Source organism: Bubalus bubalis, chromosome 20 (assembly GCF_019923935.1).
Source record: "Bubalus bubalis isolate 160015118507 breed Murrah chromosome 20, NDDB_SH_1, whole genome shotgun sequence".
NCBI lineage: Eukaryota > Metazoa > Chordata > Mammalia > Artiodactyla > Bovidae > Bubalus > Bubalus bubalis.
Genome location: NC_059176.1, coordinates 5,365,481 through 5,426,428, shown reverse-complemented (window position 1 = coordinate 5,426,428; position 60,948 = coordinate 5,365,481). Strand labels below are relative to the sequence as shown.

Genomic DNA, 60,948 nt, shown 5'->3' with positions numbered 1-60,948 from the left:
CTGGCTGCTTGGCCCTCTCGGCCTCCTCTCCCCCGGCCCTCCCAGCCTCTGTCCCAGTTAACTCCTGTGCCTGGATCACAGGCTTTAAGGTGGTTTCAAAGCTCAAAACTGCAGGTTCCCAATGGAAGGGCTGCCTGGTGAAGTAGCTCCAGGAAGTTGCCTCCCTCCCCGTTGGCCCCACTTGGCTCTCCTGCAAATCCGGGAGAGCATCCCTCACCTGCATCTCAAGGCTGTTGTTCCGTTCCAGAAATAGCTCCTGTTTGTTTTACAACTTTGGGGTTGATACAGATTCCAGCCTCATTTAAGGCGAAGGAGGAGTTTGTCCCTGAGGTCGACCTAAAACCTGCCCTGAGGACAGAGCCACACCCCTGACTCAGGTCCTGCTAGAATTCCTCCAAGGGCTTGGGTGGCACGTGGGATCAGAGCCTCATAAAACCAACCAGCAACTAGGCTCAAGGGAGGGGCCCGGCCAGCTTCAACCACCCACCCAGTCATGTGCAGCATGTAACTGATCAGCTGAGTTTAAAGCAGTGAGTGACAAGCTGGTTAGTTAGTTCTACCCCCTTCCCAATGCTGAGGGCCGTGGGGAATCAGGAAGATGTCCAGTTCCCATATTCAACACCTCTCCGTGCAATGCCTGGGAAACTCGCCGTCTGCTAACAATGCAAGGAGGAGAGAGAAACAGCAGGCACCCAAGGCGGCACAGAACTGTGACCCTGGGGGAGGGGAGAGGAGTACTGGGGAGGCGAGGGCTGCCCCACGTGGACAGTTAGTGTCCCGGCCGCTTTGACAGTCCCGGCTTGTAAACAACAGATACTCGTTTCCCACAGTTCTGGAAGCCGGAAGTCTGAGATCAGGGTGCTGGCATGGTCGGGTTCTGAGAGCTGTCCTCCAAGCTGCAGATAGATGCCTGTTTCCTCTTGGTCCTCACAGGGCAGAAGGTGAAGAAGGGGCAGAGGGGCTCCCTGGGGTCCATTAGGACACTAATCCCATTTGGGAGGGCTCCACCCTCCTCACCTAATCACCGCCCCGAAGTCTTAACACCGGCATGTTGTTGCTCAGTCCCTCAGTCACGTCTGAGTCTTTGCAACCCCGTGGACTGCAGCACGCCAGGCTTCCCTGTCCTTCACCATCTCTTAGAGCTTGCTCAAACTCGATGATGCCATGCAGCCAGCTTGTCCTTCCTCGTCCCCTTCTCCTCCTGCCCTCAGTCTTTCCCAGCACATTGGAGACTGGATTTCAGCACATGGGTTTTGGTCAGGGAAATAGTTATTCCTTAGCAGGTTCTCTGCAGTGGTTAGTTTACAAAATCACTTGATGGACTGAAAGCAATGGACCAGAAATCCACGACTGGGGGACCCACCAACAAGGGCCCAGACCAGGAAGGTGGGGAATTGGGAGGCCACCACCAGCACTGTTCAAGGGTGTGCATCGGGGAGGTGACCAGCAGGGAGGTGACTCAGCAGGGAGGTGACCCAGGGATCAGGAAGCAGGGTGACTGCTGCCTCCAGCACCCAGGAAACAGAGGCAAGGACATAGACTCGCTGGTGTCTCTGTGATCTTGGTGCCAGAAAACCAAGTCCTGGAAGCCTTCCACGGAGTGGGGAGGGGTGGGAGGGTGGTGCTGGAGGGACACAGGGGAAGGAGTGCTTAATATGGGAAGCAGACTGGACATGGTCTCCGTCCGGAACCCGTCTTTCCAACTCCCAAAGCAAAACGGCCCTCAGCGTCATGGAGGGGGTAGAACGAACGAATGAATGAACAAGCCAGCTAACCACCTGACTGCACTGCCACCCCCTACTTTAAATTCAGCCTGTCGTTCACACACTGCATATGCCTGCACACACCAAAGTTGACACTTTCGCCTTCCAAACTTGAGCATCAGTTATCACTCAGAAGCCCAGCTCCCAGGGAGTCTGGGAAGCAAGAAAGGAGGCTCCCAGTCCATCCTCCCTTCTAGCACCGAGGCTGGAGGGAGAAGGAGAAAAGCTCCCCAAAGACCCACCGCTGCTGGTCTAGGGGCTGGGTGGGGAGGGAGAAGACCCGTTGATGCCATGGGTGGGCAGTGGGGGCAGCAGGAGGTAGGGGCGAGGGGGCCAGAGTTCAGCTCCGGCAGAGCTCAGACCTTCTGGGTCCCCTTCCCAGGCCTGTATCTCCCGGGGCGGTGGGGAGCTTTCCTGTAGACCATTGATCCAGGGGAGAAAAATCAATTAAAGCCCATTGACTGAAGAAATAACTTGGGCTGGAATTTTTCTAGCAGGAAGAAAAGCTCCAAGCCATAACTCATCTACTGCTCTATTAATAACACACAAAGCCACAGCCGATAAATAGAACAAGTGTGAAGTGTATACATTATGCTGAGAAGTGGGGAAAGGAGTGAAGCAGGGAAGGGTGGGGGGACAACATATGGGGACAGGAAAAGGGAAGCCGGCAAACGAGGAGAGGAAAGCAGGGGAAGAAGCCAGGGAGACAGAGGCAGAGAGGAAGGGACCGAGGATGGAGAGCTGGTACGGAGAGCGGCGGGCGATGGGGCCATAGCCCCATCGGGCAGCGAGCAGCTGGAGTGGGGAAGGGAGGGCTGGGTTTGTTCTTCCATAAGAACTCTATTTCCTTTGCAGTGAATATAAGAGATACGCCAAGCTTCTGGAAGCAGGCTCCCACTCTGCCCGGAGTGGCTGATGTAACCCATATCCGGCGGGAAGAGCCTCGAAGCACTGGCTTCTCACCCCGCTTCCTGGTGCCCCAGCTGTGTGCTGCCTCTTATCTTCCCACTTGCTCAGAGTTCAGTAGATAAGTTTGTTTCCAATTCTTTAGGCTCTCCCTTGCCTCGCCTAAGGTAACCATCACTAATGTGTACTCCCTGTTCCTGTCTTCACGCTCACATAAGACAGATTGTCTCTGTTGATGTGGTGGGGGGGATGGGACGGAGAGCAGGAGGGAGGGAGGAAGGGGAGCATTCCACAAATACAGCACAACCCCAAGCCTGCGGCTCCACTTAACGTAAACAGATCAGAATGGAGGGGTTCCCTCCTGCTGGAATGCTGGCGCTGGCCTTTGAGGGGAGGTTGAAGGGTCCAGGGTGCAGAGATGGAGCTTGGGGAGGGGTGGGGCACCTCTGACATGACTGCAGAGCTTCTTGGAGTGGAGGCGTGGGGCTGAGGGGAGGCTTGTGTGTAGAGGAGGTCAGGGCCAGGGCTGACTTGGGTTGGCCTGATGATCAGAGCTCACGGAGGATGGCCATTAACCAGGACGAGCGCGGAAAAAGCCCTTTCTACTGCCTGAACGCCTCAAGTGGCTGGATGAAATCAGTTCTAGGGTCTCTGGACTCAAATTCTTTTTTTTTTATTTGTTTTGGTTGCTCCACAAAGCTTGCAGGATCTTAGATGCCTGAGGACCAGGGACTGAAGCCTGGAAGTCTAATCAATAGCCACCAGGGAAGTCCTCTCTGGACTCAAATTCTGCAACTCCCACCAAGTGAGTGAATTCTAACGCCGCCTGAAATGAGAGGGTCCCTGGACAGCGTCTGGTACTCGCTGGGCCTGTCCTCCCCTGACCCCCTGGTGCTTAACAGGGTGGGTGACTGCTATGTGGGAGCATTTGATCTAGTGACCTCAAACTGAAGGTGAAAGTCGCTCAGTTGCGTCCGACTCTTTGGGACTCCCTGCTGGACTACGCAGTCCATGAAGTTCTCCAGGCCAGAATAGTGGACTGGGTAGCCATTCCCTTCTCCAGGGGATCTTCCCAACCCAGGGATAGAACCCAGGTCTCTCGCATTGCGGGCAGATTCTTTACCAGCTGAGCCACCAGGGAAGCCCAAGAATGTGAAATGGGTGGCCTATCCCTTCTCCAGGGGTCCAGACCCAGGAAGTGAACTGGGGTCTCCTGCATTGCAGGCGGATTCTTTACCGCTGAACTACCAGGGAGGCCTAAGACATACCCTGAGGAATGGTTCCACTAGGGATGGAATCCAGGACCTCCCAGTGACCTGACTCGATGTTTTCTCGCCTTCTGTGTAGTTTGCTGAGAAAGTGATGATGCCACTGCACCCGGTGAACAGCCAGAGCAACACCCAGAGGTGTGGGGCCAGCGAGTGATTCCCAGGGACAGTCTCAGGGGTGGGGGGCTAGCATGCACTAGGGGAGCATTTCCAGGTGGTGAGACGTCAAAGAACTTACTCTTCAACTACGAGGGAAGGAGGCAGTAGGTGGAATGCTTGAAAACGGTTAACCACTTCACTATTCTTTTAAATGGGGAGAAAGCTCCCAGCCATCACTTTTCCTCTTGATAGGGAAAGGTTACGGCTGGCTAAAATATTCAAAAGATCTGATACCAAGTGAAAAATTCAAGCACCAATTCAAAATACATGATTTGGCTCTCATAAGCTTTTCTTCATCTGCTATTAAAAAAAGAAAAACAAAACATGCTTATAAAATACGTGTTTAATTGAACACCCATGTTCACAGCAGCATTATTCATAACACCTAAAATGTGGAGGAAACTCAATTATCCACTGAGGGAATGAATGGATTAGTAAAATGTGATATGTGTGTGTGTGTGTGTGTGTGTATGTATACAATGGACCATTATTCAGCCCTAGAAAGGAAGGAAGTTCTGACATGCATCATGACGCGGATGAGTCCTGGGGACACTCTGTGAAGTGAAATAAGCCAGACGTAAAAGGACAAACGCTGCATGATTCGCTGATACGAACGACGTTATCTGGAACAGTCAAGTTCACGGAGACAGAAAGGTGGTAGGAGACACAGAGGGAAAGGTGGGTGTCGGGGGCGGGCTGTGGGGAGTCCGAGTCGGGGATTACTGTTCAGCAGGAAGAGAGCTTCGGTTTGGCAAGATGAAAAAAGCCCGGGGGGAAGGACAGCGGTGATGGGATGCGTGGCTACACAGACGTCCTCGGCACCAATGAGCCGCACACGTAAAAACGGTGAAGACAGCAAATTTTGTGCCTTTTTACTACAATAAAAAAAAAAAACTAAATGTAAAAAGGCGTATGTGATAACTGTACACAAAGTAAAAAAAAAACACACACAATAAAAACGGGCCAAAACCCTCCTTCCCAGAAGCAAACGACAGTTTTGACGTGTTTACTTTCCACTTTTTCTAAAAGTTCGGGTTATAGTATGTACTTATATGTGCTACATTTTTGATTAATATATCATAGCATTTTTCATATTAAAAACATCTACAAAATTTAAAAAATCCATACATACAAAACCTGTGCTTTAATAATATTCCGTGGGCCCCATACGGATGGACCTTGAAATCACTAAAAGAATAACACGTATAGCAGGTTCTCATTACTTATCTATTTTGAACATAGTATCACTATATCAACAGTGTATACCTGTCAACCCCAATCTTCTAGTTCCTCCCACCTCCCGCTAGAGATGACACTTTAGACACCCAGAGAGTAATACGTCCTTTGATCCCATTCCCCTCCTCTTGCTCCCCAAGGGAATGACTTACAGTCTCACCCCTGCAAGGTCCTCGTACCCCAGGACCAGGGTTTATACAAGAAGTCCAGTGAGCGCTGTGGGTTCACGGCTCCACAGGGCCGCCTGACCACTGACTCTGCAATCCCCTTAGCCTTTTCTTCACAGTCATGAAATGAAGACACAGTCCCAGCCATCACGCCGGTTTTTGGGCAGGAAGGAAGAACAGGGGCTGTCTCTTGGGGCTTTGCCTTTCTATTAGGGAAGAGGAGCCTCTCTAATGACACACATTTCCTCTGACATTTCATTGGCCAGACCTGGGACACATTCTCCCTCTCCCCAATGCCTCAGACCCATCACTGGCTACAGGAAGTAAGACTGTTTAGCCGATCATAACTTAACCCCGGAGCTAAGGTCGTTCCACCCCCTTATCCCAAAAGAGCAGATTTCTACCTGTTAACTGAAGGAAGATACTGAGGCTCTGAAAGGGCAGGGCACAGGGTCTGGGAGGAGGGTGGTTGCCAGCGGACACCAGAGTGGATGCCAGGGAAACCCGATGTCTTCTGCTAAACAAATGCACACATGTATGTCCGTGTGACATACAGCCACGTGTTCAAGTACTCCTCGAGGCTATTTCTGGAAGGGATTTCTGATGTGCAACCCCAGTTTGTGTAAAGGCTACGTGAGTCGGCTGCCAATATCGAGCTGGCGCAGTAACGTGATGGATAACAGTCCAGACGCCTCCCACCTCCATAGGCTCCTATGACAGACACAGCCAATCAGGTGAAGACTGAACTACTACTTTTGGTCCGTAATAGGTAAGTGACTACATTTGGATCCTAAAAAACACACAGTTTGAACAGGGGATGGGGAAAGGCGACTTAAGAGATGCACACACGTGCAAGCAAGCAGGGACTGGCTTGCAGCTCTGAACACAGACAGGGAGGAGTCCTGGGAACCCTTGACCCCATGAAGTCACAGTGGAACATGGCTGCGCCCACTCTGGGTGGAGCCAGAAGTGGTTGGGCTTGAGTCTCCCATCCAGTAGCCTCTGCATCTAGAATTCAGTGGTTTGGAGGGGGGGGGAAAAAGGATGAGCAGCATCGCATCCAAGGGAAGCTACTACTTAACGGCTGAAGAGATGTGTGTGAGCAGATCTATAAAACACCTCTGTCTGCCTGTAATGCATGCAGCATTGTTACTTGCTGACCACTGAGTTAATACATGAATCAATAAGGCATTTACTTCGACAGGAAATGGTTTATGTGGATTCTTGGCTGTGGCAGTGGCACCAGGACTTTGCTTGTGGTAGTAACGTTTGCTCTGAGAGGGCTGGAGGAAAGATTGTATGAGCTTCTACCCGGCAGGTCAAAATAAGGCTATTTTTCCAAAGCACAGTCTCCTTAAAGGGTTTCATGTTTCAATATGCTTTTGAGAAATAACTAGAAATATACACTTTTGGGTATTGGGTTGGCGAAAAAGTTTGTTCCGGTTTTCTGTAAGATGTTACAGAAAAACCTGAACAATTGTTTTTGCTGAATCAACAGTTTGGGACAAGCTATACATACTCTTTACTTTTTTCACATGATAAACTAATGATTTTTCACTGTTTGAACTTCCAAGAACATCTAATTTCCAGACAGTTTTTGCTTGCTTCCATGTATGGAAATTCATAGTACTCAAAAAATCTCAAGGACAAGTAAGCTAACAAAGGTCTGTATAGTAAAAGCTATGGTTTTTCCAGTAGTCATGTATGGATGTGAGAGCTGGACCATAAAGAAGGCTGAGAGCCGAAAAACTGATTCTTTCAAACTGTGGTGCTGGAGAAGATTCTTGAGAGTCCCTTGGACTGCAAGGAGATCAAACCAGTCAATCCTAAAGGAAATTAAGCCAGAATATTCATTGGAAGGACTGATGGTGAAGTTCCAATACTTTGGCCACGTGATGCAAAGAGCCGAGTCACTGGAAAGGACCCTGATGCTGGGACAGATTGAAGGCAAGAGAAGCGGGGTGAACAGAGGATAAATGGTTGGGTGGCATTATTGACTCATTGGACATGAATTTGAGCAAACTCCAGGAGATAGTGAAGGGCAGGGAAGCCTGGCATGCTGCAGTCCATGGGGTGGCAAAGAGTCAGACACAACTGAGTGACTGAACAACAACGAAATAAGCTAAATTCAGAGCTCCCTGAGAGTTTGATTACGCTAAGACTCTGCCAACTGCTTAGCCTGTGAAGCAGCCTTTTCCTGTCCCCCACATCTCCCATCTGAGTAAACCACTGTTTATCTAACACTTAGGATGTTCCAGGCTCTGAGCACTCAGATGCATGAACAGCCACAAAAAAGCAGAAGAAACATCCTTGCCTTCCAGAAGCTTCCAACTCAGGAACTGTCTGCTGCTCCTGCTGCTGCTAAGTCGCTTCAGCCGTGTCTGACTCTGTGTGACCCCCAAAGACGGCAGCCCACCAGGCTCCCCCGTCCCTGGGATTCTCCAGGCAAAAACACTGGAGTGGGTTGCCATTTCCTTTTCCAATGCATGAAAGTGAAAAGTGAAAGTGAAGTCGCTCAGTCGTGTCCGACTCTTCCCGACCCCATGAACTGCAGCCTACCAGGCTCCTCCATCCATGGGATTTTCCAGGCAGGAGTACTGGAGTGGGTTGCCATTGCCTTCTCCCAGGAACTGTCTACAAGGAATTAAAAGTGAAAGCCAGCTAACTGGACAGTGCAGCAGGTTGGGACTTTTACGTGCTCTGGGGAAACAGAAGACCAGGGAGGGGGTTCTTTGCAACTGGAGGGCCTGGGAGGCCTTGAGGCAAGATTGGAAGGGAGTGGAGAGGTTGGGAGATGTGAGGAAGGCACTCCTCAATGAACTGAGCGTGAACAAAGGTGTAGAAAATGAAGGGGTGTTTCCATCAACAGACACGTCTGTGAGGCGGTGTGGGGGAGGGGCTCAGGACGGAGAAGGGAGATAGAAAAGCAGTCATAGATGAGGAGATTTAGTTAGTGCCTGTTACATGCCAGGGGGCTTCTCTGGTGGCTTAGATGGTAAAGAAGCTGCCTGCACCTCAAGAGAGCCGGGTTCAATCCCTGGGTTGGGAAGATCCCCTGGAGAAGGAAATGGCAGCCCACTCCAGGATTCTTGCCTGGAGAATCTATCTCATGGACAGAGGAGCCTGGCGGGCTGCAGTTCATAGGGTCGCAAAGAGTCCGACACGACTAAGCGACTAACACACACACACACACAAACACACGCCAGGAGCACTGTATGTACTATTTCAAACATTCCAACAATCCTGAATAGTAATATTCTGATCTTGCAGATCAAGAAACTGGCCCAGAGGGAGTTTCCTCGTCGCCTAGTGGTTAGGATTCTGGGCTTTCAATGCCAGGGCCAAAACCTGCTGGGGAAACTGAGCAACGTGGCCCCCCTCTCCCCCAGCCCCATCCCCCCAAAAAAGAAATTTAAAAACAAGGAAAAAAAGAAATTTAACAGAGGGAAAAAGAAGAGGACTGAAAAGTGAGGTATTATTCCACGATGAGGCTGCCAGACAAAATACAGGACACCTAGTTAAATTTGAATTTCGGATAAACAAGGAAGACTTAAAAGAAACTGACCCAGAGAAGTGAAAACACTCACCCGAGATCACTGAACCGATAAGTAGTGGAAACGCTATTAAAATCTGGGTCTGTCTCATGGAAACTTCTTTTTTTTTTCCCCCTATTATGCCACATTTCCCTTTTAGCCCAGCTAAGGAGATGGGACTTTTTAGAAAACTTTTTATTTCGTCCTGGAGTTTGGCTAATTAACAGTGTGGTGGCAGTTTCCAGGCGTACAGCAAGGTGATTCAGTTGTACATGGCATGCAACCATTCTGCGTTCCACAGGCCGTGCGGGTGGAGGACGAAACTGGGAGGGGCAGCGCTGGGCATTTCTGCTCCGGTGGGGCCGACTGCACGTCCTGCGTCGGGCTGGCCCTGGTCCACTCCGAGGCTGGAGGCAGAAGAGAAACTGCCCCTGCCCTCAAAGAAGGCGCAGCTTGGTGGACAAGCAGGAAGGTTAACAGGTCACTTTCACGGTGAGGACGATGATAGCAATTTGGGCGGAATGCTACGGAAATGCCCTTCCAGGGAAGGCTTCTTTGAGATGCCACCTGATTCGATGCACGATACTGGGTGCTTGGGGCTGGTGCACTGGGATGACCCAGAGGGATGGTATGGGGAGGGAGGAGGGAGGAGGGTTCAGGATGGGGAACATATGTATACCTGTGGCGGATTCATTTTGATATTTGGCAAAACTAATACAATTATGTAAAGTTTAAAAATAAAATAAAATTAAAAAAAGAGATGCCACCTGAGCTGCTTTGGAAGAGGAGGAATGTCGAAGGCGGTGAGAAAGGGTCTCCCGGGCAGAGAATGGCCAGCCTGAAAACAAAGGTCTGAACCACTGGAGCTGGGGGAGGCAGGAGGGGTGGAAAACAAGGCTGCGCGTTTGAAACGCCTGGTGGAGGAGCGGCTCCAAACTTTGAGTTTCGACTGGAATGATGTGGTTCCACCTGCAGGTTAGGAAGCCTCCGGAGAGCCTTGGGAAAGGAGGGCTGGAGCAGGTCATGCAGCTGGTTGGCAAAGGTTTTGGTGAGACGGTGGGACGGGGCCTGCAGCACAGCAGGGATGGCGGGGAAAGAGAAAAGCTGGTGTGAGAAAGATTTAGGAGAACCTGATGGCTGACGGTGGGGGTTACGGAGCCAAGAGAGTCGAAGATGGTTTCCAGGTTTCCGTCCCGGGCAAGTGGGTATGACTGGTGAGCGGGCAGGTGCAGGGACTGACCCCGAGGGACCCCCGAGGACAGACAGTGCATGTGGATCTAGAGCTCCGGGGAGAGCCACAGGCAGCTGAGAATCGTCAGCCACCCGCGGCTGTCGAGGCCACGAGGACGGGCGACTCAGGGGGACACAGGGCAGCAGGCAGGAGGAGGGGAAGCCAGAGGCCAGAAGGCAGACCAGGTGGATGAACGGGATGGCAGAGCCGAGGAGGGGGTCTGGGAACCTCATGAGCACGAGGATGAGAAGCGAGGTCAGAAAGGCCTCACCTTTGCGGGCTCCACCGCACGTGATGATGCGGTACCTGCGGCTCAACAGATGGAGCGGAGACGGTCAGCGCAGACCTGCTCTCAGGGCTTGGCTGGGACTGCAAGGAGACGGGCAGTGACTCCTGGGGGACATGGGGTCAAGAGAGAGCCCTGTTTCTAAAGACAGGGAGAGACGTCGCCACGGGAAGAGAGCCCGGGGCGCACGCAGGGCAGGTCCCCGGGATGGGAGGAGGGGGAGCGCAGGTGGAGACGGGAACGCGGGCTCAGCCAGGAGCAGCCACGAGGGGACCCTGGGCGTCTGAGGGAACGAATTTGGATCCTTTCAACTGCCTTGAGGCAGGGGACGCTGGCGCTGGGCCACTGCGGGGAGGCGAGGGAACAGAGAGGACACAGGCAGATTTCTTATGAGCTTTGAGAAAAGTCATTTCGAGAATCCGCTGAGCAAAATGGTGGCGCAGGTGCCAGAGTGAGGACCAGGGAAAAGAAACGTCAAGCAGCATCGAATGCTCAGGCGACGCCGGGGAACGCAAGTCATGGCAGAAATCTACACTCGTGAGAGGCGTTGCCCCCAGAAGATCCCTGCAGAAGTACAGGGTCGGAAGTGAATGGACCCAACAGGGACGTTTCATGTGCCGTAAGCAGTAAGGGAACCTGGAAGAAAAAGTGAAAGTGAAAATCACTCAGTGGTGTCTGACTGTTTGTGACCCTATGAACTGTAGCCCACCAGGCTCCTCAGTCCATGGAGAGTACTGGAGTGGGTTGCCATTTCCTTCTCCAGGGGAATCTTCCCGACCCAGGGATTGAACCCAAGTCTCCCGCAGTGCAGGCCGATGTTTTACCGTCTGAGCCACCAGGGAAGCCAAGGGAACCGGAGGATGCTGGTAACTGCTCATGGGGTTCTGGGATGGAAAAGAGGGATTAGAAAACAGAAGGTCTGAGGCTGAAACGAAGGGGTAACAGGGAAGAGGGGACGAGAGTTGGAGACGAGAGGATGTTGGGAGTTTGAGATGCCAAGGGTGGCCCTGCTCCCAGGGATGACGCGGACCAGGATGTGGTGGCTGAAGAGGTGGGAGGGGAGGTGACTGGGGTTTCGGAGGCCAAGATATAAAGAGGCTGCCGCGCCTGAGACGATGCAAGGGTGGAGTGGCCTGGGTTCGAGAGAGAAAGGAGTTTAAGTGCCAAGTCTTCAATGAGCACAGGGCAGGGTGAGCAGATGACAGAGACGGACGTCGTGGGGTGATGGCTTCAGCCTCAGGGCCAGCGCTGCCTTGGGTAGGACTTGGTCAGACGGTCACTAAGGAAAGAGGCAGGCAATCCTCAACTGCATTCTTGCCACAAGTGCGCCTCCGTGTACTCACAACAGTGCAAGGGCACACCCAGCCCGTTCCTGGGGGGAAGAGGGAGGGACGGTTTAGAGTATGCTCGTCCTTCCTCTGCCTGCCACCCCTTAAAGCTGTCTGTGAGCGCTAAGGAAGTTCGCTGGGAACTCTGTCCTGGGACGTGGAGGCAGGAGGCCTCCCGGGACTGCCATTTCCGAGTGCCAGCTGTTGACCCCACCACAGGCTTGCTCGAACTCATGTCCACTGAGTTGGTAACACCATCCAACCATCTCATGTTCCCGCCTTCAATCTTTCCCGGCATCAGGGTCTTTTCCAGTGAAGCGGCTCTTCCCATCGGGCGGCCAAAGTATTGGAGCTTCACTTTCAGCATCAGTCCTTCCAATGAATATTCAGGGTTGACACTGGATGTTGGGCTGGTTTTAGGGCTCATCCTTAGGCCCTTACGTGTGCTTACCTGCACACGAAAGAATTCATTTGCTAGCCAGACTTTTCTTAAAGACATCTGCCATTATCAGTGGTTAAGTTTTGAGTCTCTCTGGAGTGGATTACTGTCCGTTAAAAGTAGGATAAAGCAACTCCTTTTGTGTTTTCTGTCAACCAGAACTCAGGTTTTCAACACAGGAGCTCCTTTTGGAAGTGTGTCTACGTTGGAGCCCAGCTGCTCGTGTCTTACCATCGTCACTTTTCCTCTTGTGACACAGAGATGCTTTGGCTGGGAAGGCTAAACTGAGGCGGGCTTGGTGACTGCGTGGTCACGGTGGGGTCAGGAGAAGGGGGCGACAGAGGATAAGACGGCTGGATGGCATCACAGACTCAGTGGACATGAGTTTAAGCAAAGCCAGTGATGGACAGGGGAGCCTGGCGTGCTGCAGCCCATGGGGTCGCAAAGAGTCGGACACGACTGAGCGACTGAACAATAACCAAAACCAGCCCAGAAGCGGAGAGATGAGTGGAAGAGGCGCGTTCACTTAGAATGAGTGGGTAGGAAGGACGTGTAACAGTCCTGGGGGCGTCAACACTTCACGCAGGTCACCTATCACCACAGCTGATTCCTGTTTGTCTGAAGACTGGCATTGCTAAGCCTGATTTACAGCCAAGGAAATGAAGACTTAAAAGGCTACAAGGCCTCACGGAGGTGTCCTGCATGACAATGGGCACAGTCAGGCCCTCGCCTGTTGGGATGACTCTTGCCAGCCTCAGTTCCGCCTGCCTAAGTACCTTTGTAGCTGGTGCACCTTCCAAGGCCTGGAACTCCAAACCCATTTCTGCTATTAAGTTCAAGTGGAAACTCTGAATAAGGAATGGCTCATGAAAAATGGTAAAAAGAACAAAAAAAAGTAGGACATGATGTCAGTAGCGAAGTACTGAGAAAAACCTCAGGCATCTCAATAGCAGTTTCGGGGGATTCATTTGGTAATTGGATGAATTTCCAAGGCAAAATTATAGCTCTCTTACACTGAGTGCTGTGAGTGCAAGCTAAGTCGCTTCACTTGGGTCTGACTCTTTGCGACCCCATGGACTGTAGCCCACCAGGCTTCTCTGTCCACGGGATTCTCCAGGCACAAATACTGGGGTGGGTTGCCATGACCTCCTCCAGGGGATCTTCCAGACCCAGGGATCTAACCGGCTTCTCTCGTGTCTCCTGCACTGGCAGGCAGGTTCTTTACCACTAGCGCCACCTGGGAAGCCCCTGAGTACTCCTTATGCCTTTATCACAAATATTTACAAATTTATCATCCAATTTATTTTATCTACTTCCTTTTCACTTAGAAATTAACTTTTTTTTTTTTTTTTAAGGCAAGTTTGAAGCCAAATGCAGTCTTGGGCACTGGGTAGTTAACTCTCAAGACCCAGGTGAAATATCCCCTCCCCAGGAGGGCCATTATCTGACCAGCTTGGGCTAGGGTCCTCTCATCCCCCGACTTTCCACTTGGTGCCAGGATGGCCAATGGAAGTGAGACCAGTACCTTGAGCTCTCTAGTCATGGCCTGCCTCCCGTCTGGGCACATCGTCTTTCTTCTGGCCTCATAGAGCAGGTGCTTGACAAACAGGGATGAACAGCTGGGCTCATCTCATCTGCTACGTCACTGCCTTTTAGCGAAGGGAGAGAGTCCTGCTCAGACGCGGCGGCTCAGCCCCCTCTCAACAAGCTCCTCCTGTTCCAGCACTGACGGGCCTCTCACACAGATGCAGGAGGGGGCTGGCTTCTTGTACTTCTACCCTGCAGTAAGCGTGCTGTGCAACACGTGTGCCTGCAGAGCTGCCACAGACTCAGAGCTTTGCTTCCATTCACGCGCACGTGCCGCATGCGTTTGGACGGGCAGACGGCAGAGCAACTGCAGCAGAAGGTCGATTTAACTTCGACTTGGAGGGACAGACAGAGTGCCAAGGAGAGGAAAACGAGGCCAATTCATCACTAGAGAGCTCAACCTTCCTTAGGGTCATGGGCAATAACCAGATTTGTTTCCTGGACTAAACCACTTAGCCTCAGAAAAAGCCTAAGTAAGTCAAGTCCCTCAGTCGTGCCCGACTCGGCGCCCCCATGGACGGTAGCCCACCAGGTTCCTCTGTCCATGGGATTCTCCAGGCAAGAATACTAGAGTGGGTTGCCATTTCCTTCTCCAGGGGATCTTCCCAACCCAGGGATTGAACCTGGGTCTCCTGTATTGCAGGCGGACACTTTAACCTCTTAGCCACCAGGAAAGCCCCAGAAAAAGTCTAAGACCTTACAAAACTCAAGAACATAAAATGTTGCATCAATGGTGTCAGCTTGATGTGAAGTCACTCAGTCGTGTCCGACTCTTGGCGACCCCATAGACTGTAGCCTACCAGGGTCCTCCATCCATGGGATTTTCCAGGCAAGAGTACTGGAGTGGGTTGCCACTTCCTTCTCCAGAGGATCTTCCTGACCCAGGGATCGAACCCGGGTCCCCCGCATTGTAGGCAGACGCTTTACCGTCTGAGCCACCAGGGAAGCCTTTATAGATGTGTGTCAGCTTTATAGATGTGTGCAATTAGGATCTATCACCACAGTTTAAGCTCCAAGTCTAATACATGCACTGATTTTGGGGGTAGGGAGGAGGGTCCCTTGAACAGGCCCAGTTTCAAAGATTCCACAATCAAGAACACACTATAGGTTTGATGATTAAGAAAAACACGTACGTTGCCTACATTGTTGCTTTACTCCCTAAGTCGTGTCTGACTCTGCAATGCCATGGACTGTAGCCCACCAGGCTCCTCTGTCCATGGGATTTCCTAGGCATGAATACTGGAGTGGGTTGCCATTTCCTTCTCCGGGGGGGGATCCTCCCAAACCCAGGGACCAAACCTGCGTCTCTTGTATTGGCAGGCGGATTCTTTACCACTGAGCCACCAGGGAAGCCCATACACACTGACAGTTTTTATTTAATTTGTACTGATTCAAACGAGGGGTGACCTACCGCAGGCAAGGGACCAGAGCAGCTCATGGTACCATCTAAGACCCTGCACACACCTTAATCTTGTCAGCAATCCACCCTTTTGCAACTTTCCAGAAGGAATAAAGACTGCTACTGCCCCATACCTCTGCCTGACTATACAGCCTCTCCCTACTCACCAGAAAGGGGGGCACAGTTGTTGAGGTGCTAGCCTACTGTGGTCCCCCTTTGTGTGGCAAAGCAATAAAGCCACTCTTCTGTTCTCCTCCAAAAACATAAAACCCCAAAACAGACAAGCTAGGACTAACTAGGTGCTTAAACACAAACTTTCACCCTGATTTTTTTCTAAATATTTCATTGGCAACTTAGTTTGGCTCTGAAACAGGGTTCGACCCCCAAATTTACAAAGGCTCCGCAGCCTAACAAAAGGTGAACACTTAGCTCTAGCTGCAGCCCTATCACACACCTTGCAACGCGACCTTCAACAGCACCTCTCAGCTGGCTTCCTTAGTGGCCAAATGGACTGGGCCAGTGCTCAGAGCTAGTGTTCTCCACACTGTAACCTGAATATTCACTGAAGGACTGATGCTGAAGCTGAAGCTCCAATACTCTGGTCACCTGATGTGAAGAGCCAGTTCACTGGAAAAGACCCTGATGTTGGGAAAGACTGACAGCAGGAAGAGAAGGGGACGACAGAGGAGGAGATGGTTGGACGGCATCACCAACTCAGTGGACATGAGTTTGAGCAAATTCCGGGAGATAAAGAAGGACAGGGGAGTTTGGCATGCTGCAGTTTATGGGGTCCTAAGAGTAGGACAACTTAACAACAATACTGTTACCGATGCAGAATACCAACTCCAAAAGAACTAACATTAGACATAACCAAAGAGCAACTTCATAGGGCAGCCAAACTAGTTTGCAGTAAGGGAAGTTAACTTAGCATGAGTTCACTGCCTGCACTGTTTCCTATCTTTTAGAAATAGAAATAAGGTAGAATCAGTTTTGTTAGGCTCCTTATAATTAATAAATGAGAAGATACTCTGAAAAAAGGAGAAAAAGAGATATTGGTGTCTTTCAATTCGTATCCTTTATTCTTCCACCCACTCCCACCCTCTACCCTCGCCACACGTGTCCCTCCCTAACCCCCGTGGTCTTACGGCCCCACTGCAGACCCAATGGAGGTTGCGGGAAGGGAGCCATGAGGCGCGGGGCACGGGCGGCGACATCCACAGGGCCGTGTGCCACAGTCCACACGTTTTGTCCGGGGCCGTCCCGCCAAGGGACACACTCCGGGCAGGCTGCCTGTCGCCACGTCTCCTTAGCCACTAGTGAGCTCGGACTCACTTCACACACCTCTCCTGAGTCTTCCAGTCTTCTACCTTCTTACGTAGTTGCTGACATTCGTTTTCACCGTGGACAGGAAGTTTCGTTGGAGTTCTTAAGACACATAAAATAGTCGAGCATTTTCACACCCAAGTCCTGCCACGGTGCCTTCGTCTTTTGATGAACCAAAACCCAAACAATCATTCCACGCACAAGGCATTAAGCTGTCGACGGACCCAGCCATGGTGTCTGTCCTCACGATCCGAAGAATAGAAGCAGGCAAACATGGCTGTAAGATACCCAGTTTAATTAAGGGGCACTAGCCAGTTTTCTTGCTGCCAAAAGAACAGGACTCTGGCTCAGACGGTAAAGAATCCGCCTGCAATGCGGGAGACCTGGGTTCGAGCCCTAGGTCAGGAAGATTCCCTGGAGAAGGGCATGGCAACCCACTCCAGTATTCTTGCCTGGAGAATCCCCATGGACAGAAGGGGCCTGGTGGTCTCCAGTTCATAGGGTTGCAAACAGCTGAATATGACTGAGCAACTAAGCACACAGAAGTTCAGAGAGGTGGTTTACTGGTTCAGTTTACTCTGCCCAGACAGAACAAAATAAAAGCAATAAAATTGGCCCTACCTTTAGAGGTCTGTGGCTCTGGAACTGCACTTTAACCTGTCCTTTTAAATGGATTTTTCACCTTTACAGCCAATGGAAGCAGGCGAGAGCAAATAGAGCACCTTGTCTCTGGATGCCTATTCATAAGCTAAAGAGCAGAAAACAAGAGTTTCCCATCAAAAAAAACTTAAGGCTTAATCCAACAGGTCACCTACTCTAGGGCAATTTTTAAAAGTTATTCATGCAGCAGGGGAACAGCTGGGCCCTCTCGGTGCTGTCTCCCACCTATCACCATTCCTGATAGTTAAACCCTTCCAGCCTCCTCCACTTGACTGTGAACTCTGCAGACCCATGACTCAGAAGCTAAGTGACCTAACTAGGTACTTCCCCCATTTCTGGTCTCTATGGGGAAGTATCAACTACTTGCAAAGACACTCTCCCACCAATTACTAGAGAGTGGGGAAAGTGAAATTAATTAAGCCACATACAAATTCTACCACAACTGGGTTTTCACTTATGAACCATTTATGCAGAATTTATATGCTATGAAGCCAGAAATGACTTCTTTCAACAGACGCTGACTTTCTCAAACTGTGTGGGTGCAACACTCCAAAGGGAATTACTCAGGATTTAAAACTCAGATGCAAAGACAAAATGATCCAATTTTTCACTCCCCACACTAACATTTTTAAGCCCATGTCATTTCAAAATAAGTGGGGACTAAATGAGACTGACAAAATCACTTTTTAATCAGAATACACAAACTTTCCTCTAAAGGTTCTTAAAAAAGACACCTGCTTGTTTTAACAAGTTGGATCTAAGGTTGATGTATTACAGTTCAGAATAACCACGGTGTTCAACTGCGAGAATACTGCTCCGAAAGACAGGGTAAAAGTGAATATATATTTGAGAAATTCACACCGCAAAAGGAGTACAAAAAAGACACACTCTCTGTTTCTCGTGATTTTCTTTCTTAAAAACTAGTTTTTATTTCTATTGCTTCCAACCCAAAGTCAGGTCGACCAAAACAACGAACAAGGGCAAGACCACATCGCTGCAACATAGATAACCATTTAGGAAGGTTTAACTTGCAATTCGCGCCAGGAATAAAAAAAAAAGGAGGGGGGACCTCTGCTGCAGGTATAAAGGAGAACTGGGCGGGAAAATTTGTGGCATTTTCAACAAGGAGACAAATGCAAAGCCTGGCGAGCGTGAGGAGGAGCGCCTACACGGGTGAGAAAGAGGTGAAGACGGTGGTCGAGGGGAAACGACTGGCTGCAGAGCGAAGAAAGGGAAGCTGAGAAGGAAATGCTCGGAAGCCACAAGCCAAGCTACCAGCCCGGCGGCCGGGACCCTGTAGCCAGTTCTAAGATCTACGGGGAAGCAGGCACCCAACGGCTAAGTCGCAGGTTTCCGCGGGTCACGAAAGGATAACGGACATCCTCCCAACGGCGGGCCCGGGGGCGCGGCGCGCCGCTTCCGCCTGCCCGAGCCGCCCGGGACCCGGCAAGGCGCGCGACCGCGGAGCTCGCGGCGAGATGTGGGCCCGCGGCCGCCCGCCGGCGTTCCCCTTCGCCGCCGGCCTTTGTTCGCCTGGCCCTGCTCCCCCCTCATTCGGCCGCCGTCGCCCCCCCGGAGCCGGGTGCCTAGAGCAAACGCCACCTGACGCGAAAAACGAGGCACAGGCGCTACTCGTCAAACCAGACTTTATTGGGGGCCGCCGGGGCCGCCCCGTGCGCGCCTCCAGCTCCCCCCGCGTGGCCCGCCGGCAGGGACGCCGCGTTCGGCTCGGCCGGCCCTGCCCCGCAGGCCCCCTCCCCCGCGGCGCCGGGGGGGCCGCGCGGACGGCTCACCGGCTCCCGAGGCGGCGGCTGCGGCGGCTGCAGCGTCGACGCCCTGCTCCAGAGGGCGGCCCGGGGCCCCCCGGGCCGGCGGGCTTCGCTGCTGCTGCACCGCGGAGGGCGGGAGCCGCGCGACTGGCGGCGAGGGCGGCGGCGCGCTGACGTCACGCGCAGCGGCCAGCCAGCGCGCGCGCGCGCGGGGGGAGGGGAGGGGGAGCCGTCCCGGCGGCCCCCAATCCGGGAGGAACTCGGGCTGAGTAGGCGGGGCCGCCGCGGCGCACGGGCCGCTCGATTGGCCCAGGAGGAGGAGCGAGCAGGCGAGCAGGCGAGTAGGGACGAGGCAGCGGGGCGGGCCGAGGCAGCACGGAAGTCTCGCGAGGCCGAGCCTGAGCGGAGTGTGGCGGCGGCGGCGGCGGCGAGATCTGGGCTCGGGGTGAGGAGTTGGTATTTGTGTGGAAGGAGGCGGAGGCGCAGGAGGAAAAGGGGGAAGCGGAGAGCGCCGGCCCCGGAGGGCGGGAGGAGGCGCGGCCAGAGCGGGAGGCCGAGGCGCGGCGCGGCGGGGCGCCGGGGCGAGCAGCGGCCGAGCGAGCGCGGGGCGCACCGAGGCGAAGAGGCGGGGAAGCCCGCCGCCGCCGCCGCCGCGCCCGCCCCTTCCCCCCGCCGCCCGCCCCCTCTCCCCCCCGCCCGCCCGCCCGCCGCCTTCCTCCCTTAGCCTTCCTTCCCCACGGCCGGCCGCCTCCTCGCAGCCCCGGAGCTGAGGCCGCCGCGGCTGTGGCGGCCGAGCCCTCAGTCATGGCCTCGGGCGACACCCTCTACATCGCCACGGACGGCTCGGAGATGCCGGCCGAGATCGTGGAGCTGCACGAGATCGAGGTGGAGACCATCCCCGTGGAGACCATCGAGACGACGGTGGTGGGCGAGGAGGAGGAGGACGACGACGACGACGAGGACGGCGGCGGCGGCGACCACGGCGGCGGGGGCGGCCACGGGCACGCGGGCCACCACCACCACCACCACCACCATCACCACCACCACCCGCCCATGATCGCGCTGCAGCCGCTCGTCACCGACGACCCGACCCAGGTGCACCACCACCAGGAGGTGATCCTGGTGCAGACGCGCGAGGAGGTGGTGGGCGGCGACGACTCGGACGGGCTGCGCGCCGAGGACGGCTTCGAGGACCAGATCCTCATCCCGGTGCCCGCGCCGGCCGGCGGCGACGACGACTACATCGAGCAGACGCTGGTCACCGTGGCGGCGGCCGGCAAGAGCGGCGGCGGCGGCGGCGGCTCGTCGTCGTCGGGCGGCGGCCGCGTCAAGAAGGGCGGCGGCAAGAAGAGCGGCAAGAAGGGCTACCTCGGCGGCGGGGCCGGGGCGGCGGGCGGCGCGGACGCGGGCAACAAGAAGTGGGAGCAGAAGCAGGTGCAGATCAAGACCCTGGAGGGCGAGTTCTCGGTCACCATGTGGTCCTCAGGTGAGCGCCGGCGCGTGCCGGCCCCGGGGATGTTTTTGTTTTGAAGGGAAGCCATGTTTTATGTGTGTGATGGGCGCCGCCATCTTCTTCGCGGGGCAAGTATGGCGGCCCCAAAAGATGGCGGGGGCGGCGGGCGGCGGCGCGGCGAAGATGGCGGCTGCGGCGCGGCGCCGCCCGCTAGGCCGCAATGGCGTAGTTTCCCCGGGCGGGGCGGCCGCGCCGCGCGGCGCGGGGCGGGGCGCGCGGGGCGGGGCGCGCACGGCCAACGGCCGGCCCGGGGCCCGTTGTCCGCGGCGCCCGCCTGCCCGCGAGGCCCCCGGGGGCGGCGGGAGGGCGTTGGCGGCGCGGCACGGCCTGGCCCTCGCGCCCGGCCCGGGCCGCCCTCGCCGCCGTTCCCGGGCCTTCCTCTGGGGGGCGCCGCGGGCCCGGCTCCGCCCCCCGCTCCTGCGCGGAGCCGCCGCGGCTCCCGGGGGGCGCGCGCCGCGGCCCTGCGCTCGCCCTGCGGCCGCGCGGCGCTGCCTCGGCTCGCCTCCCGTCGCCTCGCGGGGCGGGACTTGGGCGGCACGTCGGGCTCGCGTGTGCGGGCTCGGCTGCGGCGCGGCCGCTGTCACCGCGCGGCGGCGGCGCCTTCGCCTCTGCTTCCCCCACGGCGCCTAGGGAGGGGTCGCGGGGTTTTGCAGAGGACTGAATCCTTCGCACTTGAGGGAGTTGTGTTTTCTTCAAGTTATTTGGCTCTGCACGCTTGCCATTAAATTGGTAAAATCGAGTGTTTTTTAAGTTTCCACGTGTCTTGATAGAAAACTTCCAGTGAAAAGAAGGGGTTCTAGAAAAGGGTCTTTTCTGCTTTTCAACACTGCTCTGAACGAGGACCAGGAAAAATATCTAGGGCAGAAAAGACGTGTCTGCATGTATAAATCTGTTTTGATTCTACTTTGTAACTGGTGTTTTCCTGTCCTTATCTTATTATCTTGTCCACAGGCCATCTTGTTAAATTTTGGTTGAAGTAGTAAATAGGTTGAGAATAGTCCTGCCGTAACGAGTTAACCTAGTGCGTGGATAATTAAAGTGGTAGAACCCTTTTCACCGCAATTGCTCCCACTCTGTTTAATATATATTCTCAGAATTAGATGAAGCCTCGAAATCTGAACGTTGCGTGTTTCGGGTTGTTAAAATTGACGAGAACGAGTGAAATAGGCAGAAAGACTGGTGAAGCAGGTTTGGTTGTATCTGCTGTGGAAGTTCCAGGTTTCTGTGGATGTGTGACTCAGGGCCGCCAGGGGAGCGGAGGTGCCCTCAAAGTGTGACAGCGCGTCTCCCAGCGCTGCCGCTCTGGGTGTTGAGGGCCTTGTGGAACTCTGAGCAGCTTGAGTTTCGCAGGAGCTGTGTATTTAAATGAGACATGTCTTAGTACTTAAGAGGCTATGCAAAGATACCTTCTGTATACATTCTGGTAGTGCAGAATGGTTGCACAGTGGTCATGTAGGAACTAGAAGCCATGCTTTTCCATTATTAATAGAAGTGGATTTTGGGAGGCTGTGCTGGTTACTGATGAATTTGCTGAATTCAGAGCTTCTCCCGGTGGCTCAGCTGGTCAAGAGACCCAGGCTCGATCCCTGGGTGGGTAAGATTCCCCTGGAGAAGGAAATGGCAATCCAACCCGGTATTCTTGGGGAAAACCCCAGGGACAAAAGAGCCTGGCAGGCTACAGTCCATGGGGTCGCAAAGAGTTGGACATGATTTAGTTACGTTTTAAACCACCACTTGGTGAATTCAGGATATCATTAGGTATTTAGGTAAAGATGCATTAACCACATGAAGCTATATTTTCTTTTTCTCACAGTATGGTTATGTTGGCTTTAAGTAATTTAGCAAACCAGGATATTTTACGTATTCTGCATTTGATCTTACCAAATTGCTGACCCACTTCGCCATACCCAGAACGAATACTTAATAATGTAGACTTTACTTGAAGTGGTATGTATCAAGTTAGCTTAAAAGTCATTACTTCCTCTGCAAGTGATAGCTCCAGGCTTGTACAGTTTTAGGGATATTAAAGTCCCCTTCTTTAAAGAGTTGTTTGGCCTGTTGCAGTACTCTGCATAAAGGTGGTTATAAACATTTGATGGCAGTAACATAGAAATGCTTGTTTTCTCTGACATGTTTTGTGGTAAACTATGCCCCTTCCTTGTCCTTGTGGTTTGGAATCATTACCGAAGAGAAGTGAAATAGTTTGTGATTAACTCTACATGTCCCAGGTTTAAATTCTGCGTTTGGTTTCGTCTTCAGAAATGAAATAGGATAACTGATAACAGATGAAGAAATCGAAGTGGGTTAATTGTTAGGCTTAATTTCTGTGTGTTGACTGGTAGGCATTATGCACAGTGCTTTCGTGTACTTCATTACATCTGATCCTAGGCAAGAGAATTTTTAAAACAGTCCCTTGGTCTAAGCTCAAGTTTAGTTAACCTAAAGTTCTTTTTAAAAAATCACAATACACATAGGGTATATCAGGGCTCTTTGATTGGTAGCACCTCTTGGCTAAAAAAAAGTAATGAGAAACGAAGCACTTGGACTTTACGGGCTGCTCTTGCTTGTTGCCATCTTCATTTAAACTTCCCACAGAGGAACTGAATTGTGCGGTTGCATCTTTTGAATGGGATGGCAGAGGGGAGTCTAGTATTCCTGTAGGAGAGTAGTTTTAGCTCTGAAAGGGTCCCTGGAGATATGCTTCCCGCCCCCCCCCCCCCTCTTCTTTTTTAATTAATTGACATCACCTGTGCCTGGTCCAGTGGCTTTTTACTTTGTTCACCAGGTTGTGGAATCATCACCACTGTCTTAATCCTAGAACGCTTTTATCACCCCAGAAAAACTGGCTATTACTTCCCGCTCCCAGCCATTAATCTGATTTTCCCCTGGATTTGCCTATTCTGGATGTTTCATTTACATGAAATCATACACTATATTGCCTTTGTGTCTGGCTTAGTCTGTTTTCAAGATTCTTCCAAGTTGTAGAATGAACTTCGTTACTTTTTACAGCTGAATACTATGCCACAGAAGCTGCATATTTTTGCAGATGAGAAAATTAAGGTCTAGTTAAGACTGAACGTGTTTTAGCATTTAATCACAGTTTAACTGTGTTTTGAATATCCGCAATCCTTTGTTTAAGGTCCATATTTGTTCTTGCGTCTTTCCTAGTGTATAATTAATGAACATTTAATTATTGCTAAATTTAAGGCATGGTATTACGTATTTTTCCCCCGAGATGTTCATCACGATAGTTTAGGAGGGACATCCTGTCTTGTAGAATATATTAAAACTTAAACCACTTAACAAAATCACTGGGTTGAGTAGGAAAGCTGATAGTAAAATCTGTGTATTTAAAACATTTAGTTTTGAGAGGAACTAAAAAGGCTTTTGAATCTTGAGGTTTCAGGTAGTTAGAATATGTGACCTTCACTCAAGGCTGTAAGTATTTTAATTATCTTCTGTTAGACAGAATATAGAAGTGCTTTGTGCTAGATAGAGTAAAATATCTAAGACCAGAAAACCACTGATATTAAAAGCAGCAAATTGAAAGAGAGTCAAAAAGTATTAAATTTTTTCTCACTTTTATATATTCAGAACGTTCAAGGTTGCCAAAAATTACTAGTCCTGACAATCCACTATTTTTCCTTTTTTAACATGCTGTTTATCATTAAGGAAAGAAGCTGTAAATGTAAACTCCCACGGAGCCAAGCCCAGAGAACCCTCCAAAGCAATCGTGTCACCCCCATGACCTACATAGGACAGCCTGACTCATAGATCCTGCTTCCTGACCTGGTGGCTCTGGAACCCTGGCTTACTTAGAAGCCTCTGTGCTGTCAGACTCTTGTCTCCTGGTTATTAACCTCCCTTCCACCCCTAGTCAACAGCTGTCTCCTCCAGTAGGAAAAGAAAAATCCGAATCAGAAAGGTCAGGACTCCTGACCTACCTAAAACTAACATTTCAGGCTTTTGGGAGAGAATAAAGAATAATTTTTTTAAATATGCTGTACTTCTGGGTAAATATTTACAAAAAGGCTTTCTATTTATTTTGAAGTCTCCTTTAGTAAGATCAGTTTGTTTTAAGGTTGGGAAACTTAGGGCTCATAACAGGTTATTAGCAAGAGCAATTATTAAGAATGAACATTTCTCAAGATCTACATTTGGTGACCAGTTTATAAACTGCCCTTACTACTTCCATAGGAAGAGGGTAAAAGTGAAAACTTTTTGTAACTTTTAAATTTTACTAGTGAGTTGTATTCTACAGTATTAAGCATTCGCTGTACTCAATATTTTCAAAATTTGGCATCTGAAACACCACATGGATGTTGGAAAAAAACAAGTATTTCTTTACTGTTGGCAGATGGTTAGGAAGATGCAGGGAGGTCTTGGGAGCTGTTGACTATACTGTGTGAACTTGTGCCTCCTGTTTATGGTGAACAGGTCGGGAGAGGAGCTGTTTCTTAGTCTTAAGGGTCTTGTGTTAGTAGGTCCCGTTGTGTTTAACCTAGTGATTAATTATCAATAACAGCAAGCCCAGTGGTTTTTGAGAATCTTGTTAGTAGGAGCATCAAATTTTCCTTTAGAGGGCAGTGACCAGAGATCTGACCTTGGCGTGTCTCAGCTTCTGCCCTTGGGGTCTTTGTAAAACGCCCTGTTGGGGTAGGAGGACCCCTGAAGGCATTTTTCATTTCCTTTACGGCAAAGACATTCTACTTTATGAATTCCTTTGTGAGAAAAGGAAGCACTAGACCCAATTTTAACATGACACGGTGAGATAATAGGAACTCTGTAGGGCAAAATTCTTGGTAACTATTCAGTTACTTTAGACTTGCACTGTGGTTTCAGATAGGATTAAACATTAAGCTAATGTAAATGGTTGTGAGGGACTCTTCTTTATTGTGTAAATTATTCCCCTTGAGTGTAAGAGCTGAGGGGCAGGGAGAGAGGCATTGTTTTGTGGAAGCTGTTGTGTGGTGGACCCTGTCTCCTCTTCTGGGAGAGCCACAAACTCCAGGTAGAATTTTAGTGCCTCACAGAGCGTCGTCACACACTCTTCAGACACTCCACGGGGTTACGGTTCTCAGCTCAGCCCTCTTCTTTCCCCTTTCTTCTCGCTTCTAAGCATCACCAAAAAATTGAGGGAGAGACACTGCTGCCACAACTCTGAATTGACAGTTGGTTTTGAATTTTGCATTTTTTCAGTATCTCACTTGTAATTTGTAGTATTACATGTGATTCTTAGACTGAATACATTTTTATAGACTTGACAAGGACCAAATACAGACTATGGATTTCACTTCTAGGGATTTGATTGGGTCACACATTATTCCTTTCTGAATTTGATTTCTAAGATTTATATGAATTCACTCCCTTGCCTAAAAATTCTACAAACACAACAGGTGTGGATATACTTAATGCCACTGAACTGTAAATTTAAAAATGATTTTTAGACTGGTAAACTTAACATTTTATATCTACACACACATCCCAGAGACACATTATTGCATTCAGTAAAATCCAGACTTCTCATATCCTGCCAGGCCACACATGATTTGGCCCCTGCTTTCCTTCCAGACTTCCTTCTTATCCCTCTGCTCCCATTATGCTCCACCCTTCCCAAGTTTCTTGAACTTGTTGCTTTGCACTTGTTCTCTGGAAGCAGCACCTCTGCATCCAGTGCTCTGATCCCAGATGTCCATAAGTCTCAGCTCTAAGAGGCCTGCCCTTTCATCCTTTCAAATTAGCGCTTATCACTCTTATCTCGTAACCCTGTTTTATTTTCTTTGTAGCACCGTCTGAAATTGCTTGTGTTTATCTTTTAACTTGCTGTTTGTCTACTTTCTGTGGAGTGGTAAGTCTTGGGGAAACCCTGCAGGTGGTCCAGGGCACATGGAGGAGTCTCAGTGAAGAACTGAATGAGTGCTTGCAGATTGCGCTGTCAGGCTGAATCCTGGCCTGGAATCCACAGTGCCACTCTGATCTTAATCCTGCTTTAAGAAAAGGAGTAGTTAAGGGTGAGGCGAGAGTAAAGAACCATTTATTAAAGCCATTGGAGAAGGAAATGGCAACCCACTCCAGTATTCTTGCCTGGAAAATCCCATGGACGGAGAGCCTGGCAGGCTACAGTGCATGGGGTCGCAAAGAGTCAGAAAAAGCATGGACGTTAATCAGTTCTAGGTTGACATCCTGGATCTGTCACTTAACTGTGCTTCTTTGAATACATTCCTTTGCATTTCTTTTTTTTTTTTCCTTCTTTTCCTTTTTTTTGGGGGGGCCATGCAGGGCTGCAGCATGTGGGGTCTTTGTCCCCCCACCAGGAATCGAACCTGTGCTCTGGTAGTGGCAGGGCCAGAGTCTTCACCACTGGACCACCAGGGATGTCCTGCTGCTGCTGCTGCTAAGTCGCTTCAGTCGTGTCCGACTCTCTGCGACCCCATAGACGGCAGCCCACCAGGCTCCCCCGTCCCTGGGATTCTCGAGGCAAGAGCACTGGAGCGGGTGGGTGCCATCGCCTTCTCCGAGGGAAGTCCTACCACTTCACATTTCTGAGGCTTGATTTCTTTGACCAAAAACAAGAGGTTAATATAAAGTTTTGTTTGAATTAATGTGACAGTTACTGACATGAAATAGGTACTCAGTAAATGATAACATCCCTACTTGAGGCCTCTGTTAGTGGAGAAATGTGGAAAACAGCCTGTGTCTGAGTTTTGCTTGTTGCTTAGCAATGAATCTCAGTTGTTTAGTTCTGCTCCATTTTGGAGCTTCCCAGGTGGCGCTGGTGGTAAAGAACCTACCTGCCAGTGGAGGAGACATAAGAGACGCAGGTTCGATCCCTGGGTTGGAAAGATCCCCTGGAAGAGGGCATGGCAACCCACTCCAGTATTCTTGCCTGGAGAATTCCCATGGATGGAAATGCCTGCCAGGCTACAGTTGATAGGGTCATAAAGAGTCAGACATGACTGAAGCGCCTTAGCGTGACACATACGTGCATTTTGGTGAAGTTTGGGTTGGTGGCAGTGGTGAGTAAATAATGGCCAAAAGTTACCTGGAATGGTCAAACCAAAGTTCATGGCCTAAGATGGAAGGTGTGGAGAAACAAAATCCAGCCCAGCTGACCCACAAATAAATAAGTAGAGAAATGGATGAGAACAGAAATTTAGGATCACAGAAAAAAAGGATATATTAGTGTCAACCTTAATGAGCTTCCTGGCAATCAAGATAAAAAGGAAACCATACTGCTGACAGCTGATCCCAAGACAGGATGGACTTCTAGGGGAATCAAGCTTTTCTTAGTCAAGACTGGGTTCTAAAATCAGCTGTTTTCTCTATGAAGGGAGCCATGAGTGACGGCAGCGCACCGACTCCAGCTAGTACAGTGTCAGAGCTCACTTACTGTCTGTGGACGGCCAGAAGACTTACATTTAAGCAATGTAATTGAAGGTGATTCTTTACTTGCTTATTCAGCATTCTTTAAAAACTATTAAGCATGAGACCTACTCTTCCCCTTAGGCCCAAGAGGGAGGGCAAAGGGGAATAAAGGTTTGTTTTTTTGGAATAAAGGTACACACCTCTTTTCCAGACACACTGGTTGCCATTTAATGTGTTACCTTGTTTTAGCAGAAGCCTGGCGTGCTGTAGTCCGTGGGGTCGTGAAGAGTCAGACACAACTTGGCGACTGAACAACGTAAGATAGGTGGTCTGCCTTTTGATAAATTAAGGAAGCCAAACACGGGGCAGCGGTAGGAATGAGAGGCCTCTTAAAGGAAAGAGATCTTGACATGGGCTTTGGAAAGCCCAGATCGGGCATGAGAGGTGGGCAAGAGAGGAGAGGAAAGTTGTTATCAGACATTGAGTAACACTGCAAGCAAAGCAGTTTGGTTGAAGCGTGGAGGGCACGTGAAGCTCCACCTCTGATGCTGTTTTCTGGGCCTGCGGCATGGTTTAGCTCCGTAGTCATTTGTTTTTGACTAAATGTTTTGAGTCTCTGTCTCTCGAACTAAGCTAGGAGTGGCTATCGCTTTGGTAACTCAGAAACTAAAGACGTCTTTAACATGTGAAAGAAGAGCTGTTTCTGCTGAAATAACGCACAGTGTGCCACCGCGTTCATGGATGGTATTGGCTAGAGTCTGCTCTTCCACACCTTCCATCTCATGCCATTTAGCTTTGGTCTTGCTGTTGTAGATCGTTTGCCTCTGGCTGGAGTATAAGTGAATACAAGCGTCATCTAATGCACAGTTTTGTCTGGAAGTTCCCAGTACAGCGTTTCCCCCTACCAGCTTGCTTCTTTGAATTGGTGACTTGTTTTCTCAGCTGTTTTCTAAACAAGAATACTGAGACTTGTTTTCATTTTAATTTACGTGTTGTGTTAGATTCAGGTGCATAGAAACTGATTTTGATGACGCTTCTAGTGTGGACTAACCCTGTCTCCTGCACCAGTGAGAAGATGAGCTGAGTGCTGCCCTCAAGGGAGACTCCAGAGAAGAATCAATACACACAATGTTAAAAGCAGATTTAGGTACTTCACTTCATGAACACGCTTTTTTTAGATTCATGTTTCCGAGCTGATCAGTTAACATCTTTTTCCCCCTCTATACAGTGACTCTATTTCAGCAGTGATTATGAAATGGAAGGAGTAATAATGGCCACTGCAAACAGTGAAATTGTTTGAATACATACATAACAGTAAAACATGTTTAAATAAAACTGTACAAAAAAACCCTGAGTTAATACTTGTATTTTGGAGTTTTTTCTTGTTCTTTTTCGTTCCCTTTTACTTACACTTTTTGAAGAGGGTAGGTTACGTACATGTGGTTTGTAAATGCAGCTTTTCTCTTTTTAGAGCATCATAAATTTTCTGTTAGGCAAAAGCTTCTGAAGACTTTTCGTTGCAAAAATCAGATACAATGGCCAAACCATAGCAAACATTGACATAATGTGGTCTGTTGCTGTAATATGTGTCCAGTTCTTGCTGTAAGTGAGGCATACGCTGCCTTTGATTTCTTCCGGCAGTAGGTCTAGCGTCTTTGTCGTTTTTCTAGCAGTCTTCTTTGAAATGTGGCTTTCTTCCTGTGTGAATAGTTGATTTTCTTAAATGTTGTTAAATAGTTAACAATTGTCTGTTTTATGGTTTCTGTGCACTGGCCTTCAAGGAGTTCTCTAAATTAACTTCTATGAAATACACTGTTTGTTAGGGAATAAATAAGACATACAAATTTATAAACATACATTGTGAAATTGTACAGTAACCATAGCAATTATTTAGAACTTAGACCAACAGAAGTTTGTTTTTGTGGAGTTTTTAAAGACCTATTGATAAATGTCATTTTTGGTAGTAAATCCCATCATTGATTCCTTGATTTCCAATGATTCCAGAAATCATTCCTTGTTTCAAAGAGGAAAATTCCACTATAGTTTAATCCCATTTTCTGAGTGAAATCCCATCATATAGACCAGAGATCAGCAGACTTTTTCTGTAAAGGGGTAGATAAGTAGTATTTTAGGTTTTGTAGGTCCAGATGCAGCTGAACAACTCCATGTGTTCATGTAGCCAGGAAAGCAGCATAGACAGTATATTCACAAATGAGCATAGCTGTGTTTACAATAAAACTGTATTTCTAAAATAGATGGCGTATGTGCACAACCTCATTCATAGCAGCATTGTTCACAAGCCAAGAGGTGGAAAGAATGCAAGTGCCCATCGGTAGATGAATGGATAGGCTTAAAGGTCATCTTGTGTCGTATAGGAATATTATTCACCTGTGAAAAGGAAATTTTGGTATTTGCTGCAACACAATGGACCTTGAAAACATGCTTAGTGAGGCAAGCCAGGTACGGATAGACAAAGAATATATGATTCCACTTACAAAAGTTATCTGGAGTAGGCAAATTCATGAAATCAGAAAGTAGACTAGAGGTTACCACTGACTGAGGGGAAGAGGGGTTGTTGTTTAATGAGTAGCAAGTGTCTGTTGGGGATGATGAAGTTTTGGAAATAGATGGTGGTAATAGTTATACATGGACTTCCTGGTGGCTCAGATGGTAAAGAATCTGCCGCAATGCAGGAGACTCGGGTTTGATCCCTGGGTTGGGAAGATGCCCTGGAGATACAGTGCAACCCACTCCAGTGTTCTTACCTGGAGAATTGCATGGACAAAGGAACCTGGCGGGCTGCAGTCCATGGGGTCACAAAGAGTCAGACATGAGTGAGTGGCTAAAGCTCAAGCTCAGTGGTTATACAACATTATAAGTATACTTGATGCTGCTCAGTTGTGAAGTTATGGATGATTCAAAATGATAAGTAATGTCTATTTTACCAAAATAGACATAAAAATCTTGTCAGCCTCTACTTTAGGTTTATTTTATGCATATTTTGTATTCTAATTCTTAATTATCTGACTGTTCTCTGGGTGCCCTGTGTTGACTGTTGGAACCGATAACTGCTCTGATCTAATATTTCCTCGCTGGACTTCAGTGTCACCCCAGAATTCATGTGTTGAAGCCCCAATCCCTGATGCAGTGTTATTAGGAGTTGAGGCCTTTAGAAAGTTACTAGGTTTGAGAGTGAAGCCTTCATGAATGGGTTAGTGCTCTTACAAGAAGAGATGGAAGTTACGTAATGGAATGAGACGTGTATGTGAAGATACAACAATGAGATATCTGGTGGTGAACGATGAAGACGGGACTGAATGAGCTGGCACCTTGACCTCCAGGAATGTAAGGAGCCCATCTCTTTTTAAGCAACCCAGTCTGGAGTGTTCTTAAACCTTTCTTTATTGTTCATGGCTGCATTGGGCCTTAGTTGCGGCCCATGGGGCCTCTGGTTGTAACGCATGGCCTCTCTCTAGTTACGGTACATGGACTTGCGCAGTTGCGGCGAGGGCTTGGCTGCCCCATGGCCTGTGGGATCTTAGCTCTCCGACCAGGGGTTGAACTCATGCCCCCTGCATTGCCAGTTAGATTCTCAACCACTGGACCACCAGAGAAGTCCCTAGAGTATTTTTGTTACAGCAGCCTAAACTGAGACAACTGCCCTCACCAGAATACGAGTCCCATGAGGGCAGAGAGCTGGCTTTGTTTGTGCTGCCGAGAACAGTGCCCGAGTGTTCATATGTGTTGCGCTAACACAAGGAATGCTTGAGCTTGTGATTCCATTATGCCAAGCATCCAGCCGTCGTTCTGCCCCGGCACTCTTCCATAATCCTTATCAGTGGCTCTCTCAGAGCAGCAGTGATTCTCAGCCTTGCCATCTTTCTTGTATGAAAAAGATACAAACAAGAATGTTTCTTCATGAGAAGAAAAATAGCTTCAGTGGGAGAGGGGGAAGTAGCCTCCCCACACACCAGTTCATTCTGGTACCAGTAGAAGGTTGATGTCCCAGTATCTGTGCCTCAGTTGGAGAGATGAGGGTATAGGAATTATCACAGCCCTGAGGAGAGAAATGAAAGAATCTGGTTGGTGTGGAGTCCCAGCTTTGTAGCTGGTGATTGGTAACTACATTTCCTGCCCTTAATACAGCCAGCTGCTTTTTCTTAGGCCTCTTCCTATGTAATGGGGCAACCCAGGATACACGGTCTGGTTCTTTCTCGTTCCAAACAAGAGGTGGCCGAGTTTAACAGCTCAACGCTGGGATCTTAGGCTTCGTGAGTTCAGCCTGTCACTTAGTGGCTGGTTAACCCTGAGCAAGTCACCCAGCTCTCTGTGCCTCAGGTCTCTCTTCTGTCAAATGAGCTTGCTAATTTGCCCACTACATAGGGTATGTGCAGTGATTAAAATAGTGCCTTCTCGTAAACATTCAATAAAAGGTCAGCTGCTGTGATGTTCTGTGGTTCCTTGTAATGACTTTGTAACGTTCCTTGTAATGTAAGGGAGAAGCACTCAGAGTTTGAAACTGTTGTCTCCTGTGTTTTTCGTTGTGAAACAGTCCCATGGAGAAGCACGAGCTCAGTGGGCGCTGAGAGTTGGGCACTTTCTGCTTTAGTCCCGGAAGTAGGAGGAGGCTGGGATTTTGCCTTCCGGGTGCTTCACTCTAATTTGAGAGACAAGGCCAACAAAAGTTCAAAACAGCATGATTTAGAGTTTGTCAGTGTTACTATTCATAAATAATCCAGGAGTTCAAGGTAAGACTCTTGAGGCTGGAGTGATAGAATCAACCGGCCCTGAGAGAATTTGACCCAAGGAGGATTAAAAGACTAGATGCGGTAAAGTGGGGTCAGACAGCAGAGAACCTGGAATGATAAACAGGACTTGGTGTTTGGAATCTAGGAGACTGATGGTGGTAGTCAGTCTTCATTTTTTTTTTAACCTGTTGGATGCAGTGGTGGTAAGATGCATGAGTGGAGTTGTGCTACATGCTTTGAACACATTTGAGAACCAGCATTCCCTGGTGGCTCAGGCAGCAAGGAATCTGCCTGCAGTGTGGGAGACCTGGGTTTGATCCCTGGGTTGGGAAGAGCCTCTGGAGAAGGGAATAGCAACCACTCCAGTATTCTTGCCTGGAGAATCCCATGGACAGAGGAGCTTGGCGGGCTACAGTCCATAGGGTCACAAAGAGTCAGACACAACTGAAGCGACTTAGCACACATGCAAACCTATATGCAGGCGCTGAGCCAGGCTGTGAAGGCTGCATGGGGGTCAAAACTGACAAATATCCCTGTCCTCATAGAGTTTACAGTCTAGTGGAAGTGGGTGACAAAAATCACACAGCTGTGATTGCACATTATAGGTAATAAAAATCGCATGGGCAAAGGCCGTGAGGTGGATGGGCCAAGGTACATTTGAGGTAAAGGCCAGTGTAGCTGAAGTGAAGGATGTGGAGCTGGAGAGGTAGGCAAGAGGCTCGCTAAGAGGGGAAGGCTAGAAAATCGAATTTGAGTCAGCCATGCAGAATTGGTGGTTAACAGGAAGTGTGTGGTGGACAGAAAGCAGAACTCCGAGAAGAGGGAGGAGAAGTAGGGAAGCGGAAAGTAAGCCAGCTAGAGATGTGGGCATAGAAGGAGAGAGGTGGGTGCTGAGGACTTTAATAATAATGGCCAGCTCTTCCCGCCAGGCTCAGAAGGAACACAGGGAAGAGTTGTCGACTTTGGCCTTGAGATTTTTGGTGACCTTCAGGCTGAAACAGGATTTTAAGAGATTGAGGGGAAAGACTGGCTTGAGTGGTTAAGAGATAGTGGCTATAAATCACCCCATTTAAGAAGCTGTTGATGAAAGCACTTTTTATAGTTTCTAAAATGTGGTTTGCTCTTATAACTTCTTTACTCAGCTAAGACGGTCCATCTTATGTTTTTCAGATGAAAAAAAAGATATCGACCATGAGACGGTGGTTGAAGAACAGATCATTGGAGAGAACTCACCTCCTGATTATTCAGAATATATGACAGGAAAGAAACTTCCTCCTGGAGGGATACCTGGCATTGACCTCTCAGATCCCAAACAACTAGCAGAATTTGCTAGGTAAGTTACCCTTCCTTCTGGTTAGAGACAGTGCTTGAGTGTTGCCAGCGGTGATTTTTGGTGCCTAAATAACAATAGTGGTTTGTTCTTGCTGCCTGGAAGCTTCTGAAAACAAAAGCGGTTGGCTTTTATTTTCAGTGGTGACTGCTTTTAAGTGGCAGCGTTTCAGATTTGAATGAGAGGAAGCAAATACATACTTCTAAATTCTGTAATTGATGTTGCTTGTGAATAAACACAGTTGCACGTTTTAATATTTTGTTTGGAAATGGATGTCTTTACACTACTTCCTGGCTTCTTTGTCTACATTTTAAATTTGCGGGTATTGTCCTGGTCTGAAGCTGCTGGAGCCCTGAGTCTATACCTGGTTTGTGCAACTGACCAGTAGGAAGGACTTCATCCACTCCAGTTTCAATGTGTCATCAGTTAGGCTACTGGTGTTTTGTTGATTTTTAGCTGGCATGACAGGAAGGGATCACAGATTTAGGTCTAGGACCCTGTGCTCAACTGTCCAAGGTAAGAAGCAGGAAGGCAGGTGTGAACCCAATGACTGTTTATTTGTTTTGACTGAAACCAGCCGGGTCCTTAGAGAAACCTTGGTCCCCTTTTACATTATTTTCTAGTGCTGCTTGGCAGTTTTTACAAGGACCGGAGAGAACCTGCAGAGATGTAAAATTTTAAATGAAATAAACTGATAAAATCTGGAGCAGGTGGTCTCCTTTTACGTACTTGAGGTTGGATGGAGCCTGAAACAGCCCAGGAGATTGAGGCAAGGACAGGATTGTAGAGTGAGAAAGAAGTCTGCACGCCTGTTCTAACAGAGTGGACACTTCTTCCCTCTCCTCTTCTGGAGAGCAGAGTAGAGAAAAGCTGGAGACCCTGGGGTGTCCTGGTTTCTCCCTGCCTGCCAGAGACAAGGTGGGTGGCCTCCAGCCATTTGAAACCTTGTTTCTCCACGTGTCATGTGGGTATAAGAATCCTATCATGCTTCAATAAAAGAGTCTGTACCCTTTTCTCCTTCCCAGTGAAACTGTAATGGTAGGGAATATAAAAATTAATGTATTTCTGACTTATCACGGCTTTAAAAAAGGTAAATCCCTATCCTCTTGTTATTGACATCATGTTCCAGCTCTTATTGCTATTCATATTTTAAATATAGGTATGTGAACTAGATAACTTAAGTGCCCTGCTGTGCCCCCATCCCACCCCGAAGTACAACTAAAAATGGAATCTGTAGGATATGTAGTCAGCAGTGAGGCCGAGAGTTTTTGGACAGATTGAGCCAAATATCATGCCTGTGTTTAACATTGTCACAGAGTTGCTAAAGTTTGTTGTAACTTTCTTAAGGTACTCAGATTTGTTGAGGGCATGGGCTGCTGTCCCAGTGATGAACAGGTGGAACACGGAGTCAAGGAGAGCTCTGGGGAGGGAGCATTTGATTTGGGCCTTGAGGAACAAAGAAGTTCTGATAGGTGGGTGGCTGTCTGCGCGGCCTCCATGCTGGGACAGGCTGCACACAGCGCACGTTCAGTATCCAGTACCTATTCAGAAAACAGAAAAGCCGAGCTTCGCTGTGAGTTAGGGTGCTTACAGGGAAGTGCTACGGTCCATGAGGTAGCAAAGGGTCCGGGACGACGGAGCTACTGAACAAGACCAAGAAATGATTGCGTTTAGGTGAATGTAAACCAGATCACTGGAGTCTGAAAAGTGGGCCAAGACGCGTGCTTCCTTGTATGTAGCAGCTACCTGGTGAAGGGTTTGAGCAGCAGAGAAAGGGGGCTGTGTGATCAGAGATACTTTTCAGCCGTATCCAGGCTGGATGGGTGCAGGTACAGCCAGAAAGTGGGAGAAGAGCTCGCAAAGGCCTGAGCTAGAGGTCAGACTGTAGGTGTGAAGAAATGTGCTGAGATGGCAGGGCGTGGTGGAAGATTGAGAAGCAGCTTGACTGTCTTGGGGAGGGGGCAAAAGAGGCATCAAAACGCACATTTTGATGTGCATTTTTTTTTTTTTTTTTTTAAATGCACATTAAAAAGCTTTGCTCCTTAGGTGATAGGAAAGTGGGAGAGGGTGCTGGTCTGCAGTTCAGGGCAGGCGGAATCTGGTTTAGTACGCTGAAGAAAAGAAAGCGCAGCATTGCAAGAGCTGGTGGAAATCCAGACGGGCCAAGAGGGAAGAGTAAATATTCCTCTAAATTATATATTATGAAGTGGCTTTGGTGGAGGAGCAGAGGGCTGAGGCAAGGTTTTCAGAGAGGTGGGGACTTTTGGGCAGTGAGCAGTAGAAGTAATTAGGTGTTGACCTTTTGCGTGTTCCTGTTGCTGGAGAACTGGGGCAGCTGATCTTAAAGCTTGTCCTCAGCCCTCTGAAAGAAACTCCAGGATGTTTCGTCTCTGAGCTCAGGAGGCACCCATGAGGCCTTTCCACCCTGTGTCAAGCTGCCTTGGACCCTACTCCTTAGGAAGAGGCCACCCACAGGGACAGGGACCCAGGGACACCCAGGTATCAATCTATTTGGGACATTTTGAAAACTGAGGATGAGCCTGAAGGCTTCCAGGGAGAAAAGATAGGTCACCTACAAAAGAATGATAATTACACCCGGATGAGAATTTTCTTCAACAGCAATAGATAATTAGAAGACAGAGGAGCAATGTTCTCAAATTTCTGAGGAAAATTACTATAACATAGGATTCTTGATCCAGCAAAGCTGTCTGTCCAACACAAGGGCAAAACAATGACAATTTCAGATGCCTAAAGGATTCGTTTTATGTTGCACGCAGCCCTTCTGGAGAGGTTACTTAGGGGTGTGCTCTGGTAAAATGAGGATGAGTATCAGGGAAGACTTCCTAAAGGAAACCAAGAAGACAGCCATGCAGCAGACTGGAAAACTCGTTCAATTTAGAATAGAAAATCAGTGGGTTGTAAGCATTTCTTTAAGAAAAGTCCATTTAATTTAGCAGTAGATAGAATGATCAAGAGGATAGAAGATGGTGGTGGTATGAGAAAGAGTTTTCTAAAGAAGAAAAGATAATCAGAAACGTCCTGACAAGGGTGGCAGGGTTATGAAAACCACGGCCTAAAAATGGAACGGTATTTTGACGTTGTTTAGAGAGAGAAAACTCCTTTGACTTGACTAAGAAAACTCGCTCTTTGGTACTGAAGCTGCTGTATTGGCCTTAGAGCTCAGGAAGTGTGATCCTTACACACAGATTCGTTAGTAAGCAGTACTTATTGCAATTGTCTGAATGTGGTCTGTGTTTTCTTTTCTGTTAAATCAACCATTAAAGATTTCATTTTGTGTATGGAATAGAATGAAATCTTGCTCCTCTTGACAACATATGCAAAGTAAAAGCGTAGGATTGGGGTGCTGTGCAGTTGGGCTCATCCTCACCTCCATTTTCCATAGTATCTCTGGGCTCTTGAAAAGATGATGTAAAAGGAAGTGGCTAGTTGGGCAGTGGTGGTGAGGAAGAGCTGAGCTGGGGTGCCCTGTTTCTGTTCAGTCTTCACATTTTGAGAAGAGGCCCCAGCATTGGTGACTGGGACAGAGAAGCACCGAATTTCACACTTGTTGGGGACCAGAGCTCATCTTCTTGGTTGATAAAGATGCACAGAACTTGTTCCGCTGGCCTCCTTTTTCCACCCACTTCCACCATGTGGCTCAGTTCTTGGCTTAAGGAGGCACGTGAGCTGCTTTTCCCTCTTCTCCATATACTGGGGTGATGGGGCTCTGGACTGAACTTGAAACTGACAGAGAACGCTCAGGTTCCAGCTGCACTGAGCCCAGACTGCTTAGGAAGTCACTTGGTGTGTGTGGACAGGCACAAGACACAGTTACTTGAAAGTCATGGTATTGGGGAGGTGGGACTGTGGTGATTTTGTTCTTTCTTGAAATGTCCTTTTAGTAAATAAATATTTCAGAAATTGGATAGTGGGTGGGACCGACCTGGAGAATCGTTTCCTGGTTAAATTTGTGCATTTTTCATTAACCTTAGCCCTTAGGAAACCTTCTGTCCAGGAAGATCAGAATAACCAATAGTCAGTCCTGAGTTGGTGGGGGTTTTTGTTGTTGTTTACTACCCCCCCCCCCCCGCCCCTGAGGTTTTTTTCACTGGATTAATACAAAGATGTGATGGTGGAGCTGAAAGTACCTTGAAACTCTTTAATATCTCATGAATGAATGTATATTGCCCAAGAGAGAATTGGCTTAAAAAACTTTGGTTTTTAAGCCATTTGTCTCAGTTGACACAGAGAGGTGAGTTGTGCTTGCGAATGGTAGCTCTGTTACATAGGGCCCACTGTCCCGTCAGCACAGGTGGTTTCAGTCCGAAGAATCACTTCTTCAGGAATCTTTCCTCTTAGCTTCTAGGATATTTGCATGTTTAACTAAGTTGGAACTTTCGGTTTACCTAATACCCTGCTGAAAATTGTCCAGGAATTTCCTGCAGTTTGTGGTCCTGGTATCCAACCTTTACTGTGTACACAGGATGACATCGTGTGAGATCAGCAGGGACGTCATAGATGTCACAGAGAAAACTACTAAAACTAGAGTTTTAATTGAACAGGAACCTTGCTGGCTCCCTGGCTTGTCTGTAAATTTCAAATACATGGAGGGGGCCTTTCCGCTTTACCTTTGCTATCATTTCTCAGTCTCACAGTTCTTTAGTTGATGATGGTGGTTTGGAGGCCCCGGTACCTTCTGGGTTGTTGAATACAACAGTGACTTTTTTTTTTTTTTTTTAAGCAATAAACTCATTTTTGGCTAAGCCCATTTAGCACAGGCTGGCAGTAATAATAGCCATTGTTTCTTAAAAGCTTAACATAGCATCTCTTTTTTAACCTTCACAGCTCTGATCAGGTAGCATTTCACCTTTTTACAGAATAAGAAACTGAGGCTGGGGAGTTAAGTGATTTGCTCAAGGTCTTGCGGCACCAGTCACACACCCCATCCTGTCTCGCTCATGACGCCTCTGCTGCTGTCACGCCTCCAGGTCCAAGTCAGCCGAGGGGAAGCCCAGGTCTCAGTGATTTCTGGCTCGTTTGGGCCGGTCAAGAAGATCCTCTAAGTAGAAGTCTTGTAGTCTTGTAAGAAAATTCATCTCTTTTAGGATTTATTTTGTAGGTTTATGTACCTATTGTTGCCACAGAAATTTTAGTCTTTACTCACAAAAACAGAACACTTTCATTCTAAGCATACTTGTTTGGAAAATGACCTTTTCAGTGTTTGCATTCGAATATAATGTAAAAGGTACCGGAATATACTGCCTCATTTGCCTCTCTGTAGTGACGAAGAGTGACTTGCCAACAAGCTTAAGAGTGGCTGCAATTAAATACCTTCACTTCCTCCTTGAGTCCAAGGGTGTTTGCCCAGATACATTTAACACTCATTCTAAACTTAATTATATTGCTAAATACTAGCATACATTTTGAAAATGACATTTTAAACAAATGCCACTTAATAACATTAAAAAAAATCAAGAGTTGGGTGAATGGTAAATCAAGAGTTCTCTACTGTTAGGTATATTTGAAAATTTCCATAATAAAAATTCCTAGGAATTAAAAATTCTTGTGGAGTCAGGGACCTGCTGAGGTAACTGGGCGACACCTTCTACCTACTGATGTAGGCATTTCGCTACCACTGTCCCCATGTTCATACCCACAAAGTCAAAGAGTGTTTTATTTTTGAGATAATTTGCATACAGTAAAATTCACCCTCTCTTAGGTTAGTACCATTCTGTGAATTTGGACAAAGACAATCATGTATTTACCATCACAGCCAAGACAGCATTTGAGTGGAATCTTTGAAGAGGAAGCATCTTAGTTGGGAAGGTTGAAGCTTGGTTCTTGATGTACACTTTTTGTTGTTATAACCTCCAGGTGGCGCAGTGGCACCAGTTTTGCCCTACCTAGCTCTGTGAACTCAGATCCAGACTCCAAGACTTAATAGTATTTAAGATAACAAAGGCTAGTTCAGACCCTGTAAACAACAGGCACTTAGAAAATGTTTGCTGACTGATGTGTAATCTTCCAAGTACAAGAAAGAACAGGTATCTGCAGGGTTGGCCTGGGGAGGATACCAGAGTGAAAACCTTCTTAGAATTCCAAGTAGGAAATGTGTATTATCTTGAACAAACTCCTTAGAGATAAGTTATAGCTAGCAGATAAAATTGTTTCACCTCTGCTCATCCAGGGCATGGCAAGTTTCATGAGATGATTGCTGAAGTTCAGATTTGACGGAGGAAAGGAGTATCTGAGCTCAGATAAAGAGTGAAGAGGGGTGGTATTGTTAGGGCCTTTGCTAACTTAAAGATGGCCACAGCAGCCTTTCACAGTCTTGCGTCCTGGAAGAGTGACGGTCAGCCGCGCACTCGGGACGACGTCAGCGTAGTTGTTCACTGAACGTTCATCCTCGTGTAGGAGTTCATCCTCATTTAGTTGCTCACTGAATGTTCATCCTCATATAGTGTTTCTAGAAGCTCTTGTTTCCTCACCCCTCTACCACACACAGATCTGTAGGGAGTTTTGGAGAGAAAATTTTGACAAAAGACCAAAGGTTGGTTCAGTGAAAATAGCAGGTGGGTAAGTTACCGAGTAAGCTCTGGGTAGTCACTCCACGAGAGGCTCTCCTGGACTGCCCAGGTGCTTGAGACTGTATCTCCCTCCCACCACCACCACCACCACCACCAATAATAGTATGATAAAAACTAAGCAGTGTGGGAAAAGGTATATATAGATAGATAATTCTCTGTTTAAAAGGACTTTTCTGTAACCCTTTAAAAATGGTCTATTACAGATAATTTCTGCCATCATAAGATGGACACCCCCCTTTAAGACCCTCCCATATCTTAATTTTAAGGAGCTGGGAAGAAGGAGCAGATAGTTAAATCACACAGATCCCAGTGCTGCCCTAAAGATGCACCGGCTTGTTAGCGTTGAGACCGCAGGCAGCACCTCCCCTGTGCTTGTGCTTAAGCGTCCTTACCTGCAGGTGGGAGAGTGCTTCAGTCCCAGGGCCTCCGTGAACGTGAGTTTTCTCCTCCCTTCCCCTCACGGCACCATGTTGTAATCTTAGTTTTTGTACTTACAGGGAAAGCATTTTAGGGACTATATGATTTTTGCCAGATGAATCTACCCATTCCTACAAATCTTTCTCTCTCTCTCTTTTTTTCCCCCCTTTGGTAAGAATGAAGCCAAGAAAAATTAAAGAAGATGATGCTCCAAGAACAATAGCTTGCCCTCATAAAGTAAGTAATGCTAGGGGAAAGTGTTCATTTCTGTGAAAGAAGTTGTAGAGAGCTTATAAGAAATCGCACTTTTATTTCCATCTTCATAACTGAGACTCACTGAGGAACTAGAATCTGGGTTCTAACTTCAAGAGACTGTATTTTGTGATGAAAGGTTCGTTGTTCCTTAAAGGCCACTTAAATTCACACACTCTTAAATGGGATTCCTGCAGGGCGCCAGTGTTTTTATTGTCCCTATATACTGAATATACTTTGTTAGGGTTTTATTTCTTCTTTTTTTCTTCTTTTTGAGTTGTTAAACAAGTCTAATCTTCAGACATTGGGTTGTCTCGCCCGTGGACCTTTCTAGGACTGTGGCTCCTTATGGAAATTTGATTTTGCCTAGTGCTAGAGTAAGCCTATTAAGATTTCATCATTTCCTCCACAATTTTCTTTAATTTACCTGTTAGCTGTTTGTTGCTAGGGGGTAACCCTTAATTGTTTTCAAATGTAGAACTATTATTAGTTTCTAATGATAGCCTAAAAAGTACTTTGAGATATGGCCTGGGTCTGTTTAAAACTTTAAATGGAGGTAAAACTGACAAGCATCGCATAGGAGGCACAGAAAAACGGTGAGAGGTTTGGAATGGAGTAAATTTTTAAAAAACAACAGCAATTGAAGGATAGATTTAGTTTCACCATCTCACCTCTGATGACTGTGCTCCCACAAATTTATTTTTATCTTTTTGAAAAAACGTTGTTAATGTGGAAATTTTAAAACGTAAAGGCGTTTCTGTTGAAACCAAATACCAGTACGCATTTGAAAACAGTTTTGTCTTAAGTGCTCATCGTCTCTCTACCTTCCTTGTGTATTTCTTTCCCAGTTAGATTTTTCTTAAAATTCTGTTTTCTGAGTGGAAGCTCAGCCTAAGGATCTCGGTGGAAGCTGGCTCCCGCCCACACGCCCCTTGCCTGTGACGCTGTGCGGTGCTGGCTCATGCTGTCCTCTGTCCTGCTGTCTGATCATTTCCCCACTCGCTCCATTGTTGGGCAACAGCTGCAGAAGAAGCGGCGTTAGGCCATCTCCCCAGCCTGCACACCGCCCCGCCCTGCCTGCTGTCATTTTCCCTGCTGCTCTTCCGGGTGTCTCACAAAATACATCTCTTCTGTAGTTGCATTCCTTGGAGACCCTCTGGCTTCTTTCTCTGTCAAGAAGGGGAGAGAGCAGAGAGAGAGGAGAGGGAGTAGGCGATGGAGAGGGACAGCCCACTGCTGCAGCACAGAGCACGGCCCTGGGTGGCGGTGGACTGCCGTCACCTTGGCTCCGTTTCTCCCAAGGCTGCTGCTCTTCATCTGGGGGTGCGGCCGGGAGAGGCGGCCGTGGGGCGTGGAGCCGGCGTCAGCTGCTCCTCCCAGCCTGGCTCCTGCTAGTAGCGTGACCTTGGGCAAGTCTACTTAAAGACATCTCTGAGCCTCAGTTTCCTCACTGTAAAACAGAAGTTAACATTACATGATAAGGCCTTTCTCAGCTGAGGTTTTTTTTTGCTTTTGTCTTAAATAATTTAGTTATTTCTGCTGTGATGATGAAGCGACATTTAAGTGGGGAGGGTGGGGGTTTGTTGTACTGTGTAAGTGAAGGCTGTTAGTGGAAGAATCATGGGTAACAGTTTGCAGTGTGAACCACTAAGCTTCTCTCTCTGTTCAAAGGGCTGCACAAAGATGTTCAGGGATAACTCTGCCATGAGAAAACATCTGCACACCCACGGCCCCAGAGTCCACGTCTGTGCAGAGTGTGGCAAAGCTTTTGTTGAGAGCTCCAAGCTAAAACGACACCAACTGGTCCATACTGGAGAGAAGCCCTTTCAGGTAGAGCCCGTTCCCTCTGCCCTCCGCGTTCCCCGCAGATGTGAGCACGGCGGCTGCCCAGAAAGTCCACTGCAGGGTCCCGCCGTGGGGTCCCCGGGACTCAGTCGGGGCTGCCCTCGCTCTCAGCTCCACCGCTCGTATCTGTGTGGCACCAGAGACAGGATATGGCAAGTGCTTCTGGGCTGGACTTCATGTCTGGAGAAACACAGGATTGCTCAAGAGCAAGCCCAAAACAGCACTTCCTGTGTGTTGGGATTAAAGCAGTTTGCTTGGTGTGATTAATATATTTTTTGTAGAATATTGACAGGGAGCTTCTAAAATTTTAATCCAGGAGAGTAACTTCTAAAGTAGTTTTCTGCCTTTTTATAAGCCCATGAACAAGTGAATGCGTTAGCAATGCCACTAAATCTGGCATGGTTCTTTTTGTTTTAATACTTGGTATCAGAAACCTTCTAACCATTTGTCTCTTATGATTTGAAATATTTGCAGAAGTGTTAGGACCCTCATGTAAGATTTAGGAAGATTTCTTGCTATTTTGCTGAATGTTTCTCTTAGGTTGTATTTAAACAATTCATGAGGGCTATCCACGGGTCGTCCTAGGAGCTGTCCCGGCAGCGTTAGAGCTCCCTGCCCCTATTTCTAGAATGTGTCTAGAAAGCTCTCCACCCGCCCAGGGCAGGGCAGAAGGGAGTGAGGCAGAAGAAGCAGGCACCTCCCCACAGCCCCGAGCCGCCCCCTTCCTGGCCCCGTGAGTCTGAGCGGGCGATCTCTGGTTTTCCTTGACAGTGCACGTTCGAAGGCTGCGGGAAACGCTTTTCACTGGACTTCAATTTGCGCACACATGTGCGAATCCACACCGGAGACAGGCCCTATGTGTGCCCCTTCGACGGTTGTAATAAGAAGTTTGCTCAGTCAACTAACCTGAAATCTCACATCTTAACACACGCTAAGGCCAAAAACAACCAGTGAGAAGAAGAGAGAAGACCCTCCTCAGCCTCGGGAAGCATCTTCCAGGAGTGTGATTGGGAATAAACACGCCTCTCCTTTGTATATTGTTTCTAGAAAAGAATTTTAAAAATGAATCCTACATACCCAAGGGACATGTTTTGATAAAGTAGTAAAAATTAAAAAAAAAAAAACTTTAATAAGATGACATTGCTAAGATGCTCTATCTTGCTCTGTAATCTCGTTTCAAAAACACGGTGTTTTTGTAAAGTGTGGTCCCAACAGGAGGACGATTCATGAACTTCACATCAAAAGACAATTCTTTATACAACAGTGCTAAAAATGGGACTTCTTTTCACATTCTTATAAATATGAAGCTCACCTGTTGCTTACAATTTTTTTAATTTTGTATTTTCCAAGTGTGCATATTGTACACTTTTTGGGGATATGCTTAGTAATGCTATGTGTGATTTTTCTGGAGGTTGATAACTTTGCTTGCAGTAGATTTTCTTTAAAAGAATGGGCAGTTACATGCATACTTCAAAAGTATTTTTCCTGTACAAAAAAAAAGTTATATAGGTTTTGTTTGCTATCTTAATTTTGGTTGTATTCTTTGATGTTAACACATTTTGTATAATTGTATCGTATAGCTGTATTGAATCATGTAGTATCAAATATTAGATGTGATTTAATAGTGTTAATCAATTTAAACCCATTTTAGTCACTTTTTCTTTTCCGAAAAATACTGCCAGATGCTGATGTTCAGTGTAATTTCTTTGCCTGTTGAGTTACAGAAAGTGGTGCTCAGTCGTAGAATGTATTGTACCTTTTAACACCTGATGTGTACATCCCGTGTAACAGAAAGGGCAACAATAAAATAGCAGTCCTACAGAAAGAATATGGCAGAAAAAGATCTGTAAGCACAGTCTTATTTCCTTTTGTTGTCCAGAATAATTACAGTTCTTGAGCCTCCCAGAAATTGGAAGCTAAATAAAGCAACTCAAGTTTCCTTTATTTTGCACTCAATTACAGTGACTTGTGATTAAAGCGATGCATGGATATTTTAATAACTTCCCACATGTACTGAATTTTGAAAGAGTAGGTAACAGGCACCCCGAGTTAAGGAACTACCTCAGAGTACCCCGCACTGGGCCCGCTGGTAACAGGATTTTGGTTTTAGCTCCCCCAGCAAACGCGTGACTGAAGCGGTTGTGCCCGGCCTGTGTGTGTTTCTCAAGGTAAGGTGTCACCTGGCAGGGGGCGCAAGCAGAGGGGAGACCAGGCATTTCCACTGCTCAGGCCGCCTTCAGGGCAGCGCCCGCAGGTCCTCACTGGTCTAACAGGAAACGCTAAGGTTATTGGCTGTTTGGTTGGAGAGCCTTGGTTCCTCCATCTAGTGGACTCTGCCAATGTCAGCACGTTGTAGCAGTTGAACGCCAGCAGCTTCCTTCCTTCCGTGCTTCTCAATGGATAGTGAGTGCAGACTGGCAAGGTGATTTGGTTATTAAGAAAACTGTACTCAGTGAGTACTTGACCTCTCATGTTGTGACCTCTTAAATGTACCATTAAAATTTCTGGAATTTACTTAGAGTCAAATATCAGACTCGTGAGACTATTTTATAAACTGCCATGATACAGCAAAATCCCATTTATTCAAAATGCAAACATACTGTATGTCTTTGTGCTGTATGCTCGACTCTGCAGAGTAACTGACAGACTAGCTTATACCAGTGATTCAGGTACAAGACAGACGTCCAGGACACCATCAGGTCCAGAACACAGCCCTGTCTCTCTCAGCTTCTCCATCGGTCCTGTCCAGGAGGATTGGCGATCTAATGACAGGGACCCTGTGGCCCTCCGGAATTTTGAAGTGCCTTCTGAATCGTAAATGAAAAATTTAACTTGAGACACTTTTTTTTGTTGTTGTTCAGAATCTGTTATCCATTGAGTAGTTTGATGGAACTGAGTTAATCAGAAGACCCAGCTGTTCTCTGGATAAGCCAGGCTTTGCTGTATCTGGCAGTCAGGAGAGAGGTAAGCCTGCGGTGGATGTCCCCTGCAAAGCTGAGCGCCCCAGCGCGAACCTGTCCTGCTTTGCCTAGACCTGGGGCAGAGGCCTCCACCGCTGCCCGCGACTTGGTGCCCGTGTGTCCCTCCCCACCATCGGGTCAGCAGTCCCCCGAGGGGCTGTGTTGGGTCACGCCCTCACCCAGCGCTGTGCCACACTGGAGCCTGGTCCTGGCGTCATCCTCAGGACTCCTGCCCAAGGGCCCGCGGCGAGACAAGACTTAGGCCGTGGGGACATCTCCCAGCGGCCCCAAGAGCCATGCCATGACCCTGAGTTGGAGGGAGGTTCTTCTTCCTCTGTGCCTTGACCCCTTGGGGATGCCTTCCGTCATCTCTTCTGTCCCTTTCTGTCTCTGAGTGGAATAGCCATTGCTCCCGTTAACTCTTCTGTGTTTTCACGTGTTTTTCTCTCAAGCTGCAGAGTTAATTTCTGAAAGGAATTTCATTGGGCGTTTGAAGCAAGTTTAACGCCCGAGTTCCTCCTTGACATAGCACTCTGAATTTACAATAGTTGCGTAGGACACGAGTGAGTGACAGCTTATAGAGGTAGTTCTCAGCGGGTGTAACAACACCCATTCTGCTTGTGGTTAGAATTTATAATTTTGCTGAAGATGTAATCTACTAAAATTTGAAATGGTGTTCTAACAGTCGATTGTCTTGATTAATCTGATTTATAAGTAATACTGATACATATTTTCTTACATCTGAGCTGAAATAAATGCATGTTTCTAGCATATGTAATATAAAAACTTCAGAGGGTAAGTTTACATTTAACAAGATGTTGTTTTCTATTTTTGGATTTCTTATATTATTTTCCCCCCTTTTTTGGTGGTGGGGGTTTAGGGGGAAGCATAGTATTTGTATAAAGAACTGTCACCCCAGAGTGACATCTATTTTCCAAGGTGACCTTGAGCTCGCTGTTGGTTTCATACGGTGTGTGTGCTGTACCTAGATTCAAGGCCTGTGGATTTGAGGGAAATGGAGATTTTTTTTTTTTAATTTGGTTTTCATGTACATTCTTTTAAATGTCAGTTATTTTGTTAAATTTGAGTAAAATGAAAACCATTGCGATACTCCGCTGGAGGCCTGCGGGTGTTGGTGAGTTCTAGTTCGTTTCTCCGCAATAGATGAGAGTCCTTCATTCAGCAAGAGGCCTCGAGAGGCCGAGGCTCTGTTGAAGTGCTGTGGGTAAGCTTACTGCCCCACGCACTCCTTAGCCAGACTTACCTACTGTACCTTCACCTTGGGATGTGTGTCTGCGGCACAGGAAGACCTGGCCCTCTCCGGTTTTGAGTTGGGAACCTGGTAGTCCACCCCAGGACAGCTACAGGCAGAGAACGAGGATCGCTTCCTGTATCTTGTTTCCTCTAATTTTGGGGTCAGCATGCTTAGCAAGGCCACATTATTAGTCCTCTGTTCCATCTTCTTGACATCTGACCACCAGCAGAAACAAGGATCCCAGAGGTCAGAGCAGTGGTGAGAGCCGAAACGGTTTCCCCGCGTCCCGCGCGGAGCCCGCAAGGCCTCTGTCCAGTGCACGCGGCCTTCGCCTAGCTTCCCCCGCGCCTGTCGACGGCAGAGCCCTTTGTCCTGGCTTCCCTTGGCCTCGCTGCCGGTACAGCACCTGTCAGAGCTCAGGACCGCGGGGCTGCTCTCCTTTAACCCCAGGAGATCACAGAGGAGGCTCGACCCCTGAGCTGCGCGGCCGTGGTCACGCGCTCCACGGTCTGCTCTTCGGCTTTCCAGAACGTGCTCGCGGGAACCCCTGTGCCTGCACAGAAGCATTCGACTGCATGGCTGGCTAGGTCTGCACCCCAGCTTCCCGACCTTGATGCGCCTTGATTTGTTAACTGCCTGGGCCATGTGGGCTGTGCTTAGGTTCCTGGCTTGCCTGAAGGCAGTCAGTGCGGGGCCCTTAAGAGCCTTGGCAGCAGGCAGGAGGGGCGGGCCCTTCACGAGTGGGCGTGTCCCGCGGAAGGCCGTGTCCCCGGGAGTGCCTTGTCAGAGAGGATGTTTGCTGGAGACTGGGCTAGATGGAGACCTGATGGGAGGGGCGGGCAGCATACCGTGGACACACTTCATCCGCCCCTCTCCTTATGGAAACCGGAAGGGAATGTTGAAGTAGAATATGGGCGTTAGGTCAGGAGGCAGATCAAACTCTCCAGACTTGTCGCGCCGGCCCTCATGTCTTTAGCCCACATTCGGGGAGTCTGCAGGGAGGTGAGCGTGGTGGCATCACAACCATCTAAAGCAAGATGATTGGTTTTCCGCAAAATGTCAAGTTTGATCAGATTGATTGCTTTTCATTCATTAAAGACCTTCAGACGCCATAAGAAGGAGCACTGGGATGTCACAGGAAGGGGCTGGCTGCTGTTGGTGTCTGCTCTTTGCTGCTCTGTCTGGGGGCTCGCTCACTGCATACAGTATGGAGGTGGAAAGGGCATCAGTACCAAACAGCTATTTTCTACAACATCCATAACTGGTATGAGGCTCTGTTATCTACAGATGGTGATGGGTCAAGCTATCTTCATAAAACAATTCTGTTTTTATTCACTTTCCGGTAACTTCTGTGGGCCCTGGCTCAAGGACTTGGCATTGCGTCTCATGTACATCTTTTTCTTAAATGTTGTTTGCCATTTCTGGAATTGTCCTTGGTTTTTCCTTAGCTCATAGGTCATAGATGCAGAAATATTATAGTATTTAAGGCATCCGCATCAAGCATCAGATGGCTTTGCATCCAGAAAAACATTTAATGATAAACTCCGTTTGAAGCACCAAGCATGTGTAACATGGCTCTATAAAATATAATAAACGCATAATGTTGTTAAGCTTTTTAATGCCTGTGGTTCTTGTTTGTTCCTGGATCTCTAAGCCGCCTGTTGCTGAGTTTCATTACACAGTACAAGTGGCTGTAAGCTCCTGTCTTAACCACTGGACCACCAGGGAAGCCCCCCTCACCCACTTTTTAGAAAGCACAACCAAATGAAATTTGCATGCAGTTAGACCCATGACCCCCGGTGTTAGTTCTGGAAGCTCCCTGCCAAAAAAAAAGACAAACCTTATTCCTAACTGGGATAGACTCTAAAGCTTGGTAAACATACAGAGAGCTAGATAGGATTTGGGGGCAGGGGAACAAAATACTCAGCCCTACCCTCGTCCAACTAGGGTCCTGGTGACTGCTGGACTGCAGATCGGGGTTTATTATTACTCCTTAATTCACATGACTTTGCCTCCTCTTTGGAGAGGGCGAGTCCAGGCCCACATGAGGCCTAGAACTGCCGAGGGAAGGTCTGAGGTCCAGCTGTTTTGAGGAGCAGCCATAGTGAAAGAGTGTGTGCATCTTCAGGTTTGAGGTGGGAAGGACCTGGGGTTGCTGGGGCTTTGGAGTTGCTTCCTGTGGTCCCCCCAGATAATAGACGGGCGTCCCTCCTTTGCTTGGGCCCATACTTCGACCCGGCTGTAATAACACTGAGGGCTGGGCTCAGGACCATACCCGGCACTGTGAACACCTTTTGAGTTAATTCCTCCAGACTGCCCTTGGAGGAATTCCGTAGGTCACTCGTGCCATGGATGAGGGTCATTGGCAATGTCAGTGACTCAGGCTACCTGCCTTCCACTGCACTCTGCTTGCCACAGTTCATCTCCACCTCCCTTTCAAAAGAATCGCTGATCCCTGTCTGTGGTGGGATGCCACGGCCTCCTGGCTTCCAGCTTGTCAGCCTCTCTGGCTCTTAGAGCATGTCCTGGTCTTGGGTCTGGCTCTCACTGCCAGAGGTTTCAGCTCCTAGGTCTGGCCCCTGTCCCTCCTCTCTGGCCTGCTGTCGGCAACTATGCCAGTCTCCAGCGTGGGGGTTGCCACCTCACCAGAAGCTACTGTGACTCCCTGTTCCTACCCAATCCGATAAAATCCTAAGCCCCAGCCTCGACCTACTTTTCCACCCTCACCTCCCCTCCCTCTTGGAGTTTCTCTTTTCCAAAGCTTCCCTGTCGAATTGGCAGCTTTACTCAGCGGACAGACAGCACCGGTGGTGGGTCAGGTGCTGACGGCAGGGCACTAACGGGACTTGAATTACATCTGGTAGAGGAGAGGGCAGGAGAGAGATCTGGGACGTGCTGTGAAAAGAGGAAGGGGCCGGGAGGGAGCGCAGCCTCAGAGCAGGCCCCCGAGGAAGGGCGTGCCACCTGGTCCAACCCCGCGGCTTCCATCACCTCCTTCCATCACCTCTGCGGGGTAGCAAGCGTCCCAGGAGCTGGTGGCCAGAGCCCATCTGCAGCTCAGCCCGCTAACTCTCCGCGCCTCCTGGCTCTGCCCTGGTAGAGCTCGGCTCTGGGCCCACATCCCACGCGGGCTTCGCTCAGTTCTGCGTCTCTGCCTGGGAGCATCCCAGCCGTGGGCGGTGGGGGGTAGGGGTCACTGTGCCCTCCTCACTCCAGCGGGCAGGGCGGGGCCAAGTGCGCGCGGATGCGCGGCGTCGGGATGCTGGGACCCCCCGAAAGCCAACCGCCCCCGTGGAGACGTAGGGTGGTTTCCGGAGCCCGAACACGGCCGGGCAGGTTAGGGACCCTCCGCCTCAGCACAGGTATGGACCCTCCGGGGCCGGCCTGCGGGCCCATGAGGCCCCGGGTGAGGGATGTGGGTGCTCACCCATCCTCCAGCGGTCCCGCCTGCGGCCTAGCCCCCGGCCTGCAGGAGGACCAAAGCCCGGTGCGGGGGGAGGGCAGCCTGGTTGTACAGGCCTGGGCATTCTGCCTAACCAAGGGCACATGACCTTGGCCCTGGGAGCCTCCTTTTCCTCAGCGGAAGATGGGGGACCTCTCTGCCAGGAGGAGGGGTGGCTGGGGGCCGGAAGTCAACCTCGGAGAATTTAGGAGGAAGAGACCCTTGCCAAACAGGGGATTGGAGGTGGGGGCAAAGGCGGGGCTGGGGCTGCTGGACTGTCCTCCAGGAGGATGTCCCATGTAGGGCGGCCTGGGTTGGAGGGGAGCATAGGCATGCAGGAGGGGCCATCTGATCAAGGCCTGGGGCTGCCCCCAGATCAGGGAGTGGGGACACCTGTCCATGGAGAGTGCAGCAGGGGGAGCAGTGGCCCCAGGAAGCCTGGTCACCCTGGATGAGGTCAGGACCTAGTACCGGGAGGGTGAGAGAGGTGGAGGCTTCAGTGAGGGGGCGGAGAAACACCCAGGCCAGGGGGGTGGGCTGATCATCCCTTTCCGAGCCCCACTCTGTGGCAGTCTGCTCCCAGCAGCGCCGGGGACCTCTGCCTGGGGATGGTCTGTCCGTCGCCATCCAGCCTGCCTGTGCCTTGGCTGCTTCCTCCTGATGACCCCGCCCCTGCCTGTGGCTGCCCCCAAACTTTGTCTGCAGGGACACCTGCCCCCTCCAGGCTGTGCCCTGGGGGTCCTGCTCTGTGATGGTCACTCCTCCTCAGCCTGCAGGCTCCCAGCAGATCACCCATCACCACTGGCCTCTCAGCCCCATGTCTGGGCTTCACTCTTTCTGGCATCCTTGCCTTCCTTCACCCCTGACTCATCTGGAAAAACCCAACCCGGTGTGTATATGTGTGTGGGGGGATGGGGAGAGGGTAGTTCCAGGGGCTGAGCGAGGGTCTGCATAGGCTGTGTTCCCAGCTGCCTTCAGGGGTGTGCCCTGATCACAGACCCTGTGACCGGGGACACAGGTAGGCGTCAGGAGGTCGAGGCCTGGGCGCCCCTGCAGGACAGAACTTGAGGCCAAGTCTGACACAGAGTGGAGCTGGACCTGTCCTGGGCGCCTCTGTGGCTTGAACTCCACTCCAGCCACGGAACCGGGGAGTCGGCCATCAGTGGCCAGGGCACAGCCCGGGCTGCTCCTGGCTCCTGTGAAGCTCCTGCTGGTGGGTGGAGGCCAGCCCAGACAGGGGCAGGCGTGTAGTGGGGGCTGTGGACCTGTAGGGCCTTGGGGCTCCGGCCCCAGCACCCCCTGGTCTCCTGACCCTAGACAGGCCCCCCATATGGTGTCCTCTGTTGCAAAATGAGGGCACCAGTGCCAACTTCCAAGAGCTGTTAGGAGCATTAAAGGGGCTGTGTGTGCCAAGGGCTGACCTATCGTCCCTGCGGCCACAAGAACCCACCACCCACGAGGGCCGTGAGGGCCCCAGCTAGCTCTGTGTGGGACAAGGGGCTTTTGCCCATGTTGCTCAGTCACTCAGTCGTGTCCGACTCTTTGGGACCCCATGGACTGCAGCACGCCAGGCCTCCCTGTCCATTACCAACTCTCCGAGCTTGCTCAAACTCGTGTCCATTGAGTCGATGATGCCATCCAACCATCTCATCCTCTGTCATCCCCTTCTCCTCCTGCCCTCAATCTTTCCCAGCATCATGGTCTTTTCAAATGAGTCAGCTCTTCTTACTAGGTGGCCACAGTATTGGGAGTTTCAGCTTCAGCATCAGTCCTTCCAGTGAACACCCAGGACTGATCTCCTTTAGGATAGACTGGTTGGATCTTCTTGCAGTCCAAAGGACTCTCAAGAGTCTTCTCCAACACCACAGTTCAAAAGCTTCAACTCTTCGGGGCTCAGCCTTCTTTATAGTCCAACTCTCACATCCACACATGACTACTGGAAAAACCGTAGCTTTGACTAGATGGACCTTTGTTGTAGCTGGAAGAATAAAGTAAGGAATGGTCACTGGATGAAACGCCATGCAGCTGTTAACAAAAACGTGGCCAGCTGGAACACACTGATAAGGAAAGATGTCTGTTGTGGGTTGAATTGAGTCCCCAGACAAGACACAGTGAGCTCCTCCCCCCCGGTGCCCGTGAATGTGACCTTATCTGACAATGGTCTTTGCAGCTGTTATTCGTTATGTCATCCTGGAGTAGGTGGGTCCTTAAGCCAACGCTTGGTGTCCTTCTGAAAGGAGGACAGGGAAATTCTCTGGAAGTCCAGTGGTTAAGATTCTAGGCTTTCACTGCTGGGGGGCCTGGGTTCAGTCCCTGTCAGGGAACTAAGATTCTGCAAGCCAAGTGGTGAGGGTAAAAAAGCAACAGAAAAGACGACAGACCCACGGGGAAAAGGCGACTTGAGGATGGAGGCGGAGACTGCAGCAACTTGCCTATGAGCCAAGGACTGCCGGCCACCAGGTGCTGGAAGAGGCCAGGAGAGATTCCCGTCAGGCCCTCCAGAAGCAGCCAACATGGCTGACGCCTGAATTTCACACTTCTGGCTTCCAGAAGCTAAGAGAATAAATGTCTGTTGTTTCAGCCACGCAGTCTGTGGGCCATTGTTACGGCAGCCCTGGAAACTGCTACAATCTCCAGTCTCCAAGACAACTGCCGACTGAAGACAGTGAAGAATGGAACGGTCAGGACCTGGGCCAGGCTTTGCCCCGGGAAAGAGGACATTTCCACGTGCTGGGACTTGCCCGAAACGCCCCGGGAGGGACGCACAGCCAGGAAGAGGCAGGAGCCAGGTCTTCCTCCTCACTGCACAGCCTGGGTTCCGCTTGCATTTTTTACCTTTTACCACGTTAATAAGGAAATAAATAAAATTCAGATCAGGGAGAAAACAAAATGTCAAAAGACCCGTGTAAACCCCCACCTCTCCTAACCCTCCTCTCACCTGACTTGCTGTTTAACCATCGGCAGCAAGGGTGGGAGCGGGGACCCTGCCTTTAGCATCTGCCTGGTCTCTTTCAGAGGAAAGAAAAATGAGAGGCAGGGGGACCTCACTGGGGAAGGAGCCGCTGCTGAGGACCGGGGCGTGGGGGCCCTCCTGGGTTAACCTGTCTGAGGACACCCGGCCTGGGGTCACCAGCCAGCTCCTCCCTGCCCTCCTGTCCTTGGAAACTGCAGACAAGCCTGTCGTCACGGGCTGGTGTGGGGGATTGGCGGGGTGTGAGGGCACAGGAGCCCTGGAGCACTCTTGGGGGGAAGCTGGGCCTCTCTCTCCAGCTGTCTTCTCTCCTTTGCCGGGGGCAGAGGTTTTTGGCTCAGCGGTTGGAAGGAGTCTCCAGGCTCAGAGCTGTGGAGACCCAGGGTGGCCCAGATTGAATCCGGGAGGCTGAGCAGAGGTGGGTGTGGGCAGACAGGAAGACACCCCTCTGGCACGCGAGGCCTCCTTCAGGAAGCCCTCAGGAATCCTTAGGTTGGTCTAGGTCCAAGCTCAGAAGGACAAGTCCATCCTCCCGCAGAGCTCCGCTCCACTCCGCCCTTCCCTCCTCCAGATTCTGGCCTCAGCTAGGGTACCCGAAGCCCTCCCACCTCAGTCCTTCCAGAGAGCTCAAGGCACACAGGGCCTGCCCTGCCAACCCTCCCACTGGGCAGGGGCCCCGCCTCCCCTCCCTGGGTCACAAGAGACACAGAGACGCGCTCGCTGCCTGGCTGAGGCTGCACTCAGCAGGTTTGTGGGCTTCGCTCAGTCCGCCCCTCACGCCTCCATTAGCCCCATTTTGTAGATGAGGAAACTGAGGGTCTGGAGGTGCCCTGTCGCTGGCCCAGGTCAGGCCAACCACCAAGCTGGCCCCTCTGACTCCAGCGAGGGGGTGGGGGTGAACCCCCTTCTTCTGTGATACACAAATGAAACCTCACTCTCTTAAAAAAACAAAGAGCACTTTATTCCCTTGGAGGTTCCTGTACAACAATGATGCCGCGTGGGGTGGGGTGGGGTGTTGGGGGGAGGGTCATCCTGGCCTCCTTGACCACAGCCCACCTCCCGGAAGTAGGGCCAGTCAACTCCAGTCACCGTGGAGGCCACAGTCACCTCCAACTTGTGCGAAAGCACTCACTTCCCTGTCCCGGTCTCACGGCCACGATGTGCCAGCTGTACCCAGGCTGCCGGAGCTCACACCACCGGCTGGCTTCTAGTGACGGCCCCGGTCATGTGGGTGCAGATGCCCTTTGGCCTGGAGGGGCCCAAACTGGTCAGACCTGTGCCCACTTACAGGCCCCGCTTGGACTCATGGGAACACAGAGCATTGAGACTGACTGCCTGGGAAAGACACCGTTTCCCACAGGGCTCAGGGATCCCACAGGGTTCTCCCTGCCGACCCCTCTGCAAACTTCGGGGAACCCCGGCTGTTGGCAGTGGGCCTGAGCCGAAGACATCAGCTGAGTCATGTTCCCACTTTACAGATGGGCAGCCTGAGGCCCAGAGAGTGGAAAGACTCCCCCTTGCCATGGCTCTGTTTAACTGCAGAGATCTCCCCTTCCACTGACCTGTGCCTGCTCCCCGACCCCAGCTCCTAAGCTAATGTAGAACTTCCAGAAGGTTCCATGGCTTCTTAGTGGTCCCCAGATTACCTTCCAATGGGAGTGGAAGGAGTAGGGGTATTCCCAGCCTTGCAGCTTGGAGAAGCTGGGGTGTGCTGGCAGAGGGTTTGGTTCTGGGACCCCAGAAGGCCCCGAGCTGCCCCTCTGTCCCTAATGCAGACTGGACAGGTGGCCCAGAAGTGTCCCTGGAGCTCTGCCAGGTGGAGGAGTTCAGAGTTAATGAGTCACTGGCAAGCCCATCCGTGGGTCTTCAGAGACCCTCCCCCCAGGAGGTGTGGCCGGGATCCCAGGGAAGGATTGGAGTGTTGGCTGGGCTTCTGGAAGACTCCAGAAGCCAGTAACAGTGACAGGCTGGGTGCCCCACAGGCAGCATCTCTGAGCTTCCTGATGGTACAACAGGTGGAACAGGCTCCGCATTTTGCAGTGGAGAAAACCAAGAGGTCAAATACTGCGGCCAAGGCCCACACAGCCGAGGAGTGGATTCAACCCAGGTCTGACTGAGCCCACAGTCCATGGGGTCTCAGGTGTCTGGGGCAGGGTGATCGGCGGGGGGCCCACTTACAGTTCTGGAACAGTCTGGGCTGCATTTTGGAAAAGCCGCCCCGGGGGAAGGTGGGGCGGGGGGCATCACAGGCTGGAGGGCTGGGCCAGGGCGGCGGACCCAGCATCGCCCTCCAGCCGGGCCTCCTCGCCGCGGGCGTAGCTGAGCACCACGGTGACGGTGGCGAAGGTGGCGGCGTTGACCGGGAAGGCGCGCAGCAGCGTGGAGGCCAGCCCCCGCGTGAACACGCGCCAGCCCTCCTCACGGTAGCTCTGCTGCACGCAGTCGACGATGCCTCGGTAGCGCGGCGCGCCCTGCAGCCCATCGGCCTGCAGCCGCGACTTAACCACGTCCACGGGGTAGGTGGAGAGCCAGGACGCGATGCCGGAAGTGCCGCCCGCCAGCAGCAGTTTGGGCACCAGCAGGCGGTCGCCCGGCTCGCAGCCCAGTGCGCGCGTCAGCACGTCGTAGGTGAGGAAGTAGACGCCAAAGCTGGGCGTCTCGCGCAGCAGCGTGGACACCATGCCCCGGTTGACGCCGCGCAGGCCCTCCTGCCGGTAGATCTGCGCCAGGCAGTCCAGGGGCCCGCGGTAGGTGCGCGCTGGGCCCGCCTCCTGCAGTTGCAGCCGCGTCTTGGCCAGCTCCATGGGGCAGCAGATGACGCACTGGATGGCCCCGGCCGCCGCGCCCGCCAGGAACTGGTTCAGCGGCGAGTCCCGGCCCAGCGCCCGCAGGGTGTTGCCCTGCACGCCGAACACCAGCGCGTTGATGAAGGTCAACCCCAGGAGCGGCGACCCCAGGCCTCGGTACAGGCCCAGCACCTGCGGGGCACACGGAGAGGCGTCAGGTGCGCTCCCGCTTGGAGTCTATAGAGCTGCCCAAGCCCACCTCCCCCCAGGACCCTCCATGCAGGTGGCGGCTGCCTCGGCCCACCTCAGCTGCTCATGAGGACCAAGCAGAATTTGATCAGAACCCAGGTTCTCAGTCTGAGAGGCCCGGGCACGCCCACCCTCCTGTTTCCCAAGTCTGGATGTGCCCCGGAGTTGCCCACCGCCTCCTCTCCCAGCTCTGTGGTCCAGGGACCACAGCATCGCAGAGGCGGGGTGCCCTGCTCCACCTCCTGTGGGCCAGTGAAAGAAAGTGCAAGTGAAAGTGGCTCAGGCGGGTCCCACTCTTTTCGACCCCATGGACTGTTCTGTCCATGGAATTCTCCAGGCCGGAATAGTGGAGTGGGTAGCCTTTCCCTTCTCCAGGGGATCTTCCTGATCCAGGGATCAAACCCAGGTCTCCCGCATTTTTGGTGGATTCTTTACCAGCTGAGCCACCAGGGAAGCCCAAGAATACTGGAGTGGGTAGCCTTTCCCTTCTCCAGGGGATCTTCCCGACCCAGGGATCAAACTGGGGTTTCCAGCATTGCAGATGGATTCTTTACCAACTGAGCTGTCAGGGAAGCCCCTGTGGTCCAGGCCTGCACCACTGCAGAGGCAAGGCTGAGGCCGGCGTCCCACCCCACCCCCACAGCCCCCAGGCACTCACGCTCTCCTGCTTGATGATGGCCTGGAAGCAGTGCAAGGTCCCTCGGTATTGGCGCTTCTCCACACTCTGGACCTGAAGCCGCACCTGGAAGGAGGGCCCAGGGTAAGTAAGGTGGCCGCGTGGAGTCAGAGTGCCCAGCTCTCTGGGGCCGGCACGCAGAACCCCCGGGGAGACTCTCGCCAGGAGGCCTGAGGTTGGACCCATGAGGCAGGAAGCCAGGGAGCTTTCTGTGGCTTTTGGAATCCCAGGGAGGGAGGCTGGGTGTCTGTGCCATTTTTAGGGAGGGCTATCCGTGGACAAACAGTCACGGAGACAGCCAGCTGCAGAGGGGTGGGGGTCCTCAAGACCCCTGTTCACTATCTCCACACAAGGTGCTGACAGTGGGGCCTAAGGCATCTCCCCAGACCTCCCACCATCCCAGAAGCAAGTCCTGGCCGATGCCCAAGGGGTGTCCAGGCTTAACACCCCACCACGCGCTCTCTGCGTTGGGGCTGGGAATGCCCACTGGGTGCTATCAGTGAGGAGCCTTGTCCTTGCGGGCCTTCCCCTTGGTTTCTGCCGGTGGCCCCTAGGGAGGGCAGTGGTCATGAGTTAGTAAAGCAGCGACTGGAGAGCTGCTGGCCGCCTCCTTGGGACCACGTCTGCAGCTCGGGGGCCCTCGGACCCCAGCGGCCCAGAGCCTCTCTGTGAAAGCAGTCTTTGTCCACAGAGAGCTTATCTCAGTCCTTGATACTCATTCCCCAGGGTCAGAGTGGGAGCATCTTTTCTTCCTGTGTCTGGGGGAGGCGGGTGAGCTAGGTTTGGCCCCAGGCTCAGCTGTGACTCAGACATGATCCCCACTACAGCCCTGGCCGTGGTGTGCGCGCCCCTCTGTGGGGGGCAGTGGAGAGGGGCTCCATTGTGATCACTGGCCAAGGTGGGGTTGGGGTCACTCCTGTTTCAAAGATGGGAAGGCTGAGGCTCAGAGAGATCCTGCAACTCGGTCAAGGCTGTCCTCTCCAGGGACATGAGTGGCTGTGTTGGTCAGGGCCAGGGTGGGGTTGAGGGTGCTGGCGAATGCACTTACAGAAAAAAAATGTGTTGTAAGCAAAAAAGAAATTTCCTGTCTGCACACGGGGACCTCAACGCTGGCGACCACCGCTCTGAGAGGCCGCTGCCCACCCCAGCACCCCTCCTCACCCTGGCTGCCAGCTCGGAGGAGAAAAGCACAGCCACTCAAGAACACCGAGGGCATCTTAACACCATGAGCTCTGCCTCGGGTTGCTTCTGTGATGGGAGGTTTCCCACTTCCCCTTCGATGGCTGGTGGTCTCTGGAGGACTGGCTTTTCCTCCTGTGGCCCCTGACACTGGCACCAAGGAGGCCGTGTCAGCAGAAATGATGTGAAGCGGAGCTGGGCCCTGCCCTCCGTGGGTCAGACTTTCAGACACCCCAGTGACATCTTAGCAGGCTGGACTTGGTTTCATGCCCAGGCTTGGGCCAGCTCGGGTCCCACGAGAGGTTGCAGGGGATCTCCCCTTTGTGTCTGACCCCCGGGGGCTGGGATGGGCACCCGCCGTCTGGGAGTGTGGGGTAAAATGTGGCCTGAGCCTTACAGAATCTAGAGTTGAGGTTTTTAACACTTGGGGGTAGCAGGATCTCATTGGAAGATTGACGGACCCACCCCTGGAAAAGTTGGTCATTTACACACCAACCCCAGGAGGCTCCCAGCTTCCCCCCCAGGGCTGGGAGACCCTGCACAAAGAACCCCTGATCGAGACGGGGCTACTTTTTCTCAACCAGCCCCCAGGGCCCCCACCCCGGGACCTGTGCTTGGACCCAAGCTCATTTCATACCCTCCCTGCCCCTGCCAGTCTGGGAGGGCAGTCTGGTGGGTGGGGGTGGTGGGGTGGGGTCCAGGCCCGGGGCCTGGTTTGGACAGAGAAGAGAAGCGTTGGGTTCACCTGGTCTGTACTTACTAGCGCTCTCCGGGATGAGGCTTACGCTCATCTACAACAAAGTTACATTTTGCTATGGACGGAGACAGCCCCTAGCTCAGAAAGTAAAGGCAGTTAAAGCAACACAAAATTTCAACATCACATCCAGGCCCGGGACCCCGAGGCCAGCCCCGGCCTCCCCGCCCCCACCCCCGCCCGGGGCCGGCTGCTCCCTGGTGAGAGAGGGCTCAGTCGCCCCTGGTGACTGTCACAGTGGAATCCATGGGACAGGAGACGACCCGCCCAGAGAGACACATGTGAAGGCGCTGTGCCCTAGGGCAGCGGCTGCGGTTCTGGGCGCCACAGAGGTGAACCACGTTTTGGACTCAAATTTCAGTTCCAAGGACCTGGGGGGACACGCTGCCAAGGTCGCAGTCATGAGATGGTGCGGATGGCACTGCAGCGTGGGCATCCCCTCACGCATTTGGAAGCCCAGGTCCAAGTTCACGAGGTTTACAAACAGGGAAAACTGGACCGTGGATGCGAGTTAGGGAGCTGGCCGCCTAGAAGAGGGGAGGGCCGAGGTGTTAGGAGGGGAAGGGGGTTTCTGGTGAGGGGCGCCTTGTTTCTCCTCCCAGGCGTGCAGTTAAGCATTCTTGGGACTTCCCCGGTGGTCCGCTTCAGCGGTAGGCCCACTTGCAGAGCTGGCAGGTAAATCCCACTTTTGCCAAAAACCAGGAATATATATGGGCCTGTGTGCATGTCTGTTTTCTGGTAGAAACCATTAACAAGGGTTGGGGGAAAGGCTACATAAAGGACTAGTTTTGTTTTTGTTTTGTTTATATGTGTTTATTATGGTGAACATTCTTTTACACCCTACATTACTTTTGTAATAGAAAGCGAACCAAAAAAAGTGTGTATGTATGTGTTTTAATTAAAACACATTAAAAAAAAACCCCAGCGTTTTCCAGTTTTCTTTGACTGAGAATGCTTATTATCATTTTTTTTAATATTTATTTATTTGGCTGTGCCAGGTCTTAGTTGTGGCATGTGGGATCTAGTCCCCGACCAGGGATCAAACCCAGGCCCCTTGCGCTAGAAGCTTAACCACGGACCACCGGGGAAGTCCCAAGAATGCTTAACTTTTACAATGGACAACAGCCAGGAAAAAAAAAAAAGGCCATTGGCATTAAAATTAAACCAAATGAGCTAAGCGGCTCTACTTCCAATCAGAACAAGGTCACAGTGTCTGAGCGCATGGCGGGGGGCGGTGGACAAGAAGAGTCACAAGCTTGGGTGACAGTGGGGACTTGCGAGGGGTGGGGTTTTCTCCCCCTTCAGAATAAAAGGCTTGGCTTTTTAAAGATAGGTTTGCGCAGAGGTGATGCTGGTTGGCCACAGTGGGAAAAACAAAAACAGTTACAAATGGATTTCCTCAAAGACCACCTCCAGGTGCCAGGTAAGGTGGGGCAGGGCAGGAACCCAGCGGTGGACAGGTTCCTGAGCTCAGGCTACTCCTGGGGCGCTGGCCATGGCTCAGGAGCTCAGAGGGAGCTGGAGGCACCAGAACAAAGTGGTCCCCAGCCTGGAGGGACTGACCT

At 50.5% G+C, this 60,948-nt stretch overlaps 2 protein-coding genes and 2 long non-coding RNA genes across 6 annotated transcripts in view; 1 reads left to right on the top strand and 3 right to left on the bottom strand.

Annotated features, from left to right (window-relative positions):
- Nucleotides 1-4,421: 4,421 nt before the first annotated feature.
- On the bottom strand, nucleotides 4,422-5,897 carry LOC112580780. The gene is made up of 2 exons (XR_003105089.3): nucleotides 5,485-5,897; nucleotides 4,422-4,971 (listed from the first exon to the last, which is right to left on the bottom strand). It is a non-coding gene; the product is annotated as an uncharacterized LOC112580780 (long non-coding RNA).
- Nucleotides 5,898-9,180: 3,283 nt separating this feature from the next.
- LOC102395109 lies at nucleotides 9,181-15,167 on the bottom strand. Of its 2 annotated transcripts, XR_006640350.1 has the most exons (4): nucleotides 13,842-15,167; nucleotides 11,374-11,921; nucleotides 10,535-11,185; nucleotides 9,181-10,100 (listed from the first exon to the last, which is right to left on the bottom strand). It is a non-coding gene; the product is annotated as an uncharacterized LOC102395109 (long non-coding RNA). The 2 variants fall into 2 exon arrangements; XR_006547173.2 differs by having other exon boundaries at nucleotides 9,181-11,185.
- Nucleotides 15,168-19,726: 4,559 nt separating this feature from the next.
- Nucleotides 19,727-45,055, top strand: YY1 (YY1 transcription factor). The gene is made up of 5 exons (XM_006079108.3): nucleotides 19,727-20,540; nucleotides 33,851-34,013; nucleotides 41,191-41,251; nucleotides 42,938-43,096; nucleotides 43,883-45,055. Exons 1-5 carry the CDS (start codon nucleotides 19,859-19,861, stop codon nucleotides 44,063-44,065), a joined length of 1,248 nt encoding a protein of 415 aa, XP_006079170.1. The 5' UTR covers nucleotides 19,727-19,858; the 3' UTR covers nucleotides 44,066-45,055.
- A 9,623-nt stretch (nucleotides 45,056-54,678) lies between these two features.
- SLC25A29 (solute carrier family 25 member 29) overlaps nucleotides 54,679-60,948 on the bottom strand; it is a 14,384-nt gene continuing 8,114 nt past the window's right edge. The window contains exons 3-4 of one of the 2 annotated variants that reach the window (XM_044932904.2): nucleotides 57,433-57,516; nucleotides 54,679-56,717 (exon numbers count right to left, since the gene is read on the bottom strand). In XM_044932904.2, the coding sequence (XP_044788839.1) occupies nucleotides 55,983-56,717; nucleotides 57,433-57,516 (819 nt within the window). In that variant the 3' untranslated portion in view covers nucleotides 54,679-55,982. Of the gene's footprint in view, nucleotides 56,718-57,432; nucleotides 59,380-60,948 lie in introns of those variants that run through there. The other variant, XM_006079105.4, reaches the window with a different exon arrangement.

Excerpts from the sequence above, each read along its gene's own strand:
- YY1 (XM_006079108.3), top strand. The coding sequence starts at position 19,859 with ATGGCCTCGGGCGACACCCTCTACATCGCCACGGACGGCTCGGAGATG. Across the intron at positions 20,541-33,850 it reads GGTCACCATGTGGTCCTCAG|ATGAAAAAAAAGATATCGAC; the intron begins GTGAGCGCCGGC and ends TATGTTTTTCAG. Across the intron at positions 43,097-43,882 it reads CTGGAGAGAAGCCCTTTCAG|TGCACGTTCGAAGGCTGCGG; the intron begins GTAGAGCCCGTT and ends TTTCCTTGACAG.